At 33.0% G+C, this 72,089-nt stretch overlaps 4 protein-coding genes across 5 annotated transcripts; 2 read left to right on the forward strand and 2 right to left on the reverse strand.

The window, feature by feature from the left end:
• Window positions 1-9,824: 9,824 nt before the first annotated feature.
• On the reverse strand, window positions 9,825-10,655 carry LOC132030567 (brassinosteroid-responsive RING protein 1-like). The gene has a single exon (XM_059420262.1). It carries the CDS (start codon window positions 10,516-10,518, stop codon window positions 10,021-10,023), a length of 498 nt encoding a protein of 165 aa, XP_059276245.1. The 5' UTR covers window positions 10,519-10,655; the 3' UTR covers window positions 9,825-10,020.
• Window positions 10,656-39,282: 28,627 nt separating this feature from the next.
• Window positions 39,283-42,979, forward strand: LOC132030568 (BTB/POZ domain-containing protein At1g63850). Its single transcript, XM_059420263.1, has 2 exons — window positions 39,283-40,529; window positions 41,172-42,979. Exons 1-2 carry the CDS (start codon window positions 39,600-39,602, stop codon window positions 42,111-42,113), a joined length of 1,872 nt encoding a protein of 623 aa, XP_059276246.1. The 5' UTR covers window positions 39,283-39,599; the 3' UTR covers window positions 42,114-42,979.
• A 2,450-nt stretch (window positions 42,980-45,429) lies between these two features.
• LOC132030569 (phosphoglycerate mutase-like protein AT74H) lies at window positions 45,430-48,720 on the reverse strand. Its single transcript, XM_059420264.1, has 5 exons — window positions 47,823-48,720; window positions 46,857-46,976; window positions 46,560-46,773; window positions 45,892-45,972; window positions 45,430-45,810 (listed from the first exon to the last, which is right to left on the reverse strand). Exons 1-5 carry the CDS (start codon window positions 48,316-48,318, stop codon window positions 45,705-45,707), a joined length of 1,017 nt encoding a protein of 338 aa, XP_059276247.1. The 5' UTR covers window positions 48,319-48,720; the 3' UTR covers window positions 45,430-45,704.
• Window positions 48,721-67,692: 18,972 nt separating this feature from the next.
• Window positions 67,693-71,986, forward strand: LOC132030570 (homeobox protein BEL1 homolog). Of its 2 annotated transcripts, none has more exons than XM_059420265.1 (5): window positions 67,693-67,990; window positions 68,283-69,175; window positions 69,472-69,863; window positions 70,332-70,392; window positions 71,000-71,986. In XM_059420265.1, the coding sequence occupies exons 2-5, from the start codon at window positions 68,324-68,326 to the stop codon at window positions 71,630-71,632; spliced, it is 1,938 nt and encodes a 645-aa protein (XP_059276248.1). In that variant the 5' UTR covers window positions 67,693-67,990; window positions 68,283-68,323; the 3' UTR covers window positions 71,633-71,986. The 2 variants fall into 2 exon arrangements, with proteins under 2 accessions (XP_059276248.1, XP_059276249.1); XM_059420266.1 differs by lacking the exon at window positions 67,693-67,990 and adding an exon at window positions 68,001-68,123.
• The last annotated feature ends 103 nt before the right edge of the window (window positions 71,987-72,089 follow it).

Here is a 72,089-nt window from a genome sequence, read left to right on the forward strand (position 1 = left end):
CATGCTTGGCTATCAACCTCTAAAAGAATTATTTGTAATCGAAACAACACATAGCACACTTTATGAAACTGTGTAATGCGGAACAAATGAAAAAGCAATTTGTTCGATTAGATGCCTTCGATTGGTACTAGACCTCGAACCTATTGATAGGTGGGAGCAACTAGAGAGCAAGAATTTCTTAACCACTAACACGAGTGCGCGTTGTGAGCATGATAGATTTACAAATTATGAAGGGTATGTTGACTTCACATCGCTGGAGGAGCTTGAGCCTTAATCGCAAAGATCGCCTTAGTGAAATGGGATCGAAATGTGCATCCAAGGTATGCATTGGGGTCTTCGTTACATCTTAAGGAATAAGGCCCAAAACATTTTGAAGATTCAGCGTGCGCATGATATAGAATTAAGCATTGATACAAGTAGAGATGATTGTTGCATGTACGTGAGCCTGCGAAGATGAAGATATAGAAACATAAAAGAAGTTTTCAAGATGAAATAGAAACTTATATCTTTATATTAAATTCACATGTTGAAATCACAAATACAAGTAATACGTGAGCCAACAGAACTTGTTTAATAATCGAAATGCTCTTGATACAGTCTAAATGATGTCATGTTCAATTATAAATCCTCGATCGAATCAAAGCTAAAGATCAAGAAATTCCTTAAGTTCGAGCTAGATCTATAGTTGTGAAGCTCTTTAAAAAGCTAAACTCATATCAAGAAGCTCCTCCGGAAGCTAAATCTACAAGTTTTGATGCTCCTCAAATTGGCAAAGTCTTGAGTTTCAAAGCTCTTCAAATTCTAGCTAAATGTTCAAGTCCGAGTTGTTCAAATATGAGCCAAATCTTCAAGTTTTGGAGACAGTCTTCAAGTTACGAAGATCTTGAATACGATCCAAATCTTCAAGTTGCAAAGCTCTTCCAAATTTTAGCCGAATCTTCAAGTTTAAATTTTCAAATTTGAGCCAAATCTTCAAGTTGAAAAGCTCCTCAAATTTGAGCCAAATTCTCAAGTTACTAAGCTCTTTGAAATCAAGCATATTCTTGAAGTTACAAAAAAATACTTTACTCCCGGCCCGCTGAGTTTTTGGTACGGCCCCTGAAAAAAAAGTCCGCTAGGTTGAAAACCTCGAAAGAGGCGGCCTAGGCAAAATTTAGGACAAACAAAAAAAGTCCTCTGAGTTGAAAACCTCGAAAGGGCTTTAGGAAAAAGTTAGGACCAAAAAAAAAAAAAAAAAACTCTTCTTTTTTCTCGAAACTATGAAATGACTTGATATCTTGTGTTTGGCTTAGAGTATTATTCATTCGGCCGCATAAGTTTAATAAAAAAGGCGGCATGACATATGGTGACCAAAATTAATGTTGGGGCATCACATTAATTCTTTCAAATACAAAGACAAACATTGCAAAAGAAAAGAAACAAAAAAGTGTACAAGATATGAAAATTGGATTTTGGTACATCAATGATTCAAAAAAAAAAAATGGGATGAAACTATATGTACATCATCCTATACAAAGGATTTATGGTGAAAGCAATTGAAGCGAGGATGTGATCAACTTGTCTTAAGTGCCTTAATCAAGTGTGCGTTATTTCTTCAAATGGTGACGTCACTACAAAAACTTGTCAAGTCGAATCTAACGTGCATTATGTCTCATATTCCACATAGTTGTAGTTCGAGCTTCAAAGGATCGAGCAAGGCATAATTTGGAAAAAAAAAAAAAAAAAAAAAAAAAACACGCTCGGACCTAAAGTTCTATAGCTAATCCGGAATGATTTCTTCCACGAAACGTCCCCTTCATATCTAAATTTTTTAGACAAGCATCTTATGATTTCATCTCCACAAGAACCTATGTACTATATACGGTCGATGTGAGATATGTCAATGATGGAATTCATAATTGGAATACGGTCGATGTGTCTCCATGGAATACGGTTGCTCACTCTCTAAAGATGAAATTTACTCCAACCTCTTTCTATCATGTTCTTACGAACGACCATTGTTGTTTAAATATAGCACTTTTGTACAAAAGAAAGATAACTATGGTCCTTCGCACGAAGCTTCGACTCTAAACGAATCGACGCCACGCGTTTCGTTCTCTCGGCTTTATTTGTATGCCATTGGCACTGCCTTGATATAAGATGGATATGGACTTAGTACGACAATCTTTGGTAGTCCAATATCACAAGCTTTTTCAATTCGAATATCAATCTTTTAACTTATGCTTCGTCGTCTTCGCATGTGCATTACTCCGTTGTCAAGAACTCAAGTAGCAACGTCACCCGGCTTTAACACTTCAATTGCTGAAAATCTTATCTTATTTAAGTCAATTTTTTTATTTTTATCTTTTCTCGTCTACCATTCGACAGAAGATTTCAAAAGAAAGCTCTCCTCGAGCGAGAAGGCACCGATCACCGGAGGCCGAACCTCCAAGCAAGGACTTTGGCGTTCGAATTTCGTTCGTGGCTCACTATCTTTAGATGAGGATGCGAGCGTATCGCGGTCACGAAAGTGAATCATCTTTGTTCAAAGTTAAAGCCGTAAATGCGCCTAAAGACCTGCAAAGAAATAAAAAAAGGGACAAGTAAGTTTCGTAGCATTGTCCAAAGCCAAGAAAGCAAAATCGGATTCGTGGCTGATTAAAAAAAATATACTCGAACTAATATAGAAGCATTTGATTGTGGTTTTCGTATATGACGTAGCTCTACGAGTCTTCTTTCCGACGCCACAAACCGTTCGTGATGCGATGTTCCTAAGTCAAGATATAAGATTTTTTTCGTCGTGACGCACAAAGCTAATGAACCGTGGAACGCAACTGAAGGTCCGATTCTCGATCAATATACGAGTAAATATATAGCAATTTGGTCTTGGTTTCCACGCATGACGTAGCTCTACGAGTCCGAGTTTCCGAAACATCGGATCATGATTTGCGTCCACATCGAGATATGGATTTTCTACCATGTACATTAGAACGAAGAAAGTGACGAAAATTCATATCAAGGAAAATTACCCTGATAAATGACTGTTCGAACCAACTCGACGATGCTACAAACAGTCTGACCACATTTAAGGCAGGATATTTATAGATGTCAAACACAAAGAAATTTCATGGAACCAAATTATGGAAAGTTAAGTTTATACATGGGAAAGTTTGAACTTATGGAAATTTCATATGTTCTCTAAGAAAATAACAAAAATACCATGCAAATATGGAAAGTTTGGAAAGTATGGAAATATTATGAAAAATATGGACGTATTGAGGCTAAAAAAAAATGACAATGTCTAAAAAGGAATCATAATATGTTATGAAAATTTGTTGTTGTTGTTGTTGAAAAAGAAATCATAACTTGAGCTAGCTAAACTAGCAAAAGTAAAAAAAAAAAAAAAAAAAAAAAAAAAAAGGGCTTCAGGGATTTATCTTAATACATTTTGCCTTTAAGTTTATGACCCAAAAACAAAATTATGATACTTAAGTCTTGATAACATTCTTTGATAAAGAACTTGAGTCAAATGGCATAACGATATTTCCCGTCAGCGGAAACGCCTCGAAGGCAATACGAGTTAAATGATCGAAACTCTGGACCGTATATACAAAAAACTCGACGATCAAATTGCGTGTTAACAAAGAATCCTATTTTGCTAAGTCTCAAATATTTGTTAAAAAAGAAATCGCTACATGGAGTAAAAAAAAAAAAAAAGTTTTCTACGAATGCTTCAGGTCTCGTCTTTAAAGGTTCAACAAGTCATGCACCTCAACAAGCCTTAATTTGTCGAAATTTAGTCGAACTTAAATCCACAAATTAATTTGGATCATATTCTAAATTCTAAGTGTAGTTCAACAAATATTATGGGCTAACATAATCGGATTTGCTTAAATCCAACATGTATGGATTTCTTACCAATTCAATTGCTAGTCTATTTGTCGGACTCCGGAAATTTCAGCCCACTCTATTACGTGCTTCAAATGACGTAATAAGTCAAGTCAAGGACCAATAAAATCATGCCACGTGCATAAGTGACGCGGCGTGTCAAATAAGAAAACAATCATAATCGTGTTCAAATGACACTTTCAACCAAAGCACTACAAACCACAACCTCTTATTGACATTATAAATAGGGGTCTTCACAAATCAAAGGAAGAAAAATGAATGAACAGAAGCTTCGCCCGCAAGTCTTCCGCATGTAAAAAAGTGTTTCTTTGTTTGATTTAATTAAAGTTTTGTGATTAAAGCCCGCATTCGTAATAAATATCAACAACATTGATGTCTTATTCAAGAACAAGCAAAGCCCTTGACAAAAGTCGAGGAGTAAGAATGCGATGATTACATTTTATTTAAGACAAAGATTGTAACCCACAAATGTCCCGAAATCAAATATTATTCGTCGCTATTTTTCTTGTCTTGATTATTATTTTCAGGAACGAAAGATTAGTCGTTACAGTGACCTCTCTCGATATAATTTAGCAACATTCTGTTAGTTGTAATGGTTTCCCTTTTGGATTATATTTCCAAAGGACAGCCTAAAATAAAGCGTGGGCGGCTGTTTTTTTATTTCCATTTTCCTTCTTTTATCTTTTTTTCCCATCTTTGTTTGAATGAAACATTCTTAGGATGACTTTTTTATCAAAGAAAGAAAAAATAGATTTTCACAAAATCCGGGAAAAAAAAGATCTCTAAGTAGAGAACTGTATCTGTTTCTTACGTCACCCAAAATATAGTTATGGACTTTGTCGTACTAAGCTCAAATTTGGACATCAACTAAAAAAGTTCATTAAAATAAAAATTAAATATTTTAAAGTGCAAAAAACAAATATTAACGTACTCCTTAGAAATAAAATGACTGGAGAGTGTTAAAGTTCTCGGTTTCGAAAATATTTTAATTTATTCATAATTCATCTCTTTTAATTGGGCTGGCTATAGAATACGTAAAGTTTGTTGGCTAGACACGTGGCACTACAATTAATCCAACTATGGAAGAGTCATTACGATTACTCGTCGAGCACGTCTCCAATTCATACAACGTACGGAAGTGTTTTGTGTATATATATATATATATTCTTTTCGTTCTCTTTTTGGTGCGCGGTGAACTAATTTTAATATGATTTGATTGTTCAATGAAAAGAAAGGAGAAGCAACGCCATATATATTATTATATGTGTTCGGGTGTCTAAAAGATATTTAGTAGGCGTTTGGCCATTGAAATAAAAAACTTTTTCATTTTTTTTTGAAATTTTAGAGTTGGAGTTATGTTTGCCATAATTTTTGCAAATAGTATTTTTTTCTTTTCTTGAAATGTACTTTTTCAACAAGGTTTAAACAAGTTTTTCTTGTTTTTCAAATTCCAAATACAGACAAGTTGTATTTGGAATTTTTAAGCCAAACATTTAATTTTTGAAAAAAGTGAAAAATCTGGAAAAAAGTGAATAATTCTTATGGCCAATCGGGTCCTTGACTTCATATGAAGTACAACGAGAATTGATTAAAAATTAGAGATGATCTATAAATTTTTTTGTTTCTCACTTTTAGTATTCGATATCTACTTTGGACCAAACTAATCACGCTTTGTGCATGTGTTCAAGAATATCATCTTAAAGGATAAAATATTTTCTAATAGATGCGACTTTATTTTCATGATTTTGAACGCGAAAAATTTAATTAAAAATGTAATATAATCTACTGCTTCGTCATAATCTTTAAACGGGAATGATGGATATTTTAATTTGATTCCTTATAGGATATTTCATGGCTCGTGATCTTCTTTGGATTTGGGAAATCATAGCATTTCTTTTCGAAAGTAGGGCATTTCACTCAACTTGGAATGATAAAATGGATAATGGGTTTATTTGGTTCTTTTCATTTTTGTTTGCAATACTGTGTATATGGTTTAACATGCTCCAACAAATAAGATCATAATTTGACATAATCAATATTTTTTTTTAATATTGTTCGAGCATTTTGTGAGTTCTAATGCTAGATTGCTAGTTATGCAAGACAAATGTTAAAACTTAAAAGTAATAGTGTCCTTATAAGTTTTTGGGACAGCATTTCCTGACGTTCATTTATTTTTCGTTACATAAATTTATATAATTTTAGTGCAATTAAATAAAATTTAAATGACTAGTCTTGAAATTAGTTCAGAACACTATTAGAAGTATATCACCACTTTTCATCTACTTATTTCTCGTGCGTTTTTAATGGGAGACTTCAAATCAACTGAGCATGAGGAGTAAATCAGTTACAACTTACAAGTCTTTCATAAATCCCATAGTATTCTTGGTCATTTTTCCTTTTATACGTCCCTTAAAAATTATAAATAAAAAATATATTTTATTACCTTATTCTTATCTCTCTTCAATAAATACATTCTAATAAATATTGATTATTTTCAAAAACATTAATAGTAAAGGTAAAATGGGAAAAATTTAATTAATTTTATCTTGATTTTGTAAATGAACAAGTAATTTGAGACATATATTTTTAATGGAAAAGGCTAAATATGCCATCAAATTATCGAAATGGTTCATTTATGCACTCGTCAATAGTTTGGCCATTTATCTTATCGAACTATCGGAAATGAGCTCATTTACGCCACTCATCAATAGTTTGGCTTATTTATGTCATTGCACCAAAATGACTCATCCACGCCATTTTTCATTAACGCGATTTTACAATACGGATATGACACGTGGCCTTCAACTAGATTATGGTTGTGGGTGGGTAGGGTGTATGGGTAGGATTTTTTTTATTAATTGGCGATTTAAAATTGGGTTGGTTTAATTAAATAACGTAGACCTCTAATAAGAGGTCATGTGTCATATATGATATTATAAAACTGACGTTAATAAAAAATGGCATGGACGGGTCATTTTGGTAACCAGCGATGACGATGAAAATGAGCCAAACTATTGATGAGTGGCATAAATGAGTCATTTTCGATAGTTCGATGACATAAATGAGCAATTTCCTATAGTTCGATGACATATTTGAACATTTTCATATTTTTAATAATGTGATCAAATAATATGCGACGGAGGGAGTACTTTTTGTTTCTTTAAAGAACTTGTGGTACATGTGACAGTTTTGACATCTGACCCAAAAGAGAAGATGAGGACTATTAATAAACCTCAATAATTAGGAGACAGTAACAATGGTGTTGGTTAATTGAATATGAAAATTAAAGAACTTGTGGTACATGTGACAGTTTTGACATCGGACCCAAAGAGAAGATAAGGACTATTAATAAACCTCAATAATTAGGAGACAGTAACGATGGTGTCGGTTAATTGAATATGAAGGGACAAACAAACAAGCAAGCAATGGGCACAAAGATCAAGAATCAAGGCCAAAGCAATAGGCACAAAGATCAAGAATCAAGGCCAACACTACAATGGGCAAAGTTTTGCTAAAACTATTAGGACCAGCCCATTGAAGGCCAGGTTGATTGTGCTACTTTCACTGTTTCACACTTTGACACTTGTTTTCCGCAATTGCGGCTTTAGATAAAGACTCATTCATCCCCATCAGTATGTTATTACCACTGGATACGAGTATCATTGGTTGTATTAGCTCAACGATTAATATCGGAGCTAATAATTTAGCGGGACGCACACTAAAATGATGGAATGATGGCGTGTGCCCGGCTTATTTAGTGCCTTTGCCCTTTTACCGACGGATTTATAATTTTTACTCATAGCTTTAGAGATATACACCCATCAAAATATCAATGGATTTTGGTAAGTATAGATACGCGACTATGTGGGTGACACATAAGTAATTTATAAATAAGTCATGTAGAACTTAGGTCATGATAGGTCATGTAAAACTTAATTCTAAGAGAAAACAGTTGAAAGTGCAAACAATGTTCATATTGAAAGTTTGGTGATAAAAAGAACACTCTTAAACATGCGGCTTGATAAAAGCTAACTATATCACACCGTATTATGAATATTTTAGAAATGTTTTAGCCTATCACTATTCGATGTTAATCGGAACAAAATATAAAAAAAAAAAAAAAAAATTGGAGTTGCGTGTCTTGTAATTAAGGCCACCTATAATGTAAACTTAGCTAGCTAGGAATACATAGGTCTTTTTGTGTAGATGGGGTCCATCGAATATTAGGTACTCCATCTGAAAACTCTAATTCTAAGACGTAAAACCTTAGGTTCTATTATTGCGTGCTGACACCAAACCCAAGTTCCATCAAACTAAAAAGGCCTAAAGAAGTTGATAGCTCTAACTCATATGAACATCCTTTAATTATACTTCTTTATTTTACCCTTTTTCACTGGTTCATTGATTAGTAGAAACACGGAAAAGGAATAGTAGAATTTATTAAGAAGATAATTGTTTTTGTGAGATTAAGATTCTGCATTTAATAATGAAATATCAAAATGAATACTCATTTTCTGGTTTATTTAATAGATTTGTAATACGTTGATTTTTTAACTTTGCAGAAGGATGATTGTCGTTTAAAATTATATGGATTATGGATAACCTATTTATATATACCAAGTAGATTTTTTAATACGAAATACATAATTTTGATCAAAATTATAGAATTCTGTTTAATCTGTAGCTAAAAAATTTAAGTTTCGTCCCTGACTAGCACTAGCCCATAACATGGCAATTGAATTTCCAGCTCCATTCATCAACTTTAAATTGCCAATAATTATTTATAGGAACGTCTGATGAACATATTCTTATAAATGAAAATTAGTTATAGTTCTGGACTTCAAGCTTTGAGAATAAAATATTTTTCAGTAGAGAGCATTTCTCCTTAAATGAGTAAGTGGGGAGAATCCAAATAATTAATCATAAAAGATTTTTAGAAATCGTACACTATCGAAGTGGAAGACAAGATCCGGTTTAACCGGCAAGTTACTAAACACTGAACACCAACAGTATCCCACACTACAAGCCCCTTATGCCTTATATTTATCTCTTATCTTGAACTTAGGAAAAAATCTTTTAAGAAAAAAAGCTCTTATAATCCGAACAAAGTCTAATTTTGTTTTAATTTTTTATGTTTAAGTGATTAAGAATATCATTAGTTTAAATTTCAGAGACAAATCGTAAGTGATGAGTTTGATTCTCATTATATGCAAAATTTACAAAAATTACACTAAATAGTAGATATGAAATTATAACTTTAAAATATAATAATTACACTAAATAGTAGATATGAAATTATAACTTTAAAATATAATAAATTTAAGACTAAAAACCTTTAATATTGAATCTATAAAACTTAAAACATGGATCCACCAAATACAAATTATGACTTTAATCGAAATTCAGCACTTGGGCAAATCTCGAAAAATAGAAGAATATTCAAGACACGCTTATTATACAAGCTGCTATAGTTGCGTTTATCCAAAATTTCATAAACTAAAGCGAATGGATGGGTCCTTTTTATCCAAAATTTAATACTATTGACCAAATTGTCAGACCCGAACGTACAATAATAGCCAAAATTGACTGGACTGGGAAGTAATTTCAATCGGGGTAGTGTTTGCGTTGGCAATTATGACAAGTGATGATAAGAACATTAATTTTCACTACATGACACTACTAAAATTAATTAAATAAATTACAGGCAAAAAGATGAAAGTAACTCCAAAAATATACGAAAAATAAAAATTAAGAACAATTCATCCTCATTCCATATTCTCACAATTGTAGATTACGCAATCAGTAACTTTTAGATTTGATTTTAGACACCGATCTTATTAAACTGCCCCTGTATTAATTTCACTACATTGCACTACTAAAATTAGTAAAATTTATAGGCAAAAAGATGAAAGTAACTCCAAAAACATACGAAAAAATGAAAATTAAAACTATTCATCTTCATTCCATATTCTCAAAATTGTAGAGACTAAATGACTGTACAATAACTTTTGGGACCTTTTTTTTCCACTTTTCTTCCCTCATTTTTTTTTCCTCTTTATCTTGTACTACTATATATACATTTCACATTACTCGGTAGTTTTAGATTGATTATTTGAACTTTCACCTTTAATGCTACAATCCAGTGGCAATCGGAGAATATTCGCCGTAAAAATCAGAAATACCAGAAGCCAACCATAACCTCTCATTAAAACTCTCTTGCATATCATCAGGTATAAAAGGTGTCCTACAAAGTGGACACGTCTTCTGATCATGATCCATCCAACGGTCCAAACAGTTCTTATGAAATATATGCCTACAATTCATCAACCGTCGGATCTCATCTTCACCGTCAAATTCATACAAACAAACCGCACAGCTTTCGGGCGGGTCAACAAGGTCCGAAAACTTCACTACGGGTAATAGCTCACGGATCAGCGTTGCGGATACTGAATGGAGCTCCGAATGTGATTCGGGTCGGGTCGGGAATGACATTTCGGGTTCGAGGAAATCACCGAGACCTAAGATGGTGAAAAATGTGGAAATGAATTTTCTGATGAAACCCAGGAGTGTTAGTACGTGGACTAGGAGCTTGGGTAGGAATAAATCCGTGTAACCTACAGGGAAACCCATGATGATTTCTCAAAATGCTAAAGAATTGTCGATTTCGACTAAAGAAAATAGGAGAAGAACAAAAGGCAACACTAAATTTTTTATGTATATGTGTAAATTGGGAAGAAGAAGAAGTTGAGATTTGAGAAAGCGGAGGAGAAACGGAAAACGGGGAGGTGGGTTATATAGTGGGAAAGTAGGGAGAAAAGACAGAAAAGGTCATGAGATTGGATGAAATTACGGAATGAGGTGTCGGGTACGGACGTGAGGATGTATTTGTATGTATACGCTAATGTTCTATTTTGGGCCGCTCACTGATGAACACGTTTTGTTTGTCCTCTCTTTACTGTGAAAATTTATTCTCACACCATATTTACGTCCAAATTATACTAATTTATCATGATTAAATGATAAATAAAACTCCCCTCCGTCTCAATTTATGTGGCATCATTTGACGTGACATGAAGTTAAAAAAAAAAAAAAGGAAGACTTTTTGAATTTATGGATCAAAATAAGTGTTAAATATTTGTATAGCTATAAATTATCTAATAAAGTTAAATTGTGTCTAAATAAATAAAAGTGACATTATTTTTTGGGACAGACTAAAAAGAAATGTGTGCCACATAAATTGGAATAGAAGGTGTAATATACATATTAATTACAAATAATATGCAAATACATGTTATGCATATATTAATTTTATATAAATATTCGAAGCAGGTAAGATTCTAGCCATTTTTACGTCCAACAATCAAATTTCTGGATTCTTTTTCACCATTTGGATAGTTTTGGATAGATTTTAGAAGAAGCGATAACTATGAACGTATTAGTGTAATGTAGCGCTTGGAGTTGTCTAAAACTACATAAATCCGATTTGTGTTTAATTGATATCCAATTTGACTTTTGAAAGATAAAAGTTTTGAGATAAACGAAGCAGTACTGCCTTGAAGAACAAATTTCTCATTTTATGTGTAAAATTAGACATTTTTGGATATCTCATGCAAATTTTCACTTTAAGTTAATGGTCGACCATTGCATATTCAGACAAAAATCCAACAAAAAACGAGGGTATCACAAGTATCTTAGGAACTACTATGAAAAAGTAAAGCACAAACAAAACTAATTAATATACGGTCCATGTCACACAAAATTAAGGGGATGAAGCTTCCTTTGTGCATTTTCCTTTACATCAATTCCTTCTTTTAATTTGTGACGAATTTAATAAATCTCTGGTTTTCTATTAAATAAAGTATGCACAAATCTAATGATATGAATGACGTGAAAAATTGGTGGGCCAGAGAAACAATTATGACATATTGTATATGATTATACATATAATTCAAGGAGAAAACTCGGATATGCAGTTTAAAACAATTCATTTTGTATTTCAATTTATGCACCACCAACAGATAACATAAAAGTAATTTTTCCTTGAACAAGTTGAGTATTTATATTTATAACAATTTCAAGAGATGAGTCACAGCCCACAAAACAGAAGGAAAAAAAGGTATTGGTTGTTCTGTAACGAAGTTTCGAGGAACTAATCTTATGTATATCTATTTATTATAAAATTATGATCAAGCGACACCATTATTCGTACAATGTCCATTGATAAAATGTAGGAAATTGAAGAAAAAGATGGGAAATTTTTTGTGTATCTTGCTTCAATAGTGTTCACGTATATATACAAGCAAATGGAAACGAAAAGAATCTTCTATATCCTATGACTCATATGCACAGCTGTCCTATACATTATTTGTTGTCTTTCTAACGTAAAAATATTCTTTACAATGATTAAAAGGACATAAAAGGAAAGTCCTATTATTATATACACTAGGTATCATCCTTTCTATATTTTGTACTGCATTTTGTATACGGGTTGGTTGTGTCATTCAACTTGGGCCAGTCATGAGTAGTAGTAACATATTTGTCCGTTGGCCCAATGTGATTTAGAAGCCCAAATAATTTAAGTATAGGAATGGGGGTCTTCTTGTTCGATACAAACGAAGTCAAACTCCTTTTCTTCACCGACCAAAATTCCTTTTCTGAACAAGACTTCATCTTTTTCAAATCATCAGATACTGAAGCTTTAGGGATAGAAATGTTAGGCTCAACAACCCCCTCAAGTTGGAGGGGAGTAGAAGAACTCCTAACTTGCCAATTTGTGATTTATGTGAGGCACCAGATAGGGGTTTAGTGAAAACATCGGCTAATTGAGAACTGGTAGGGACGAAATGTAGAGAGATCAAACCAGCCAAAAATTATTGGCGGACAAAATGACAATCAAGTTCTACCTGTTTGGTTCGTTCGTGGAAGACGGGATTTTTCGCGATATGCATTGCAACTTGACTGTCAGAGAGTAGGCGAATCGGAAGAGAAGGTGAAACGGTGAGATCGGAAAGAAGACGAACCATCCAAGTGAGTTCAGCAATTACCTGACACATGGATCGTACTCAGCTTCCCCAGAGGAGAGGGAAATCAAAGATTATTTCTTTGATTTCCATGAAATGGGTGATCCACCAAGACTAATGAAAAACCCACTGACAGAACGACGGGAATCCGGACACGCACCCCAGTCGGAATCACAAAATGCGGCTAGTTGAAATGAAGAATTAGAACGAAAATAAACACCAAGATTTGGACTTCCAGTCAGGTAGCGTAGACAATGGATTGCAGCTTGATAGTGTGGTACCCTAGGTTTCTGCATATACTGACTCAAGTGTTGAATTACAAAACTCAAATCAGGTCGAGCATGCGTAAGAAAATTCAATTTTCCCACCAAACGTCGATAATCAGTTGGATTAGGCAACAAATCTCCAGATTCAGCGTAGAGTTTGGTGGATGGTTCAAGTTGAGAAGGAGCTGGTTTCTTATAAAGGCAGTTGAACTCTGAAAGCAGCTCTAAGGTAAATTTCCTCTGTGTAATGATCAACCCTTGTGATTCCCTTAGTAACTCCATGCCTAAAAAGAAATTAGCAAGACCAAGATCTTTGATGCGAAATTCTTAATTGAGAAAACACTTGAGAGAATCAATTTCGGTGAGATTATCCCCTGTTAGCAGAATATCATCGACATAAACCGCAAGTATACAGACACCAGAACTGGTTTTCTTGTAAAATAAAGAATAGTCATTAAATGAGTGAGAATAACCCTTGAAAGTGAGAGCACCAGTTAATCTCTCATACCATTGTCTCGAAGCCTGTTTGAGACCATATAATGAAATTTTTAACATACAGACCTGTTTAGGATTAGAAGCAATCATACTAGATCGCAACTTCATATATACCTCCTCTTGTAAATCACCATGGAGGAATGCATTGTTGATATCTAACTGAAAAAGTGACCAATTTTTCTTAATTGCAACAGCCAAAAGACATCTCACAATGGTCATTTTAACCACTGGAGAAAAAGTCTTTGTGTAGTCAATACTTCCCTTTGAACATCACCTCGAATGACCAATCAGGCCTTATATCTCTCTATAGAACCATCTGCCTTATACTTTATTTTGTAAACCCATTTAGAAGGCAGTGCTTTCTTCCCAGAGGGAAGATCAACAATTAACCAGGTTTGGTTTGCCTCCAAAGCATCAAATTCCTTTGCTATTGCTTCCTGCCAACAAGGATATAAAAAAGCATGGGAAAAAAAGGTATGCTCATGAATAAGAGAAACAGAGTTGAGTAGAGATTGGTTGGTTTGTGAAAGAGCAGAAAAAGGGATAGTGTTAGGAGAAACAGGTGCTGTAAAACAAGACTGAGAAACATTAGTAAGAAATAGAGAATTACAGATATAGTCTTCTAGGTATTTAGGAGTGGTAGAAGGTTTGTTAGACTATCTAGTAGGTAAAACAGGAGGAGGTGGGGCAATGGGTAGTTATGGGACAGGATTGTGCTGAGGTGGGGCAGGGGAAATGGGTGGTTGTGCGTTAGAAGGATCATGAGAAGAAGTAAAAACATCAGGTGGTAAGATAGTAGGTGATTGAGGAGGGGTAGAGGTAGAGTGATCAAGTGTGGAATCAGGAAAAACAACAGACGGTGTTGAAGAATCATATAGGGATGATACAAGATCATTAGGTGGTAGGGTGTCATTTGATGGAAACACAAGATCATTAGGGGGAAAGCCATCAGAAGAGTGATCAAAAGGAGTTGAAGTAGGAAAAATAGGTACATCATTAGAAGAATTGACAAAGGGAAAAATAGTTTCATGAAGCTTAACATCTCTAGAAACAAAAACCTTGTTATTAGATAGGTTTAATAATTTGTAACCCTTTTGATTGAAGGGATAACCAATAAAAACACATTTCATTGCTCTAGGATCAAGTTTGGCTCTAAATTGAGAAAGTGTACTAGCATAAAAAGGACAACCAAGAAAGTGTACTAGCATAAAAAAGACTACCAAAATTTTTCAAAATGTGATAAGGAGGAGGTTTGGAAAATAAGATCTAATAGGGTGATTGGAAATGTAAAACTCTGGTAGGCATCATGTTTATTAAATGTGTGGCAGTTAAAAGACATTCCCCCGAATAAATTAAAGGCAAATTGGACTGAAAAAGTAGCGCTCTATAAGTTTCTAAAAGATGTTTATGCTTCCTTTCAACTATACCATTTTGTTGAGGGGTTGCTACACAACTAGTTTGGCGTAAAAATACCTTTTGATGATAAAAATTTAGAATTTGACAAACTGGAACCTAACTCTTTGGCATTGTCTGATCTAATTATCTTAACTTTTGTGTCAAATTGTCTTTCAACCATGGTTAGAAACTGTTTTAGGATAGGAAAAACATTGCTTTTGGTTTTGAGTAAATATGTCCAAGTTCTCCTACTAAAATCATCCACTATAGTTAAAAAATATCTATGTCCATCATGGGTGGAAACATTATAAGGTTCCCAAGTGTCCACATGTATGAGCTCAAAATTGGATTTTGAGGTAATAGTGCTATCAGGGAAAGGGAGTTTGACTTGTCTAGCTTTACCACATACATCACAAGAAAGAAGAGAAGATAAGGAAAATAAAGGGAAATTGGATAGATTGTTCATACTAGAAATGGGCAAATGCCCTAGTCTTTGATGCCATAGGCTTACATTGCAAACTAAATTACTGGAAATAGAAACAGGCTTAACATGACTAGTATTTGAAATGGAAACAGACTCTGTGTCACTACTGGAAAACTTAGCACTAGATAACTTAATACAAAAAAACTTAGAAACTAATCTAGTTGCTGGCACTAATTTAGGCTGAATTTGAGAGTTGATAGGCTTGATGGGACTTGACTTGAGAACATACAGACCATCTTTAACTCCCCCAAGAACAACTGGCCTTTTCATTAAAGGGCCCTGGAAAATAGCAGCAGAAGAGAAGAAAAATAAGAAGCAATTTAACTGACAGTGAACTTATGCACAGATAAAAGATTAAATCTGAAATCAGGGACATAGAGAAAATTATGCGCAGATAAGGTCTGGAAAAATGATAACATGTCCTCTATGAGTGGCCTTAAGTTTATGAGAATTGGGAAGATTGACATAAACAGTAGTTGTTAAAGGGGTAAGGTTAGTTAACAATGATAGATCATACGTCATGTGCTCAGAAGCACCTGAATCAAGTATCCATGATGAAGAATCAGTTTGAGATAAGAAAGAATAGGAAACAGGATTGAAATGTGGCTTGATTATACCAGCACAGTTGGTTGAAACATTTGCATCAGAATTTTGATCACTTTGTTGTCCACCCTTCATCACTTGTAGCAGTTGACAAATCTGGTTAACCTAGTCAGGACTGAACACTTGAACTGCATTGAAACCTTCCATAGCACTGAATCCTGAGGCATTAGCATTTATGTTGTGATTAGCATACTGCTCATTGTTGGGAGAAGGGTACTGATTTTGAATAAGAAACTGGTTCTTTCTTGGCTTAGTGAATTTGAAATCTGGAGGGTACCCTATCAGCCTATAGAATTTTTCTATATTGTGGTTTGTCAGCTTACAATAAGTGCAAAACATCCCAGTCTTAGATTTGTCAAAATTCTTGTCAAAATTTGGTTTAAATTTTCCCGGAGCACCGGAAAACCTATGATTGTTAGATGGTTTTTGTGAGTTGTTGAACCTTTGGTTTGTGGCTAAGAATGCAGCTTCAGAGATGTGAGCAGAGACATGGACTTCCCTCTGCTTCTCATCTTGTATAAGCAATGAATAAGCATGTCGCACACTAAGAAGTGGATCCAGCATTAAAATGCTGTTTTTGACCCCTGAATAGGTTTTATTTAGTCCCATTAAAAATTGTATCAGTCTACTATCCTAGTGTGATTTGATAGTCTTTACCTTTCCTCCACATGTGTAGTTGCAAGAGCAATGATCAAATGTGTTGAGAGCATCTAACTCATCCCATAACTTCTTTATTTTAGTAAAATATCCAACAATATCATTAGTCCCTTGCACTGCATCACTTAGCTCCTTTTGCAATTGATAGAGTTGTGCTCCATTGCATTGTCCAAACCTTGCATCTAATTCTTTCCATATCTCTTGTGCAGTTTTGGAATACAATACTGATTCAGCTATGTTCTTGGAAAGAGAGTTGAGAATCCAAGAAATTACCATGTCATTAGCCCTATTCCAGGCTTTGTATTGTGCAGAAGTTGGATCTGGTTCAGTGGAGGTACCATCAATGAAACCAAGCTTGTTTTTGGCTGACAAAGCTATGACAATGGCTCTGCTCCACCCTACATAGATTTTGCCATCAAACACTGAATTGACGAGCTGCATTCCTGATGAATCGGATGGGTGAAGATAGTATGGATTTGAGGTGTCTATAGTTGTATTAGCAATTTCTTTGTGAGGAGGAGTTATGTTCATCATTTTGAGGCACGATGAAGATGATTACTCAAGAAAGAAAAGAAGGATCAAAGGAAAATTCCTTACTGCTCTGATACCATATAGGAAATTGAAGAAAAGAGATGGGAAATTTCTTTGTGTATCTTGCTTCAATATTGTTCACGCATATATATAAGCAAATGGAAACAAAAAGAACCTTCTATATCCTATGACTCATATGCACCACTGTCCTAGACATTATTTGTTGTACTCTAACAGAAAATATCCTTTACAATGATTAAAAGGACATAAAAGGAAAGTCCTATTATTATATACACGAGGTATCATCCTTTATATATTTTGTACTGCATTTTGTATACGGGCTGGTTGTGTCATTCAACTTGGGCCAGTCATGAGTAGTCGTAACCGTCCGTAGTTGACGATGTGATTTAGGCCAAATAATTTAAGTATAGGAATGGGGGTCTTCTTGTTCGATACAAACGAAGTCAAACTCCTTTTCTTCTCTGACCAAAATTCCTTTTCTGAACAAGACTTCATCTTCTTCAAATCATCATATACTGAAGCTTTAGAGATAGAAATGTTAGGCTCAACATAAAACTGTTCAAGTAAAGGAGATGAGATCGCTTGAGGTGGTTTAATCGTGTCTTGATTCGACCTACAAATGCACCGATCATGGTGATGAGTGAAGGTGGTAAAAGAGGACGAGATAGATGTAAAATCATATGTAATGAAGTTGTTTTGAAAGACTTATAATTTCTGGAAATCAATGCAGATTAGCTAAAAATAGGACACAATGAAAGTAAAAAGGTCTATATGAGTAGTTAGGAAGGAATTGGGAATAGATAGTATAGTAGGTCGATTCGAACATATGGCTTTTCTAGAAGTATTTTGACCTTATCATATATTTATATGCTAGTAAAAATATAGAGAACCTTTATTATTATTCTTACTATTACTTATATATATTTAATTTATTTTCACTTTTCTTTTTATTTGCTATGATGATTACTTAAATGAAAAAATCTTATCAGCCATGAATCGTCTGCGCGATCCTAATTTTTTGTTGCGTGTTCAGGTAAATGCACATGCTTTTACTTTTTTGAAAAATCGTTAAGGCGAAAATAGATAGATGAAATTCTCCATAAAAAAATTATAAGTTTTTAACTGTTAATATTAGGTAATGTACCGATAAAAGGAAAAGGAGATCGCAAATGACTCATTTGAGAGCCAGTGGCAGTATGTAGCTCTTTTTTCAACCTTTTGGCTGAACCTTGACCTTTACATTTTCAATGTGTTTTGAGAACAAGTATTTGCTATCTCTCGATGCTGAGAGTGATTGAAAAATGAGCATAATGCTTATGAAATCTAGTTGCACCTTATTAATTATTTTTTGTTTCTAATGTGACAATTCTACCTAATTCAAATGTAAAGTTGAAAAAACGTCAAAAGATATATAGGTTGTTATTCTAGACTCACTTCGCTCTTATAATCTTGCTCCCTATTTCAAAGTAAGATGGTAAGGACCAAGAAAATCTGTAGAAATATTGTAGAAAAGATTTAATGGGACCAAAAGGGAAAAGTCATGAAGGAATTATGCAATAACCAAAGGCATAAAGTGGGGACTAATGGTTTCTAGCATTTAATCATCTCCTTTAAAAAGCACGAGAAAACAAAATTGAAGAAAAACCAATCATTCATCTTCGTAGCTTATTGAAAAATACACAAAACATTTCAGGCCAAAACATCATGAAGAAGCAACAAATTAAGGAAAAATAAAATAATTCGTCTCCTTTTTAGCTTGAGAATTCACAAATACAAAACAGGCCAAAACATGATAAAGAAACAACAATTTTAAATAGGGAATAGAAGGAGCAAGAATTAGAATGGGCTCACCCCTTAGTAGCTAGTGGGTGATATTTGGTGCAATTGCCCATTGTGTTGTCATTGTTGCATCTTCATTTGGGTTCCACTTTGCCTATTTATTTGTCCACTTTGTTAAAGAAATCTTGAAACTTATTTTCATGTTCTCTTATTTGCCTCCCCTTTAATTAATCACTATCACCTATCGGGTTAGAGCAAGGCCGTAATTCGAATTTCTTTAGTTGAAAAACTACAATGTATATGTTTTTAGGAATGTATAGTTTCTATTGAATCACCTTAACTTTTTTGTGTGTTTATTTTTTTTATATTTTGATCTCCTTAATGAAAATTCTAATTCTACTACTGAACACTATTAGTATAAGATTTAAATCGTAGATCAGCCTATTGTTCTCATGTAGCAATCCCTTCATGTGGTTCCTAAACTGCCATTAATGAAATGGAGGGCAAAACATGTGCATATAGGATGCGATATACCTGCTATAAGCATGGGGTAGTGACAAATTATAGTTGCATTAAAGATAACATCAATACAAATATTTTTAAATATTCAAATATTAATTGGTGGATGTTGGTGGATCAAGAAACATGATCCATCACTTTACTCCAACAATTATGGGTAGTGAAATCTAGCTAATTTTAGTTTTTATATATATGGAGATAATGCGAAATGAATATATATGATCTATCAAAGAAGAAAATGTCTACGAATCCAAGATATAAAGAGAGCAAAAAGAAAAAAGAGAAGAGAGGGATTGTGGGATCATAAGGAAAAGGAAATAGAAGTGCAAATGTCGGCAATGGGTAGTGAGTGATGAGTCCTGGTCAACCAGCCAAAGAGCATGGGTTTTTTTTGGATCAAGTGCATAGGCGTGGCGTTTTCTTGGCCAAGGTTGTGGGTAGGGTACTTATGTTTACTGCATACTACTATTATATGCTCCAAAACTCACTCATCCCTTTCTCTAGACCCCTCCCCTTCACTGCCTTGGATTAACGGCAAAATTGTCTACGTATGATGATTTATAGGTTACGGAATTCAAGTTGCGGAATCAGCCATTGATAATTATACCAGGGTAGGATGCCTACGTAACATCCCCTTGGCATGATGTCCTTTCCTAGATCGTGAACGCCGAATGACTCGTGCACCAGATTGCCTTTTTATTTTCGTCTCGCCTTTGAATCATAAGAATGGAGAACTGTCTTGTAAGATTACCCAAAATAACGATTATCAGATTACCAAAAATAACGATTATCCTCCTTAGGGAGTCTATTCGACACAACTCTAGATTAATTGGATCAGTAGACTCATTATATTAAAAGATTGATCTCAAAAAAAAAAAAATTAGCTTTACTTTAAATATATATATTAGTTGCTCTGATATCAAGCTTTATGCATTAATATATACGCGCGCGCACACATATGAGTCTCCATCTATATCACATATAAGTAATGTCGACATGTCTTGTTCTATTATTCTCGTAGTCTCTGAAAAATGAAAAATTAATATTATTAGTCCGATCTTTTATAGAAACTATCCGTAGTATTTGACTTCAACCGGCCAAGCTTACTTCTTTCCCCAACCCCTCGTTTGCCCCCCCCCCCCCCCCCCCCCCCCCCCCCCAAAAAATATATATATATATATAGCAGAAAGAAATAAAAATAGAAAAAGTAAAGGAAATTACCTTCACCCTCAAACGATGTCTAACAAGGCCAAGACATGGTGCCCCACCAAAGAATGGAATTATTATTCGAGAATGAAATATACATAATATACAAACAATATACATATGGTTATATATATTTTGTCCAATCTAGAGAGATGGCCCCCCACCACCCACCTCCGACCAGTTGGAAGGGAACACCCTTTCTTTCATGCTCAGACTCATCACATTTTCACTTCACTAATCTCCAGAACCCCCCCCACTCAACTCTGCTCCCTTCCTTTGTTTCTTCCTTTGTCTGCATGTGATATATTCTGTCGTTTGCTTATGCTAATTAAACACTTTCTCAAGAAAAGTTTTTTGAAATATGTGTTTCTTGGTTCTTCTTACTATGAAGTATACATAGAGTTAGTGTAAGAAACTCTTTCAGAATCAGGTTATTTTTACTTCGCTTTTAGTAGGTAACCTTGTTTTATTTCTAAAATTACTAGCTAATCTCATCTTTTAAAGGGGCTTACCCGTAAATATCATTGGTTGACCTGATAGTGTAAAATATTATTTACACTAACGACGTATGTAAGTTAAACTTGTTCAAAAAATACTTTGAAAACGTTAGAGAATCTTTTTAACAAAGAACTTTTGTAAAAAATTTCTAACACTCGAAAAGCTTCTTTCTATCTTCCCAAGATTTACTCCATTTTCTTGCTTCTCTTAGCACCTTTAAAAAATAATCTTCCTCCAAAAAGAACAAGTTTTGATACGTCGAAATTGTTTTTGCTGCATCATTAGATGTAATTAATTAATACTTCCAATTTCTTGTAGATATATAAAAATTAGAGGCGATTGTTGGATGGAAAAAGTGTGCATTTTTGTATTACCATACGACTAGCTAGGCTTTTTCCAAAAACAAACATAGGAGGAACCACTTTCTGTTAAAGTTTTCGTCTCAACATCATTTCTTTGTAAAAGAAAATATTTGTTACTTTCTGTGGCTAATTAAATAATAATTTCCTAGGAACTTATAATAAATAGTACTGTAATAGTTATTTTTCTTATAATAAACAATTAGCAGTAACAAATTCCTTTACTTCACAATTTTGTAACAAACTCCGTGAAATTTAGCAATATATATGGACATAATTTACAACTAACAAATGATGTGGCTTTCAGTCAGCACTTAATAAGTGGACAGACTCATAGAGTCATAAATAATATGATGATGATGATCACGATATATTTGTTTTGCGTGTGTATATGCTTTCTTAGTCCAAGTGAGTCAATCCTATCTTTTTGACAGAATATCTTTAATTAGTACTATTAATTATATATTGAACTATTAATAAGTTGAGGTAGGTAATATTATCTCCTTTGTTCTTAAAAAATGACTGGATTTGACATATGAGGTTCATAGTACCTAATATTTTTATAAAAAATTTCGCACAGAAGATTCATCAATATATTTTAATAACTTTACATATACATAAATTATACAAAATAAAATATTAATCACGATACTTTAAAGATAGTAATATGCATGAAATGTTTTGAAAAATATACTGAATGAAAATTGTTTGACTCCTGAAGTAATAATAATGTCATTAAAATAAAAATAAAAAGGCACATAATGTACTAGTTTATATGTAAATGTGTTTTAGGCACGCAGGTTTTGTTGATTAAGAAGAAGATTAGGAGTTAAGCCAGCTAACTCCCCACCTCTGTTGATTCCATTTTAAGCTTTAAGTCTTAATGATGCCAAAGCAATCCCACTAGCCCTTAACTAAAATATTAGTTCTTAATAATCCAGCCGTTCTTGTAATTAAATAGGATACTTCCATAATGACCAAACCAGATTTGTACGCGTTTAGTTCCAAAATTTTGGATTATTTTTATACTTAAGGTATCAGGAGTTGCCTGCCACAAAGTCTAAGGGTATAGGATTACAAGGCATGTCAGAAATTGTCTTTGTTTTTATTTTATTTTATAAGTACATATATGGGTGAAAATTTAATTAATTACCACGTTATTAATGAGACATTTAATATCAACTTGCATCTAAAAGTGAAAAAGTTAAAGGTTTCTTTTAATCACGCTTAATTAGACATGTGATACCGCAACCCACTAGCCTTATTTGGCTCAAAATAAGAGAAAAAAAATAAAAGAACAAATTTCACAGTAGCTTTCTCAGTTTCATTGAGCTTACGCCTTAGCAATAATATATGTGTGAAGGTAATTAACTTATATAATTTTAGCAAGTTTATTTCATTTTCCTCCGGCCAATGATATAGATATGTACTATTTTAATCTTAACTAAGCAAAATATGTTTGTAAAGACCTTCATTTCAACTTCAATTATTTTAGCAAGTGAAAGAAATCTTTTCCTCATAGTTAAACGTTAAAATTCTTTGATTTCACATGATATAATTTGGAGGTCCCTTGAAGTAAACTCATTTTAGAAGGTGAAAGAAATCTTCCCTTTATGGTTGAACACTGCATATTAATTGAATTAGACTGCATGTAAGTGAAGGTCTGCGTACATCTTACCCTCCCTAGACTCTACTTGTGAAATTATAGAATATGTTGTTTTTGCTTGCAGATGAACAAAGTGACAACTCCAGTTTACTAGAGTACTTGAGAGAATATCATGTGAAAAGAACTTTTGTCAAAAAGGAATTTAGTTCTGAATAGTTAATTATTTCACACCATCGGGTTAAATTACGTTACGACAACACACAATTAATCATAGCAAGTACTCTAATATGGTAACTAGAGAAATGCATAATTATAACATATTGTAATTGTTATATAGTGCGTCAACATTCTCCCTATGGTGAGACCCAGATAATGAGTCGGTGATGTCAGCCGGTCTGAGTCATGATCGAAAATGATGCCTTTTTGATAGGTATGGTTAAGAAATAAAATTACTCTCGTACTAGTAGTTATAGCTTTTAACCTGAAGGTAATTAAGCATTTAATCCTAGTAATTAATATCACAGCCAATTTCATGGGGTTCAATTTGTACGAACAACATGCGATGTGTAGCAGGTATATGGAAGGTGGGGGTATTGTTGGTTAACGCCAACATTCTGCCTATGAAGAGGCCCAAATGACGTGTTCGCGAATATCTGGGCGGAGTACTATGGTCCATTATTGTGCTTGTTTGATGGGCTTGGTTAAGGAATAAAGTACATGTATACTTATTATCAATTATAACATTTAGCATGAGGGTAAGCATTTTATCTTTACAGTAACAAATTACAATACACTAATAGTGTAAAGAGAATTCACTATCATCATATATAAGTTAAATCATTTCTCATTTATTTTTTAATTTTCTCCCACATTAAACTAAACAACCAAAAGATGCGCGGCCTTATAGAGCTAAAATTGCTGATTTTGCATAAAATAAGTTTCAAAATACAGTACAAGAGTACTAATTAGTACTTGATGCTCTCATATTTACAGACATAGTTGAAGCAACAACTCATAAACTTCAATGTTCTACAGAGATCTATGTTTTTCTATTCCTTTTAAAAAAAATTCTATCTTCTGTGTTTCTTATAAGGTAAAAAAGAAATGATTTTCATTACACTTTAGTAAAGACCATCACATGCACTTCTGAAAACTTGTTTGTAAAGTGCATATGTAATATATTAATTGTTATTAGACCTTAAGAGTTAAGACAAAACATGATGATTCACACACAATAAGTAGTATTAGCACAAAAGCTAATTATTCACTGCCCTTATTAGTTGTTTCCACTGCATGTTACATGTCCATTATGGAATTACAGTAATGTTAGGCATCCAATTTTATTCTTTTTGACTCGATAAAAATGCCAAATTACAGCTATGCATATACTGTAACAACACTATCTTTGTCCCCCCACCCCACAAATGAGCAATTTTTTTTCATAATACAAAGATTGTTTGTTTGTGCAGATATAACACAGAGCTTTACTGTAAAACCACGTTTTGTTTCCTAAACAAATTAAAGCTGCCACTGTTAGTGTGTGTGTTTTGTGTATATCAGGAGAATTGCTTTGATTTTGAGTTTGAAAAATTGAAAGGAATATTCTTTCCTCTGGGATTTAATTACATGTAATAAAAGAGAATTTTGACATTATCATATCACTAAAAAGATAATAACAAAAAATCATTCATAAAAATGGAATAAGTAACTTGGAAACCATGTACCGATTACAATAGATTAAAATACAGAATAGTGTAAAAAATATATAGAGTATCCCGGTGTGTAAGTTAAATCCAAAGTTAACATATACAGGCAGAGGTGGTGATAGAATTTCGAGTTTATAGGTTTTGGATCGTGGAAAAGACAGCTTATTAGGTTCTGGATAAATTATTTATAATACATATCAAAAGAATTTTCTTAACATAAATACTAGATTTGAGCCAAAGCTACTGGTTCTGCTGAACACGTAAAGAGAATTGTAGTTTTGTCCCTGAACAAAGATGGAATTAAAATTTGAAGTTGTATGTATTTTGAACTTTTTCATCAAACCCACAAGGCCACAACTCATTTTAGTTATTAAATTCACAGTTAAATAATAATATATTTTTAACGAATTTCTTAATACAAAATCCGCAAAAATTACTGAATTCATTCAGATCCATAACTAATATTATAACTCCGCCCCTCCTAACTTATAATAGTGTTTGGTTTCTCTTTCACGCCCTCACAAGATGGAAAAATGGTCCTATAGTTTGAGTCCTTCGTATTGGCAACAATGAGAAAACATTATCTCTTTTGATGTGGATTTGTGGTTTTTTTCCTTTTTTTTTTTCCTTCTTCTTTTGACCCTTGATTTGGAATTTCTTTTCTGGCAGAGCAGGCTGTTCTTTTCATGTTTGTAATCAAGATTTGTTGATGTAACATGTCGTTGCTTGCTTCTCTTTCGTTCATTATAATTAAGCTACAGCATCAAGAACATGCATGCGACTTAAATTTCCATAATGACATATGGATATAACCTAATTATGATTTGATTTCTATTCTTGTCATCTTCTCTGCTTTCATTTAGGATAATAATGTATCGTCACTTTTCTTTATTTCCTACCTAATGCCGGGTATGCGCTCCGAAGTGTCGACTAATTCATATTTGCGCCGTATAAGACACATTAGAGTGAAAAATGCTCCCTACATACAACGAATATTTTCATTTCCAAGACTCGTATCTAATGTTGAAGAGTGAAAGTGAAAAGGTCTCATATCATTGGTTAATGAGATGGGTGGTCTCCTTATATGGATTTGGACATCCTCCCGTTATGAGCTAGCTTTTGAGGTTGAGTTAAACCCAAGATCAATTCTTTACGCCTAAAACTTTTGGATCCATCTCGTCACTTTATACATATTTGAGAAATATAAAATGATTTATTCCTATCGTGCCAAACACATTCTTAATTTGTACATAGATTGGAAATTGTAGGACAATTATTTTTATATAGTAGTATACATTAAGAGCCCACATGATAGGATCAATTGAAGGAGAAGAGCCAAAGAGCAGGGGAGACTTGTGAAGTGACTACTCTTTCAGACTCATCTCAAATCAGAATACACCTTTATTTCTACAATTCTCTGATAATATAATATATATGATAACGATATTAGCAGAGACATTAGTCAGATATGTGGGTCATTCTATCATGTGGGATGTCTCTTGTGTTCTTCTACCTAACTACCCACGCCTTCCAAAAAAAAAAAAAAGCTCTAGACTTTGAGTAATTAAATGGTATATATGGACGGCCAAGGTGAAAATTTACCCACATCGAATAATATTAAATCATATTATCGTGATAACTAATAATAGAGTATTTCTAAACCTGTATTATATATTTATTAGTTTGATCCAAATACTAAGCTAGTGTTTGGCCATAGATTTCCAAAAAAAAAAAATTGAAAAATTAGATTTGGGTGAAATTTTTCAAGTTTTGAAAATGTGTTTGGCCATAGTTTTTCAAACCATATTTCACTTTTTGTTTTGGTAAACATGAAACATTACTTATATCGATAAGTACTAAAAACTATCAAGAATACCCAACCATACAAAACATCCATACATACTTGCTAATTTCAAATTATGCAGAACATGATATTTTAATAACGATTGCTAATAACACACTTACTAGCTACTACAATTCAAATTACAATACAAAGATCCATCCGTGCAGGAAAAAGAACAACGGTAGTAACTAACTATTCTTTAATATAATCTTCCCACATTGTACAAACAATCTTCATTTTATAAAAGAGACTATTTTAATCGTGGAAACATGCTAGATACGGATTTCATGGAGGAATATGGTAAATAGAATTAGTTTGATTATAAATAGATGGTTTTTTTTTTTTTTTTTTATAAAATGCAAAAGTTTGGGGTAATTTTTAAAAGTTTTGAAAAGGCCAAAACATAGATCTTGGCCCAAAAACATATTTGAGTCAGAATTTGGGAATTTGAAAGATTGTTTTCAAAATATATCAAAATTTTATGACCAAACAAACATTTGAAAATAAATCTTCAAAATACGCTCTCAATATCTATAATCAAACGGGAGCTAAATAAGAGTAAATTTTTATAGAAAACCCTTGGAATATCGACATCAAAAGAGAGAAAGAAAAAAAGTGCAATCCCATGAGCAGTCTCAACTTTCAAATCATGGGACTGTGACCTTTCCTTGACTACCAAACATCTTTCTCAATTTTATTTTAATATAATATTGGTCCTAGTTTATTTTATTTCTTTAACAGACTTGTTTGTTTCTTTTCTTTTGTTTATGTTTTGGTATACTAAAGCTGCACAAGACTATAGGTTTATTTCCGTTTACCTAAAACAAGATGGCCTAGTTCTAGTATGAAATTCAAGTTTACTAGTACTATATTTTTATTGATATGGATTTTTAATTTTCCAAGTTAGTTATTGATTTTGATGTCGAACAAATAATTAATTCTTTGTCATTCATCCTTTGAACTTGATTTATGCTAGTATAAGTTGAGTAAAGTAGAAGACGAGAAAGTAAAATAGTGCGATGATGGATAAAACTCTAGCAAGCATTATATGTATGATTAATTTTGAGAATTATTGATGAAAACTAGGTGAAATTTTAATTATCAAAACAATATAAGTATCCAAACACAATTAATGTGAAGGGAGATTCATTTTACTTCATGAACAGTAACTAATCAAACTTGGCAACAACCTGCTTTGTGATATGCTCTTCTAACTGGTAAAACCTCAAGGAAAATGAGAATTTGCAACAAGAAAAAGTATAGAGTAGAATATTAACTGGGCCTCTAATAATGTGAATTAGTAAGTAATGATGTTTAATTTGAGTAAGAGTGACGGTTAAGTTCAGTTTAAATTGACATAATTAAGGTCCCATGATGATAGTGACGCTTTTTTACTTAAAATTACTACATAGTATAAGATCCCATGTTATTGTTTATGTGATATTTAAGATTGGCATTTAATAGATACCTGTAATAACATGACGCACTCATAGCACTATTGACAATGTAAATTTTTCACGGGCGTCCAATTTGGATAGGTACTAGTATTTAATTTATATCCACTTTTTTTCTTTTTCTTCTAAATACATGTTTATTCACTTCAAAATAACTTCAAACATGCAGTGTACAGTTATATACGTCTGAAGTTCGGCGAAAATAGTTGAATTCAGCCATAGATGGTTGAAATTCAACCAGAAGAAATTTCAAACATCGTTTTCTGAAGTTGTTCCGAAATAAGTAGACTTGCAAATTTTTGCATAACGCAAATATGACTTAAATGGTTGTCCTAAAATGAGTAAACTTTTCTCTTTGGTCATTGACAATATGCAAGGTACAATTTCACACTGGGAATTTTTCTTTAACTTTCTTCACTGTGTAATAATGTATAAATTAATTCTTCTCATTTTGTATACCTTCCTTCATCAGAAAGAGAAAAAAAAAACACATAAGATTTTCCTACTTTGATGAAGTGGGGAGTTTATATATCTCTTGTTGTCTAAAAATTTATCTGCACCAAATGTATACACCAAATCAATTCAATATACGATGGTTAAGTAATTTAACTAAGTGAATATATGAATTAATTGATCATGATTAAGTACCAGAAGTCTATATACAAGCATATGTCATGTATCTATTGAGTTGATGTAAACATCTTGTGCGTGTAAATTTTTACCTTCCGATAATACCTTCTTTTTGTTTTTGTTTTTGTTTTTCCTTTTTCAGTTTAGAGATGTGCTAGATTATTTTTTTAAGGTAGAAACATGAGTTTATTCAACTGAGCACATTAATTATGCTTGTTTTCACTTTGTGCATGCTTTCTGAACAAAGAACAAATTGCAATTACATATAATGAGTTCAAAATTAGAGAACAAACGCTCTTCATTTTAAGTGACAAATCAGCCCCCGGCCCAAACCAAGCAAGTCTTGGGCTAATTGGAACCAAACGAGGCCTCCTTTGATGGGCAATTTGCAGGATTGTCTTTCACTTGGGGTGGTCTTTAATTTTTGTCCCTCAAATCAGTGGTCTTTAATTTTTGACCTTCACTAAAAGCTCCTTGGTTCCAGATTCAAACCCCCGCTCATTTAAAAATTAAAAAAATAGGCATAAGTTGGGATTCGCAGGGCATAAGTTGGGGTTCAAACTCTGTCTTAAGGCAAAAAATAAAAAAATAAAAATTTTGCTAGAATTTTGCAAACGTACGCAGATTTCAACTTCGGGGCAAAGGTTAGGCCAACTTATGCCTTCACAATCCCAACTTCTCGCCGCGAATCCCAACTTATGCTCATGATTGTTTTCATCGAGCTCGGGTTCGAACCCAAGACCTCTGGGTGTTAAGTGAAGGGCAAATATTAAAGACCACCAATTTGAGGGGTAAAAATTAAAAACCATCACAAAAGAAGGACAATCCGCACAAAAAAATGTCCTTTGAATAGGTGATATAGAAGCTATATTTTTGCAAGGATTGGCCTTCAAACACACTGGTCTTTAATTTTTTCCCCCTCATATTTGTGGTCTTTAGTTTTTGTCCCTACTGCTTATTTAATGAAATGTCCAGATATGCTTCGCTCGGTGTAAGTTTTGTAACTTTTTTATCTCGTAAATCGAAGTTTTGGCTCGCTTCTAAGACAAGTTCTCGTAGGAATTAAGTTATGCGACATAAGTTGTGTAGTATTTTCGTATTATGTTGGATCGTTGAAAGTTTTGTCTTTTCCGGCATAACTTGTGTGGATGTGATGATACATATGCCGAAGCTACGCACTAACTATGTCGAGCGAAATCTAAACTTATGCTTTTTTTCAGATTATGTTGAATGTTCAAAGTTTTGCCTTGTCTGGCATAGATTGTGAAATGTTATGCATAATATATCGAACCTAAATGCTAACTATGCCGATCGAAATTTAGTTTATGCCGCGCTAAAAGTGCTAACGGACAAAATTTAAAGGCCACCTTAAAAACCCCTTCTTGGTCTTGGACTTGGGCCCAAAAAGCACGACCAGAAAAGAGGAAGCTGCTTGTGTGTATGTTGGGGGTGGGAGGGGGGGTTTCACTGAGAACATTTCTTCCTTTAAGCATAAAACTTCATATTGTATGGAATTTCCACTATATAAGAACACTAGAATTAGATAAGTTGCATTTATAAAATTATAAATCATTTTTTTGAAAGGAGATTTATAATTCACATCCGGGAGAAGCAATTTGTAGGTTGCATTTGACAGAAGTGATGTCATACTTCAGTAAAGCGATTTATAAGTCACACTTACGAAAACACTTCCAACGTGATTTATAAGTAGCATCTGAGAGGCACGGTTTAGTGACAAATCATGAAAAATTCTATCAAATTCTTCAAGTGAACCCAGCCCAAACCAAGAAAGTCTTGGGCTAATTGATTTCTAAGAAACAAAATCAAGTCCTTCTTGGACAAATTGATTGTTAAGAAATCAAATTAAGTGCTATTTGGTCTGGACTTGGGCCCAAAAAGCACGAGAAGGAAAGGGGAAGTTAATTGAAAATTGATGAAACCAAATTTGGAATAAATAAATAAATGCAGATGAGCACATGGTAATCAGAGTCCAAGGGGCATTGAATGAAGTGAAAAAGCTATCCTAAGAACTTGTGACTTGATAAATTAACGGTAAAGTTATTGTTAAAAAAAAAAAAAAGATGAATATACGGTAAAGTGTATCGTGAATATAAATGGAGTAATTAACTTTTACCGTAGTATCCACTAGCCAACAAAACTCAAAATAAAAAATAATTTTGATCTCTCTTTTGGTTTTTCTTATAAATTTTAGTTAGCATATCGTAATATAATATACACTAGTACACACTCGAAACGACTATAAACCATTACACGGATGGACAAAGTGAAATTTGTTTTACTCCGCTGGCTAAAACTGTTAAAATTGCAAAAAGAAAAAAAATCCTATTGCACTAACACCTGGGGTTAAAGTTTCATTGCGATAGCAACACATAGATATCTCGTGCAATGCATATATTTGCACTGAATCACAAGCTCATCTCACCTTTACTTTAACATGGTCCGGATACATATGATCACTTGCTTCCTGAACTTTTTAATTTTCATAATGATGGTGTTTGAGCTAATTCGCGTGTGCCTCAGAATATTTATCATGATGTATCTGGTACTCTATCAGTATAAGTATCGAATGCTAAACTTGCTTCAAGTAAAGCTATAACCTGCCATCTTAAGATCCACATTTCAAATGAAAATGAAACTAATTAATTGTTATTTAATCCTAACTAAGCTGGAAAATTAGTGGATGAAGCCCTCATAATTTCTTTTTAGGTGCTGTCCCTATTTTATTCATTGCCTTTGAGTTCTTTACACATAAAAGCTGACACGAATAAATTTTAGAAGGGACCATGTGGTCTCATTTTTATTCTGCACTTTGAACTTAATGCTTTCTGGTAGCATTTAAATCACATTCCTACATAGACCATACTGCAAATTAGTTTTCACCCATGCTTAATTGCTTCTGTTTTGGCCCTCAATTCCAATAATGGAGTAAATAAGAAGTGAGCATAAAAGTATCATTCAAATTATTTACCTCTACCACCAGCATGAATTGTTCCATTCATCATAATTCATGATCATTATCAATTATTATCAAAGGTTTTCTTTTTTAGTGCATAATTTAGAATTTTAAAAAGTTGAACAATTTATATTTATTTATCGTCTTGATCGAGTTTTTAACCGTGTCCTTTTGCTAGAAAGTTGTTGTACTTAACTATCATGAATGAGATTGGAGTGACTAGTGATTTCAGGCGAATCTAATACGATATACAAGTTATTCGATTCATTCACCTAGGAAAAAGGATTTCCGTTCTTAATTCTTGATGTAACTAAATGAACTTACAAAATTGGAGTATGCATATATGACACCATTTGGTTAGGCGCAAATATCAAGATATTAAATATTTGACCGAAATCAAATATAATCAACTTTAGCAAACTTAAAGGAGCAAAACTGCTCAGGAATATAGTTAAGAAACATAAAAGACTATTTTTGTCATTTTCCTTAATTAACTTGTTCATGCTATAATTTGTAAGTAATGACATAAAAATTAGTTTGATGGAGAAAAGGGCACAATTAAAAATTGATTAAGTAAATCAATTTAAAGTATTCAAACCCGATTCAAATTACCTTTCAATAAAGGACAAATGATGAAGATCAAAATAGCAAAACATGCCATAATGTGGCCTGATAAAGGGGGAAAGTTACAAAAAAAAAAAAAAAAAAAAAGGACAAAAGACAAATAAGGGTTGAAAAAGATGAAAAACAAAAGGCAGAGAATGTACTGTAGTAGAACAAATGATTTATGGCAATACAAAATTAATTAATTGGATGATACTATTAAATATTTGATGTGTTTTCAAATTGAAAAAAAGTATATTACGTGTGCAGATATATTAATTATTCATGTATTTCGGTACTTGTATCAAGTGCCTCATTCATCATGCTGGGAGAGGGCCATTATATATTGATACAAGGGTGGTAATTGGCCCCACACAATGCATCTATCATTTTATACTTTTTTCAATTTGTATTTGAAATTTACTGATTTGATAAATCATACTGATGGAGTAATGCATTCCTTATTAAGAGATGCTTCATTTTCGAAACTTAAGTACAAGATTTCTTAATAAAAAGCGAAAGAATCCTAACTATTCATATGTATACACACTTTAATAAAATAAGCTCAATAACTATGCTACTATCGATTGCTCTCTACTAAGAGATTCTTCATTGCAGGAGTCCGAACACGAAATTTTTGGTTAAGGACCGAAAAATCTCAACTATCCATGTATATACACACTAATATGCTTAAAACGTTCTATGCTACTCGTGATTTCTCTCGATTAAGATATTTTTCATTCCTAGAGTTTGAACATGAAATTTCTAATTAAAGCCGGAATGATCCTAACTACCCTGTGTGTATACACACTAATACAAGAAGCTCAAATTATACTACTGATTGCTTTCTAATGGCGGCAGAATCCTCACTATTCATGTATCATGTATGTATAGACACACTACTAATTTGCTCAAACCATGATACTCCCCATTGCTCTTTACTCAGAAATTCTCCACTTCTGATGCACAAACACGAAATTTCTAATTAAGGACAGAAAAATTCTTACTATTCCTGTCATGTATATATACACACAATTTTTGCTCTCTATTCCTCTGTTTGAACACGAAAGTTTTGGTCAAAAAAATTCTAATTTTTCCGGTTGTGTGTAAACAATAATGCATTAACCTCAAACTATACTGAATATTACTACTAGAGCGCACATAGATTATTAATATACCTGTATACAAGAAGAATATATGACAAACATGCTTTAAAGTCTTAATGACATTTGTGGTCCTATGTCTCTATGACAAGAACAATGATCATTGAACTCACCACTATTATTTTGACAAGCCTTACAAAATCCAAAACTAAACTGCAATGAAAATTCACAAGATTTTTGTTGGAGAAAAGAAAGAAGATTATTGTTGTGTGGAGTGGGGGGTGGGGAGACACAAACAAAAAACAATCAAAGAATAGGGTTAGGAGCAGAACTAACGTTAAATTCAAGTGGGGTTTATTTTGGTCTCTTGGGGACCATTTCACTGTCTCTCTTGTTGAGATTTTTTAGTTTCTAACTCCTTGAAAATACCATTAATTAGCATATCCATTGACGGATAGTCCAATCTAACAAAACAAAGTTCCCTCAATTGAATTCTCTCTTTAATTCTATCATTTTGTACATTAGGCCTTTTATATCTTTTGTTTTTTAGGTACTACACTGTAGCGGAGCAGAGGTAGAATTTTTATCATTGGTAGTATAAGAAGTTCATCATCCTTTATATACACATTAAAAAATTGACCTTGCAACATAGTGTGATTTTTGGCGAATGAACCTTTTTCATCCCTCTAACTCCACCACTAGTTACTACACAATAGCGGTTAGATCATGCTCACCAAAATTTAAATTCTGAACAATTTTTATAGTGATATTTTAGTGATTACATTATTATTTTGAAATGAAAGGAATTCAATGTAAAATACTATTTAGGAGACTTACGTATTTTTTCTTGCAAAAGCAAATCTGATGCAATCACGATTTGAATTACCTGTCATAAAAAATTTGTACAAGACGGATGAATTCCCTTGTAGACGAATGAACTCTCTCGTTTCTATGATGTTACTAATAGGCTGACTAGCGCCTCTTATGGATGAACTAGATAACATTTCCAATAGAATCAAATCTTATGAGTCCAATACCATATTGTCATATCAACTTTATACATATGAATGAAAATTAGTACTGCTCCACTATAGATGGTCCCAAATTTGTGTCGTAAAGGAGATAAAAGAGTAATGAAGAGAGCCCATATCCATACGTACAAAGAACGCAAAGTATCTAAACAAAACTTAATTGAAAGCCACTCCCCCAACATCTTTCGATCTCCATTAAATGCTCATTTCAGACTTTTAGTGTCATCTTCCCATGCCCAAATTTTCACTTCACAGTCAAGAACAGAAAAATACAGTAATACAAAAATCTTGTCCATATGTGTGATATTTTTCACAGCCCACGTACGCACATTGATGCTCGTGAGTGACGGTGAATGCTAGGGCTTTTAGGCCCTAAAGGACAAATTGAATTCTCTCTTTAATGTTCCTTTCTGTGCGTTAGACCTTCCAAGTATTTTATTTTTCACGTAATAACAAAAATCTTGTCCATATGTGTGATATTTTTCACAGCCCACGTACGCACATTGATGCTCGTGAGTGACGGTGAATTTTTCAGGCCCTAAAGGACAAATTGAATTCTCTCTTTAATGTTCCTTTCTGTGCGTTAGACCTTCCAAGTATTTTATTTTTCACGTAATATCGGTAGGACTTTACCAGAAAATATCATCATTTACTCAATAACAACAACAACAAATTTCACTACTAAAAAAAATGCTGAAAACTGACCTAAAAAAATTCATTTTTCCAACCTCATGAGGTCGCTTTTGGTAAAAATGGGACCTCAACAGTAGGTCGGGAACAAGCAGGTCGCAAATTTTTTGGGTGGTGACGGAGCTGGCTAGCGGCGAATGTACGGCAATGTGTGCGAGGTTACGACGGTGGTGAAAGAGAAAGAGAGTAGATTTTGAGTGAAAAACGTAAAAATGAGGTAAAAGAACAAGGCTTTAGATTTTTATTGAGGTCGGTAACTTAAATAATTATTTTTTGACATTAAAAATATACCGACCTCACGAGGGCTGTATCTTAAATAAATTTTTTTTAATTTAAAAAAGTAGCGACCTGTCACGACCCAACCGGAGGGCCATGACGGGCACCCGGAGCTCACCTACCGAGCACCTCTGAACATACAACTCATAATCATTTCTATGTGGACCACATGGGTATCATAATTTTTAGAGCATACGCCACAAGACAACGGCACATTTCTATATAATAATTTACAACTATGCCCATCATCACAACCGACATGACTACCGAAACATTATACGACAATATGAACTGATAAGATTATGGGACATCTAGCTACATACATCTGTCTACGAGCCTCTATATAGAATACAGGAATCCATAGAGATGGGGCAGGACTCCGCCATGCCCAAGTATACATATACAAAAGAGTAATACCAATAAACTGCAGCTCCGAAACAAATGGAGCGTTCCTAAAACTCCGCTGATGAAGCTCCTAAGGAGCAGATCCGTCTACCTGCGGGCATGAATGCAGCGTCCACAAGAAAGGACGTCAGTACGAATAATGTACTGAGTATGTACGGCATAAATAACAACATAACAAGAGATATGGAACATAACATGAGATAAAGAGATAACCTGTACTTCTGATTGCCTCTTAAGGAGGATACCATGCATGCTTAGCCTTTAAAAAAAAAACATTTTTCATACATATATAACATAATAGTGCTGCGGAACATGCAGCCCGATCCATAAATATATTATGCTGCGGAACGTGCAGCCTGATCCATAAATATATTATGTTGCGGAACGTGCAGCCCGATCCATAACCATATATTCCGCGTCCGGGCATCCCGCGTCCGGGACGATATCATGGTATACCAACTGATTAGGTGGTTATGCGTATATAACGCCTCGCCCTTTTCCCATATCCCATATATACATATATATAATATAAATAGCATGCATGAGAGCCCAAATAAAAGCTACTACTTTATCGGAGTGACTTAAGGTCGGTAACCTCCGATTTATATTATGGAACAAGCATCATCGCTATATCTCACCTTGAAGGAACAAGTAACATAAGGTGAGATCAACAACAATGAATAAAATCAAGAAAATCATGAAATAAGCTCAATAATCTCATAATAGCATTAAAACCATAAGCTTTGGAATTTCTAGAAATGGGATCATCATCATTATTATTATCATCATAGAAAACATCTATCCTTAGCATCATAGGAACTTGAGAATCATGAACTTATAGCTTTTTGGAAATAAGGACGTTATGGAAAGTGTGTATGGATTCATAAGAAAAGAATCATGCCTTTAGAAAGAAAGGGGACAACCTTAACATACCTTTTCGGTCTCCTCAACTACTTAACGCTTATTCTTCCAAGCTCGTAAATCTACATCCAAGAGAAGTCATACTATTGTTAGGCTTATCGTCATATACTTATCTTAAGCCTTCAAATTAAATCTTTTTAGAATCTGCCGAAATTCGGACAACATCTCCTCTATATCATCTACTTCCTCCAAATTCCAAAACAACTCCCAAACATCACTAACAACATCAACAATAACATAATCAAGATACAACATAACAAGCATATACAAATCCGTCCAAAACTTCCTTCAAAAATCAATCCATAAGCCAACAACATCAACATATCAAACTACAACCTTTATACTATGTTTTTCCTTCACTTTAAACCATTAAAATCCTCCAAAAATAACTCAATATCAAAGTCAAGATGAAGAACATACCTTATACTTAAAGAACTTCAATTCTCACAACTTTCTTCAAGGCCAAACTCACCACAACATCAAATAAAAGCAAGAACATTCACTTTTCATGGACTAGTTTAGCGTAATCTTGTTGAATCCTTAATCTAATGGGCTATCAGTGCTTAGGGGATGAGTTGAGAGGTTTCTAGAGCTCTTGGAAGAGTTCAATGATGAAAAAATGGGGTGGATGGGGTATTTATACCCCCTTTAAAGTCGGCTCCACCGACTCCACATTTGGCCTTCGCGTTCGCGAGGCCTTTGGCTCGCGTTCGCGTTCCCTCTGCCCCAACTTGAAACGCCCATAACTTTCTACTCTGATGTGATATCGACGAACGGTTTGTTGAATTGGAAACTAGACTCGATGAACTTCAATTTAGGCTTTAGTTTCACTTCAAAACTCCTAGTATATTAGGAGATATTCCTTCCTCAAGTTGGACCAAAATTGTCCCCATCTTTTCTCCAAAGTTCCAACAAACTTGATTTCCTTAATTCACTTGTTCTTCAATCCTTCCATAGCTTACTATATGAACTTAAACCCTCATAACCATAAGATAAGCGCATATAATCTCATATATCCTAGAAGGTAACTCCAGTATCCACAATTAAAACAACCAACACCTAACTAATCTCAACGTACAAAACTACGAGGTGTAACACGACCCCACAAGGTCAATTTCTAAAAAACAATTTATAATATTTTTAATAAAATTAAGCAACCTTATGTGGTCAGTACTATAAATTATTATTATTATTTAAATTTAAAATATTACCGACCTCACGAGGTCAGTTTAATAAAAATAATTTATAATATTTACTTTAAAATAAATTTTCGACATCGGCCGATGTATGTTCACTACAGATTTTTGTATAATATTACTGACCTCATGAGGTTAGTTTTTTTTTTTTTTTTTTTTTTTTAAAAGTTAAAAAATAAATAAGACATTTACCGACCTCACGAGGTTGGTTTTTTTCCAACCTCAATTGAGGTTGGTTTTAGTAGGTCAGAAATCAACAGGTTTTTAATAGTGATACTAGTGTAATCTCACAAGTAGGGTCTGGAGAGAATAGTGTGTAAGCAGATCTACCTCTACCTTGGGAGGTAGAAAGACTGTTTCTGATAGACTCTTGGCTCATCATCATTTACTAGATACATAAAAAATAATTGACTTGTGTATAGTGGTTTGATCATCGCTAAAATTTAAGCTCAAACGATTTTTATATTAACATTTTAATCACCATTGTTTGGGGGATTTCTGACTCGGTGTTCGGTACCTGTTGCTTTGGCGCTTCGACTAATCTGAATCACATCACATAAAGTCCATTAAAAGTAGAAAGTTTCTTCATCGGAATTCGTTCATTCACATGACTCGAATCTACCTTTAATTAAGGGTTATTAGAAGAATCATATCCATCCCACCACAACCATGGATGGTACTGTATTATTCATTTGAAACAAATATTATGACTCAAATACCACATCAAATTTCGGGTGATTTACAAAAATGATCTTGGAGGTGGATGTAATAGCGGAATCAAAATTTTTACTACGGGGACTCAAAACAAGAAGTAGGCACACACAACATCTATTATATCATACATAAAAAATAGTATTAATCTTACATGTACAATATAATAATTTTTCCGTTGAAGAAGATGCGGATGAACCCTCTTGCCTCTACCTGGCTCCGGCCCTGGGCGGATGGTCTTAAACAACTTCATCAATTTCCAAGATTATCCATTATGTCAATATCAACTTTAAACATATCAATTAAAATTAAAATTAAAATTAAAATTAGTACACACTCCACTCTAGATGGTCCCAAACTTGTTTCATAAAGGAGATAAAAGAGTCATCAACAGAGCCCATATCCATACGCACAAATAAAGCATAGTATCTAAACAAATTTTCATTAAAACCCATTCGTCAACATCTCTGTCTCCATTGAATGCTTTCATTGTTTTCTTCCCATGCCCAATTTTTCTCACTTCTCAGTCAAGAACAAATACATTACTAATATAAAAATCTTGTCAGTATATGTGTGTGTGTGTGTGTGATATTTTTATAGCCCACGCACGCACATTTATGCTCGTGAAGTGACGATGAATGCTATGGATTTTTAGGCCCTAAAATGACAAACTAAACCACAACAAATATTACACTACCAAGACCCATAAATTAGTGAAATTACAACAATATGGCAACTACCATTAAATTCCAAATCCAACCCATTAAACCCAAACGTCGTCGCTACCGAGAAACCACCATTACTACTACTTCTTCAAACCCTTCGAATTCTTCGCCTACAACCTGTTCGACAAAATGCCTCAACGAAAAAACTCACAAAATTGATACACCAACTATTACCTCACCTGACAACTCATGGTGTTCCCCTACATCTAAATCCACTCTAACACCACCCATTTCACCTTACACCACTGCCACGTCATCATCATCATCATCAAATTTCAAGATCCAATATTCAGTTATGGAATCAACTAATCTTTACAACAATGGAAATGGTACACCAATACCAAATAACAACAATAACCATGATGCATTTCCATCATCATTTAGTAAATTCAATTCAGCTTTAACAGCAGGTTTATTAAACCCTATGTCACCACCACCGCCAAATATGGATTCCAAGACTCGTTCAAGTCCAACCCTTTTTGAAATGATGGCAAATGAACCTGAATGTATACCAAGATCAACAATTAACAACCCCGTTTGCTCAAATAATCAAAAAGTTACTAACTTTGTACAACAGGATAAACAGGTTTTGATGCAACAGAGACTTTTGGATCTTTTAGCTTGTAAAAGTCCAGGGAATCAGTTTAATGATTCGGGTTCGAGTGACGTGAAGTTAACATTGAGTTCTAAGGATGGCTTGAGTGTTGCTATGAATGTTCATAGGCAGATCTTGGTGGTTCATAGTCGTTTTTTCGCTGTTAAATTGTCGGAGAAATGGGTAAAGCAACAGAGGAATTCAGGTCCTTATATTGTTGAGATTGCGGATTGTGATGATATTGAAGTGTATATTGAAACTTTGAGGTTGATGTATTGTAAAGATTTGAGGAGAAGGCTGATGAAAGAAGATGTTTCTAAAGTCCTTGGGATCTTAAAGGTAATGCTTATTGCATCTAAATTTACCTTTTGTGCTGTACAATTACCTAGTAATGAAAATCGTTTGATAAGATATGAAATGAATGGTGACTTGAATTAACAACAGCAACATACCCAGTGTGATCCCACAGGTGGGGTCTGGGGAGGGTAGGATGTACGCAGGCCTTACTTGTGCCTTTGTGGGGCAGAGAGGCTGTTTTCGAAAGACCCTCGGCTCAAAGAAAGGAGGATTTTATAAACCGAATTACTTAGTTGAATTAATGAAATGGAGGATTATGTAAACCGACCCTAACTGAGCTAAATTGTGATTGATTGTTGTTGAAATCACTTAACTAGATAGATGTGTGACCTCAATATTAAGTATATGCTTGCTCAATTTTGAACTATGAATAGAAGTTAGGCATCAATGTTATCGCCTTTGTTCATTAGCCCATGCATATATGTTCATGGAAAGTTGTTTTTAAGTGGATGCATCTGTATTGCTTGCAAATCTATTGCATAGTTGATTTTCCACACCACTTTATTTTAGGGTAGTGAGAGTTTTTAGAGATAAAGTCTAGTCTTTATGCACGGGCGACACATATGAGGGTAAATAGGAATGTGCAATTGTATTTTGGCCTTAGTTGATTAAATTGTTTTATAGGTTTCTGCGGCAATTGGGTTCGATGCGGGGGTATTATCATGCCTGGAGTACTTGGAAGCAGCTCCTTGGGCTGAGGATGAAGAAGAAAAGGTAGCTTCACTATTGTCTGAGCTTCGTCTTGAAGGGGTAGGTGCTGGGGAAGTTTTAAGGAGGGTATCTCTTGATGTTACATCGGGAACAGAGAATGGAAATGGGAATGAGGAAGTGCTTCTCAAGCTATTGCATGTGGTTCTTGAAGGGAAGGATGAGAAGGCGAGGCGAGAGATGAAAGGCTTAGTTTCCAAAATGTTGCACGAGAATTCATCTCATAACGACTTGAGGAAGGAGTCGTTGTATTCAGCTTGCAATGCATGTCTGCAATTGCTCCGCCACCATTTTCTACGGGCAGCAGATGGAGACATGATCGATGTGGGTCAGATTGCACGACAGGCTGATAATCTGCATTGGATTTTGGATATCTTGATTGATAGACAGATAGCTGAAGATTTTTTGAGGAGTTGGGCTTCTCAGTCTGAATTATCTGAGGCACATCAGAAGGTGCCAGCACTTCATAGGTATGAGGTTAGTAGAGTCACGGCTAGACTTTTTGTTGGTATTGGTAAAGGGCAATTACTAGCTTCTAAGGATGCTAGGAGCGCTCTTTTGCAGACATGGTTAGTGCCATTCTATGAGGATTTTGGATGGATGAGGAGGGCATCAAGAGGTCTTGACCGGCATTTAATTGAAGATGGTCTCAGCAATACTATTCTGACCCTACCTATGGCGTTGCAGCAAGAAATTCTAATGTCTTGGTTTGATCGGTTTTTGAACTCCGGTGAGGACTGCCCAAATATCCAGAGGGGATTTGAGATTTGGTGGAGAAGGGCTTTCTGGAGGCGAAATGGTGAGCCTGAACGACCTCGTCAAATGCGTGTCATGACTGCAACAATTGAGAACTCATGAGACTTAACATGTGAATGAGATTAGGTCATAGCCATTCTATGATTGTCTTGTTTCAACTCTTGCTATTCCTCAGCCCTCATCTTATGCCAATTTTTTTTGTCTTCTTCCGTTGAAACAAGTAGCACAATTCAATACTGAAGAATCACACTTACAGAGATGATCATGATCCAAGGTTTAATCTGGAAGGAAGCAGGCACTTTTTTTTTCTGTTTAGGTGTCATGTGATATGAATATACTCCTAGTTTCTTTCTAATCCCATGTAGAGCTCTCCTATCTGTGACTGAATTTCCTGAATCAGTGGTTTTATCACAAAGGGTCATCCTTCTTAAAAGTTGTGCAACGTCCTGAATGCTGAAATTCTGTTAGTTAAAAGTTGTGCAACATCCTGATGGCCAATTCAAGCAAGTTAACAAAGTTCAGGTAATTTTGGAGATAAGGGTGATTGTCACTACTTACGACCAGGGGAATTTGCTATTGATTTCGTGATGGCAATGCCAAGGATTGCAGCAACATGATGAATTGCTTCTTGTCTTAGGTCTTCATCTATCTTGAGATCATCAGCTGGCCAGTGTGGAAGGACTGATCATTTTTGCCTTTCTGGTGCTAATGAAATTCATTATGTCTATGCCCTTTGAGAGCCAGTTTGGTTAGGATTAGATGCACTTTTTTCCATCGCGTGAATACTGTAGCACCATATTCCTCAGTGTGAACTTTGAAGTTCTTCAATGTTCTTTCCATTGTTTCTCACGCCTTGCTGGCAAATTTTCTGAAGATTACCTTGTTGCTTGATGTTTAACTTTCCAAACACTAATTTTGTTTTGCATGAAAGCAGTTTTCTTGGCATAAGAAAATTAGTAGTCCAAAACCGAGTATCATTGTTTGTCCCTCGTATTGGTCGTCTAATTTGCTTCTTTTCCTCTCTGTTCTCAGCCTCTCTTTGAGGTAGACATCTGTGCAATGCTTATGTATCAAAATCTGGTAATGGCATTGCGGAAACATATATACAGAGTTGTATGATTTTCTTTTTTCAATTTAAAAGCTGTGCACTACTTATCTGTCTGTATCTGGTACTGTTGTCGATTCTAGTATCGTGTTTGTTCTTAGGAAATGAGTTTCCTACTTTTCTCCTATGTTAATGATGTGACATTGACTTGTCATGGGACGTTTGACTCCCAAGTGTTTGCTGAGGCAAGATGAGACAATGAAGGTGTTGTAAGCATTAGTGAATACTTTTACTATATTTGCCTTTGTTTACCAAATCTCATTAGATTCCTGCATCGGAAACCATCTTTCTAATCCCCACTTTAAGGAAACATGGAAAATGAGTTCATTCTATGATGTTCTTCTTCTATGTACCATCACACACTTTTGTTCTTCTGTTTATTGATTAGGTTAGCACCTTTACTGAAAGATAGTCATGTCTTCTTTTGTTTGACTGACTATATGCTGGTATCCAACTGTCCTTTCATGTGGGGTTCTTATAATCATCCAAAGTATTTGGAGGAGATTCCTTGTCCTAGGTTTATAGGCCATCTAGCCTTAGGTCAAGTACTAATGATAAAGAAGCTATCAACAAACAGTTTTGAGATTGTAGCTTTTTTCGTAGTTGGTTTCTTATGTTGCATACCTAATGCCCAGGCATTATTATGTACAATCAGTTGTATTTTGCCCATTACATTCCATGTGCAGTGTGAACCAAGTGCTGCAGTTGTGTCCCACATCTGCCACAAAGCTTGTTGTGATCCCAGATTTGGGTCATCTAAACCTATTGCCAAGAGTTGAAGGACCTTTACATGCAGATAAGTGTGAGAGTATGCTCAACTAAACCCCGTTTAATATACAGTCAGATCTCGTTATAGAATATACAGACCTCTCTATAACGGCACCCCCATATAATAGCACCTCTTTATAACAACCAAGATTTTTTGGAACCCATTTTTTATGTTATATTTTACTTCTCTATAACAACATTTCACCTATAACAAGACAACCAATTTTATAACAAGACGCTCTTTGTAAAATTACCCCATATAGTAGCTATCTTCTTTTTTTGGTAATATAATAATTAACCATCTTTATAAAAATAGAATATCTATGATTACCAATAATAAGAGTAGAAATTTTGACCAAATATTTGATCATTTAATATACTATTTATGACAAAAAAATATCATATGAATATATATATTTTTATCATTAAACGATTTTCCTTCGTTATACAAAGTGCAGTTAAGAGTTTTTGGCATTTTGCACCCTTAACGTATGTCCTCTTTTGCGATTTACACCCTATCTTATTTTATTTAATGACTTGCACCCTAATCTCTGTATTTCTTTGCAAAATGATAAAACCGTTCTTTTTTCATTTTTTCTTGAGGGTAAAATAGGAAAGATAGTAATTAATATCTCCCTAACTTTATTTTTTGTTTAAATTCTTAAGATTCGAAAAAAAAAAAAAAGTATAGAATGTTGCGGTGCCGATTAAAACTGGTCAACTAAAATTAATCAAAAACGTGATCTTTACTTGAAGTCCAATGTTTTTTCATCTACGAAAATGACATTATGCTGTAATTAGAAAAAAAAAAAATTAGGGGAAGAAGAAGAAAAGTGGGTTCAGCCATGGCAGATCTCAAAAGCTTTTATGTCATCTTTTTTGTGCAACATTATATTTTTTTACCAAACAATATTTTATGTGGTTCAAGATTTTCATTTGCAGAAAAGCTATGAGCAGATGATTTCAGCGGTTATCATCATCTTAAATGAAACACTACCACAGTACCACTTCTTGTTGGACATTGAAAGTACTCGTTTTTCCAAAAGAGTAGAGAGGATGGATTTCTTTTGTTAGAATTAATGGATTATATTAGAGAGAAAAGAGAATCGGGAAAAGGGTAGGGAGGGATGGCTCACTATAGAGAGAAGCCAACTCCATTTTTTTCCGATCAAATATGAACCTTGGCCAGAATATTCAACTCTCAAAGATTTTGGGATATATTAATTATTTTTCCTATTTTACCCTTAAGGAAAAATTGAAAAAAGGAGTGATTTTATCGTTTTGCAAAGAAATAAAGAGATTAGGGTGCAAGTTATTAAAAAAAATATGATAGGGTGCAAATCGCAAAAGAGGACATATGTTAAGGGTGCAAAATGCCAAGAACTCTGTAATTAAGCTTAGAATTTAACAATTAAAAATGAAAATTAGATTTTATGCATCTTTTTTGCCTATAACAGTGTAGTATTATTTAAATATTAATGCTGTTATAGGTATATAACAATCATTCTTTACAACAGCTGAAAAATTTCGGACCTAACCATGCTGTTATAGAGAGATTTGGCTGTACATAAAATCGTATCAAAGTCAAGTATATGTAACTTTTTACAGGAATGTTGGATTGATAGCCAGCAAACATGGTAAATCACTGATCACAAGTTACAACGGGTAAAATTACGCTAGCAGTGTGAAATTCTTTATACTGTCGGTGTATACGAAGCACTCTCTCCGAAAGCTGATGTATTTTCACCAAGTATGGTTGTGAATTCCAACAGCTCTAACTTCCTTTCAAGAGTTTCTCCTCTTTTGTTCCCTTGATAATATTACAACTCAAAATTCTTGTCGTCATCATCATCAAAGTGAGTAAAGTAAGATGGTCCAGTAATCAAGCAATCGTAATTCAGTTCACCTGGCCTCGCAATCTTTTGCCTTCATAAAAAAACAATCAAAAATAGATAAACAAGAAACCCAAGTGAATTATTAAAGCAAAAAAGATGAGCAGTGTGTTACCATTCTTGGTCGATTAGCATTTCATCAGTCATCCCAAATTTCTGCAACTCCTCCCTTGTATGGTGCATTGACAAACAGTACCTGCAGATTTTTCACAAGCACTGTCTTTTAAAAGAGCAACAAAGCGACAAGATCCATGGGGAGTGCCATTTATGGAAAATTAGAAGTACCAAACATATATCAATTTAGCACTATGATAGTCTAGTTATACTAATTGAAATAACTAATTTCAGCATTCAGTCTACAATAATTCCGATATTAATTGAACTCCTCAATGTTGAGATTCAAAATACCGACTGCTTCTTGGGTAAATCACTTTGCGCACCATTATTTGAAGTGCATGGCTTCAACAATGAAACGATAACCTATCGCTTCTCGTTGTTGCTTTAAGTGATGAAGTAACAACATTGATCAAAAGCAATTTACCGGAGGGTGTGGCCTAGTGGTCAATGAAGTGGGTGGAGGACCATGAGGTCTCACGCTTAAATTCCAGCGGAGGTAAAGACACTAGGTGACTGCTTCCCAGTTCCATCTCCAAGCCTTGGTGGAGTGTTGGTAGGAGATAACAGGTTCTCAAGAAAATTGTCTAGAAGCAGTTCAATATTCCTAGTTTTGCTGTATTTACACTTCACAAAGTACTAGATAACGCATCAAGTAGTCTTGATTACCTTCCACCGTAGCCTCTTTCCATGACAATCATGCCCCCATTACTCATATTATGGAGTCCTTCAAATTGCTGCACTGTCCATTTATACCATCTCATCAAGAACACCCTTAGTGTAAGTCCATGAGAAACTATAACCAAGTTCATGTTTGGGCTCTGCTGACCAGGTGGTTGAAATCTTCCTATGTCAATATCACTTCTAAGTGTTTCCCTGAACCCTGCAAGCTTCCTCTTCAAACAATATCATCACAAAAACAAAAATGCTCAAAAAACCAAATGAATCTTGAAAAAACAGAATCACCTGTGATTCTGTCATAAACATCTGCTGCCGATTCTCCATTAGGAAACCTATAAAAGAAACGACCATAACGAGCTCGGACAGCTTTCTCTATCTTCATTTGTTCCCTGTCCTGAAAATTTCCTTCATAAACACAATTCATAAGAAGATATAATAATACTACCAAAGTCAAGTAATGCAAAGAAAATGGACATGCCCCGGGGCTTTGGTCTAGTGGCAAGAGCACAATGGATGACTTGTGCATTAGGTGTACATCACGAGTTCAATTAGTGCCGCGTAGTGAAGAATGTTAGAGGGTTGGACTCATTATCTACCAAGTTGCCCTCAGGGATTTCTCGATTATCCCAAAAAAAGGAGACACCAACTCATTCCCTCATAGGTGGATGGAGCCTACTGTCTACCGGTTCAATTGAAACTAATATTTTCGACACGAAAGATAAAAATATATGTGAAATACTACTAGCATTTCAACAAATATTGAATTCCAATTCATTATTTCAAAAGTACAATGTATTCAGTGTTAAGAACCTTAAGTTGAACCCGTCAAGTTTAAATGTTGAATCCTTTTCTAGATACCCTCATCAACCAATATGAGACACCTAATACCCCTCGTATGCTCAGAGTATGACATTTGGAATGTGGACAACATAACTTGGAAAGCCAACACCGTGTAAACCAAAAAATGAGATGAATCTAACTCCGATACCACGTAAAAGAGATGGTCTTTGAAGATTGTCCAAGATCATATAACCTATGTTGCTCGGACTCTTCAAAAATGTCGACGGGTGCGTGTTGAATCCTCCAAAAGTAATACTATATTTTTTAAGAATCTGTTGACATTTTTAAAGAGTCCGAGCAATATATCATATAAAAGCTCATTCCTTCGACCAACGTAGGATACTTAACAAGTACTAATAACCAATTACAACTAGTCAAAAGAAAATATTCATGTACAAAATTTGGTCATACCAAAATCTTGTTCTCTCAGACGAGGCTCTTCTCTAACACCAGCAATTCTTGAACGTTCAAACGACTTAGCCAAATTTCTCAATGTTTCAATTCCCCTTTTATAAGGTGAAACATAGAAATAAACTTTCCAATCATCTCCACCATCTTTCTCAATCATTTCCCTCATTTTCCTTCCACATTCCTCTGCTTCTTCTACCCCTTTTTCTGTCAATCCAACTTTAGGATCAGCAACTCTTGTATAAACATTTTCATCAACATTCCCTTCACTTTGTCCATGTCTAACAAGAATTATTCTTTTTGGCCTAGGTGGTTTCACTATGCCTGGTGGATATGGTACTAGGTTCTTTTCTGGGAAACTGCTAAGTATCCAACCATTTTGTTCTGTACCAGAAAATACATCATTAGAACAACATCTTATTGTACTGGTATTTGGGTAAAGCTTTTGATGGCTTACTCCAAAAGAGGGTGGATAAATCTTGGAGAAAAGATTACTCATCTTGATTAAAAAAAAAAAAAGTTCTTTAGCTATGTACTCCCAAGAACTTTTTCTATGTAGTGGTATGATCCAGGACACTGAGGATCGTAGTGGGATGAGATCTTTTTATCTTTAATTTGAGGTCTCGGGTTAGAGCTAAACGAATTGAGAAATTACGAGTAAAGCACTATTCTCCTAGTGAGCCTACGCAATGTGACCTTAACTGGAGGTTTGGGGTAGGAAATTGAGAAATGACAATTAAAGTGAATCTGAATTAGTCGGACCAGTAGAGTACGAATATTGGATTTTTTTTTATACAAACAAAGTACTATGCAAGATTTTTTCAAAACCTATTTTGTCATTTGATGCAAATTATGCTACATATTGTATAGTAATAAATGAAGAGAAGTGAGAGTTTAGTGTTTTTTTTGGAAGTTTTGTGAAAATAAAAAAGAGCCAAGCAATTTGTTTGCCTTATCTAGGAGGACACCATGGTGGACAATTGTGCGGTGGAGGATGGACTTGTGACATTGACAAGAATTTAGAAATTTATTGAGTTTGTTTTTGTCATGTACTAAGTAGTATGTATTGTCACATTAGCTTAGTAATTGATTATAGCATGGATCAGCTGCCACCTTTTTTTCTTTTCTTTTGGTGTCTTGCTTTCCCTTCTTACTGTTTGTAGAATGGTAGGTGGAAAACAGGGGCTAAATTCGATCTTGTGCCACATTAAGGTTAAGTTATACACATTGAGAATGCTAAATGTAAGAGCTGCGTTCCGAAAGTGTCAACAATTTATACGTGTCGTCCTAATTGGAGAAATTTAGAGAAAAACAACTTTCTTATAATGACGATAATTGCATAAGATAAACCCAATACGCCCCCAAAAAATTCTTATCAACAAATTTTCCTGAGTGAGTTGTCCAAAGTGATCGTCTCATTATTTATCTTGTAATTAAGTACTTGATATTACCCTCCTAAAGTTATCAACAAATTTTCCTGAGTGAGTTGTCCAACTCCCTCATAACAAACAACTTTTTACCGAGGCATAAATTTATATTTTCGCATCATAATATCTTCTGATTATGCGCATGTACGACTACTCACCCTTAACAACTTATCACTGCTAGGCATAAGTTCGATTGTTAAAGGACAAAAATTAAGGCACAGCCCATTTGAACGGAAAACCTGCAATTTCTTCAAATGAACGGGTCTTATCAATATGAGCTTCACATAGCCGTGAAAATCCAATTGAAGAAATTGCGTGGTTTGTCCTTCAAATGGGCTGGTCTTTAATTTTTGCCCTTCAAAATGAATTTATGATGCGAAAAGGTTATTTATCTTGAGTGACAAAAATTAAAGACCAGAACAAAATAGGGATGAAAGTGCAAATGACACAATCCATTTTTATGGCCAGGGCCAGAAAGGTTATTGGACTGTAATGGGCTTGAATAATCAGAGATCCTAGCCCAATATGGTAAATCAAATGCTGCTTTTTTCGTCGGGCAATTCGCAAAATTGCCCTTCGTTTGGGGTGGTCTTTAAATTTTGCCCCTCATATTTGAAATCTTTAAATTTTGCCCTTCAGCTAAATTTCATAGGTTCCAGGTTCGAACCCACGCGCGATCAAAATTTTAAAAAAAATTGTAAGGCAAGTTTAAATTTATTTATCACGACGATACTCTGTTTAATGAAGGATTCACAAAGTTATCGGATCAAAGTATCTTAATTAAGGAAGCGAACTTGGCATAAAGTATGCGGGTCAAGCATAACTTTGATAATTCATTCAAAGTTTATCCGGGCATAAAAGTTTGCCCATTAAAAAGTATGGTCCGCATAACTTTGTGAAGGACCATTACAAAGTTATGCCGGACCCTAAGATACTTACGATAAAAGTTTGGCGTAAGTTAGATAACTTTGATAATTCCTTCATTCACAAAGTTATCTTCTGTCCCAGACAAACTTGCCCATTAAAAGTAACCAAGCATAAACTTTGTGAAGGAATTATCAAAGTTATGCGGACCCTAAGATACTTATGCCAAGTCCGCCCATAAGGCATGAGTATGCCGGTCCTAAGCATAAAATGTGTAATTCCTTAACAAAAGTATGCACGGATACACGCGACCTAAACCTTGTCTTGCGATTTTTTTTTTAATTTATCTTGAGCGGGGGTCGAACTCTAACCTCATTATTTCGCGAAAGCTCAAAGTTGCAATGCAAGGGCAAAAATTAAAGACTAAGCAATATGATAGGCATAATTTAAAGACTACAAATATGAAAAAGCAAAATTTAAAGACCACCCCAAAAGAAGGGCACTCCGCGCAAAAAAATGTTTTTCGTCATTATTTTTTGCTTACAGGATTTCCACCAATTCTTTTACTTTTAATGGAGTAATAATTAAGAAAAAAAAAAGTAAAAACAAAAAGGAGGAGGTTCCTACTTCCAAATTTAAATTCTTTTTTAGTGTAAGGTCCTTCTTTACATTTATAGTGTATCCAAAAGTAAGGGATTCTATGTATTGACATACGGAGTTTCTTATGTTTCCATATTTGGGTAATGAATTATATTATCCACAATTATATAAGAACAAAAATCATATATATTGACCATGAAGAATTTTTAACTGATAATATAATGTAACCTGATATAACCAAAAATAATTGAGTATTTTTTGCACTTTCACTTCATTTAAGGGTTGCGTAATTGAGAGCTAAGGAATAATAGGATATGAAAGTGAATCACGAGTTCGTCTTTTTCCAAAGAACAAATGCAACAATTACTTGATCCTCTTGAGTTATTTTCTCCTTTTTTATCTAATTTGTTCTTCTTCTTTTTGGAGGAAAATTCTAAGTTATTTTGTTGAAATTATTGAATACTTTAAGACACATTCAGACAAATATGCTGGCATTTTTTATAGAATGGACTGTTTTATTGGTAACAGTACCAATCATTGGAAGATATCAGAACCTCCCAATTATCCTTAATTATTAAGATTGGGAATACTATATAGTAGTAGTACAATAAGTTGACTTATAGTCAATCTAGAAATACTCTAATTTACTTGCCTAGGCCATATGTACCTTTTTTAACATTAGAAAGATGTGTCCTCTTCTATTTTATTACTAGTAACGATGGCCCGGGCAAAACCCTGGCCCAACATGAGCAAAATTATATTAGATGGAGCCATGGTGACTAGAATTTTTTTTAAAGGAATCTTTTCATGATTATTCAGTGTAACACAATATTTAAATGATGTAAAATTAGGATGAAATTTAAAAGTGATGCTATTAAAAAGATTAAAATATCTCATTATAATCTTTTACAAACTAATAAAATATCTAGATATTAATTATTAATTTATGAATTTAAAAATAAACGATGGAAAATTTGTGGGACAAATAATTAAATTCAATATTTAGTTATAAAAGTACTATCGCCTCTCGTTGAGTCAAGCTATTTATTTTTGTTTTGAATTTCAAACTTCAAATTTCATAACTTTTGTGATGAAAATTAATAAAATAAATTTAAAATTCATAATGAAATTCTGGTTAAGTTCTTCTTATGGCAATTGTGTCATACACAATGGGATAGATGTAGTACAAAATAACCATTCTATCCTTAATTTATAATTTCACTATAATAATTTTAATTAAAAAATTAATGCATCAGTTTCTATGAAACTTTAAAATTAATCTAAATTTTGTTAGTAGAATATTAAATATTAGAAATTTATATAGTCTAAGATAATAAAAATGTTCGTTAAACACGGAAAAAAGCAGAATGAATTGTCGACCAAAATAAGAGATAAATAAAACCCCAAACAAATGCAGGGAGCTCTCAATCTTAATAGGCTTGAGTTAAAACTCTACTACTGAAAATTATTTTCACTCCCCAATTTTATTTTTAAAATTAAAATTTTCTCTCAACTTTGAACAATAGTTATTCTCTCCCCTTAATCCTAATTGGTTTTTTAAAATTTCTATTTTATCCTTACATTATTAACTTATCTTTTTTTCTTTTACTTCTTTGAAATCCTGATTTTTTTTATCTCTTTAATCTATGAAACAAATTTCCTATAAAAAACAAATTCATTTCGAGACGGCAAAAAAATTGAGAAATACTAATTGAGTATATAACTTCTTCTTACAAACTAATAAGAATAAGATATATTTTTTATTAATAATAATTAATTTATTTTTACAAGTAAAAATAACATGTAATAATAATTTTATAAATATATTTCAATGAAGGTAACATAAAATAATTAATAAAAATAAAGGTATATTCTATAACAAATTCCTAAAAGATCATCTATTTATATTATAAATGAATTTTAAATTATAATTTAAGACATTACATTAATGACAATCAAAACTCGTTTATATATATATATATATATATATATATGTAACAATAAACAGTAATGTGTGTGTGTATATATATTAAAATATTATCATAAAAAGTAATATTTTATTTTGTGATAAATTCAAAAATGGATTATATATGAATTTAAAGAAAAATGTATAAATATCTTGGCTAAAACATTAAATTTTACATAATGTAAAATGTATTACATAGATAGAGGATTGAAAATGTCAAGGATAAAATAGACATTGCCTAGAATAAGGGAGAAAATGTTTACTGTTCATAGTTGAGGGAAGAATTTAATTTTTAAAGCAAAATTATGGGTGATTTTCTCCCAAAACTTTAATATATTCTTTTAAAACCCAATCTAAATAATATTGAGGTATCATTGAAATTTGAAACAATGCATTTTAAAGGTTGTGAATGGGACCCATTAGTTTAAAAGAAGACCCAATCACTGTAGAGAAAATAGAGATATCTAAAAAGTGAATGGCTTGGGACCCACAAAAAGCACTGTTTCATAAAAAAGCTGCACTGACACACAGGTAATCTCAAAAATACTATTGAGAGTGAGGGCTTTTGGTCAATTCACATTGACCCGAAGCTCCTATATTCTCTCTTATTAATAGTAGTACATACTACTGTATATTATTATGGCCTTTCCTCACATAATGATTGCGATATAATTATGGCTGCCCCTTCGTGTGTTGGTATTTCTCTTATGAAAATCCTGCATATTTTAATATACGGTGTTTTCAGCATCTATTTAGATTCTTAAATTCATGAAATATTAACCTTATTAGCAAATTTATAAACACATGCATTCTTTTCCAAGTTTTTGTGAATGGGGAAGAGAAGCAATTAGGCAAGAACCGAAGTTCGCACTTTATCAAATCTATATATAATATAAAGCTAGACATAGACAAAGTGATGTGGCACCTCTCTATAGCCAAGAAATCTATTTATCTTTTTTCTCCTTTTTTTGACCTTTTTCTTTATTTTTCCTTATTTTCTAATTAAATAGTTAACCATATTCTACCCTATTTATTAAATTTCATTAAATTCTGTAAACAACCATATTAATTCGTTGTGTATGAGTTACTATACTAATTATCCCATTATTGTATATACTAATGGAGATGAATGAATTCATAATGATCAGTCTTTTGTAAAGAGATAAAACTTTTTCACTTCCTCACGTAAATCACTCCATTGATTATAGAACCCCAAAAGTCTCATCAGGTTTTGCTTTCTACTACAAATTCCAGAGATTCCAAAAAAGAAAAACAAAAAAGATTACCTTACTGATCACTGAAATATAGCCAACAGAACAAAGAGTATAATATTTTGTTTTTTCTCTTTTTTCACAGTGAAGCTCAAAAATATATTGCTGTTGTTACTCTTATCTTTGTATGCTCCAATCCGTCAGAATTCTTAGTTGATTATTAATTGGAATTGTGAACCTATCATTGCAAACTACTTCTAGCCTGATAATTGATATGATCTTTACTACGATAAGGCATTTTGGAGTGGTGAATTTTTTGTTTACTTATCATATAAGTTCATTTTTCATTATTACTGATGAGCTTATATGCGATTGTTCTAAATATTTTGTAACCAAGTTTCTATGAGGGTTGTTATCAGTTCTATTTTGTTTCCAGGTTTTCAATTCCAATGGCATCTAAGGTAGTGAAGAAACCAACATAGGAGGTACGAAACTTCATCTTCTTAACTATATTTGTATTGCAGATATCTCAAAATTGACTTGGTAGAATGGCTATTGGACAACTTTTCTTCAAGACTACACAGGCTTCGTTCTACAACTACGAGCAGTTTTCCTATCGAACGATGCTTGACTTTGATTTTGTTTGTAGTGAGTATTTCATTTTCATTCTTCAATCACGCTGCAAGCAAATAGATATGTATTTAATCTTTTTGTATTTCTGATAGTGTGATTAAAGTTTACCATTATTTTTTACTTATATGGATAGAGGCCTTCTCTTTCTGGAATCATAAGTCGACACAATTTGGATTTACAAGGTTCTGTATCCAAATTGGAGGTACATTATCATGTGGCTATGTTATTTTCCTTCTATTGGTTGTTATCTTTTCAGTTTCTGCCTTTTAATTATCCAGCTCTAAGCAATTCCCTCAACTATAGCAAATTAAACGATGAAAGTGAGTTTAAATCAAGGGTGTGTTGTTGAAAAATTTAAAAAATATTAGTGAGGATGAAGATTTATAGTTCAAACTTCGTAAAAAATACCCTCAATTTTAAGTGTACCTATGTCTGAAACTTATGAAGACATTCGTAATTCAAACTTAAGAAATACATGTCTAAAATTAGGCCTTGGCAAGCACCAGTAATATGCCATACTTGACACAAAATTAATAACTTCAGACGTGATGAGTTCAATTTTGTAACTTCAATTACGTCTATCAAAAGTTATTTCCAGTGATTAAACTTAAAATTGTTTATAAACTTACACTGGGCCTTAGATAGGATTGGATTCATTTTGATGATTTTCCTTTCCGAATAGAGCACTAATTAAGAACTAAAAATGGGATGAATAAAAAGAGTGATTCTTTTGTATAGGATGTGTTGATTTCTTTTCAGTCATTTTCTTATTGTTGTTTTTTTCCTTTTTGTTTAATGTTTATACTTTTCAATATTCAAATATTATAAAAAATAAAGCATAGATAATTAGATTTTTTATATTTATATTTTTTAATATTCAAGTATTAAGATTAATTCATAATTTCAATGAGATCTTTCATGTTTGTATTTTTTAATATTCAAATATTAGAGAAAGATTAGTTCATAAATCTAATGAGATTTTTCATGTTTATATTTTTTAATTAATATTCGAATTTTTAGATTATATTAATATGTAAATTCAATGAGATCCTTTCATGACCGCGCGAAGCGCGGACGAGTTTGCTAGTATTTAATATAGTCATACTAGGTATTAACTTACATCAAATTAAACAGCTTATTAATTTTAAGAATAGAAAACTAAAGTAAAATTATATATAACCTGTCGATGGTAGGTGATAGTAAAAGTCTCTCTACGTACGACATGTCATTAATTCTTTCTTTCGAAGAAAAAAAGAGTGTTTACGTTATGTACAATGTTACTATATAATGAACTTTTATATCATCATTTGTTGTAGCAGGTAATGCGTCTTTATTTTTAAAATTACAAATTCAACGTTTTAAAGAAAAATTATTTGTAATATATTTTAGGTGACGTTATAATATAAAAATTTATTACAGGGGAGGAAGTATGGCTTGTTTGAAACGAAGTTGTAGATAAAATTGACTGTTATTGAACTACTTGAAAACTACTCCAAAGAATGCAAATTTTCCTATATATAAAAAGGGTTATTTGTTTTATATTAATTCCATTAGACGACGGCCACGTATTAAAAAAAAATGAAGATAATGTCTAATAAAACAAAATGGTCGAATCAGACTAAATTGGCATGGTAGAAAATTTCCAAAGAAACTTCTTGTGATTGTCCATAGGAAATGGTTATTATAAGAGGATTCGTGCAAGTTTAAACAACTTCTTTAGAAACGAATTTTAAACTTTGTTAATATAGAAATCTTGTTTTTTATATTAAATAGTTTATGAATTTTTTTTGTCATTTGCATTGACCTTAGTCCTATCGGAGACTTCTTTCTTTCTTCTTAAGAAAGTAATTCAAGATATATATTATCATGCATTAATATACCAAGCATATTTGGATCTTATGATCCAATAATAAAATATTTAAATTTATCTCCAGTTTTTGTTCGCCATAAAATTGTAAATTAATTGATGTTTTAGACCTTTACGTTGGAAAATTAGTGTCTTGTAGCAATTGAAGTTGCAAGTTACCTGAGATATTATTTTCTACAAAAAGGATAAGGAAACTTGACTTACCATAACTCCACCAAACCTCTTTCTCCTTTAGGAATTTTGGTCAATGTTTCTCCTGATGAGATATTTCCTTTGAGAGGAAGGCCAACACTACCAGTAAGTTATATATATTGATAATGTAAAGATGCAGTAGTTACATTTTTAGCAGGTTATCAATTAGAATTTAAATTTATTTATCGAAAGTTTAAACAATTGTTTATATTATCATGTAAGTCTCCTTAAAATATAAGATTTGACATCTTGAAAATAGGATGTATTATATGCTATAAGTCTACAACAGTTAAAGATGAACTGCCAGTGTAAAAATTGTTTAAACCCTATCGCTTAATGTTTATTACAACTACTTATTGCATAAATATTAATATTTTAAGTAATATACATCGTCGGTGCATAGAACTTAAACTCTACCTCAACGATTATAATGATGTTACAACTAGCGGCACGCATTACATGCAAAACTACGTACTGCCACATGTTCAAACAAATTAAAGAAAAATTCAACACGCCTAAATATAACATTGACTTATGTTTCATCTAAGAAGCAACTACTATAATCAAGTTTACGATTATGTGAAACAATTAAAGGAGGGACCGCAAAATGGCCGTATTATTTCTTCAACAAAAATTAGCCCCACATAGTGTAAAAGTAGAGCCTTTCACACACACAGAGGAGTATGGAAAAATTGCTTTGTGAACTTGACATTGTGTTGAAAGTTCAATGCTGCAATCTTGCCATTTGATGGCTCCTTAGGGCCACAAATTTTGATAAGATTGTGGGAAATGAAATTTTGTCTTGGCTACAACAATTTTCCACATACTCTAGAGACAATTGTTGGTGGCTAGCATCATGGAAAGAGTTACGCAGCACCTTCCTATAGTGTCCCGAAAGGGCGATATAAAATAAAATAAGCGTTATCATCACCCTTCCATCATTCATCAATCCTATACGTGCTCAATACACTAGGTTAGATTGTTCGTGTCGTATTAAAGAACAATGTCAAGAAGATAATGTGCTCGGGGGTCTAGAAATTGAATTAAAGTTTGCCTGTATTAGAAAGAGCGACATTTTCTAGAGACCTATTGTAATGCCAAGGGGAGTCAAATAATATTCAAAGTTTTCTAGATAGTCTAATTTTGTGGAAAATTAGTACATATTGATATTCAAAGTTTTCTAGATAGTCTAATTTTGTGGAAAATTAGTACATATTGAGCAGGGTGTGATATGACCTTGTAAATAGGTGTAGTCGTCCATGACAAAACCTAACGCGTACAAATGTCAAAGTCAGGATATGTAAAAAAATAAAAATTCTTGCAGCTAATGAACATATTGATATGTTATTTAGAAGAACATGTTTTTTTTTTTTTCTTTTTTCTTTTCGTGACTTGTCGAACCCCCTAAAATGAAACTAACACAATAATATATATATATATATATATATATATATATATATATATATATATATATATATATATATATATATATATATATATATTATTGTGTTAAATATAGAAACATTAGGCGTTTACTAGAAAATTGCTAAGTATACAAAAATGGGCATGCAAAGGCATTTACTAAAACGTTTCAAAATGCAATCGATTAAGGAATTAAGTTGATATTTAGACAATGTTAAAGCGTCTCAACATGTGTGTGTGTAGTATATAAATTGCATAATTTGCTTAAACGACAATTAATATTACTACTAGTTTCTCTCTACCAACTTTTTAAACATTTTTTACTTGAAATATAATTATTTATTTTTATCTTCATGTAATTTTTAATATAATCTTTTTTTTGAAAAATTAAGATATTCATGCTAATATATTCACATAAAAATTGGTAAAATATATCAACTCTCATGGAGTCATGGTTTGAATGTTCTCATTTCTTTTTCTTTATTTCTTTTCATATATCAACTTTTAATTAAAGTTGGGCCCGCCAGCAAGAAAGATGAAAACGCGGAGGTCCCACCAAAAAGGACACGTGGCCCAAAAATGGCCGCGCTCCAAAAAGGATGTGTAGAATGATTAATTCTTCTCATTTTGAGTTAAATTTTGTATATTGTTTTCTTAATTTGGGTAAATAAAATTAAACATTCAGAATACATCAAAATTATTCGACAATTTTAGAGAAAAAACATTTTTCTTTACAAATGTATTATAGTTGTAAAGCCAAAATAAGTGTAAAGGTTCACAGACTATTTTAACGGACATTAATGTGTGAATTAAGAGGAAATTGAAACCTATTTATTCTTGTTTTTAATTAAAGCCAAAATTATGTATTTCTTATTATTGCAATTTCTTCACAAAGTAGGGTTAAGGCCTGCGTACACTCTATCATCTCTAGATCTCACCTGATGAAAATATACTTGTGTGTTATTGTTGTTGTGTTATTTTTTACAGTCAATTCAAGAAAAACATTTCATTTATGGGGTTGTGTGTATTCACGCAATTATTGATTCTTCAGAGTTAGAATCTGAGGTGATCTTGAAAACGACCATGCATGAGTTGTTTTCTTCTTTTAACTAGTAGTAGTATTAGTATACTTTTTAAATGGTTCTAAGCACTATATAAGTGTATAAGTATTTTTAATATCAATAGGTAAAATTGACCTACAACAAGAAGTAACTATCATATCAAATAACATAAATGATTAATAACTTAAGAATTTGAACAAAAACTTACTATAACCGATTAAATTACGATAAGAAGATAAGACTTCATTACACTTTCAGCAGCGTATATAACTTATATCTTTTTGTAAAATTATTGTAGGAAACTCCTATAAGTAAGAATGTCAAAATTGAACACAAACCAAATGTCATTTCTTGCTGGTTATATTACTCTAGGGCTCTAGGCATTTCCTAGTACCGACAAAATCATCATGAAAAAGAAATAAATAAAGTAGATAAAAGAAGTTGAACATCACCTTCATATATTTTGCTTTCTTACTTATGTCTTAATAGAGAAAAAAGTATCTTTAAACTTTAAAGTACAAGGATGGACAAGACTGTAAGTTTTCTTCTATGAGATGAAAAAAGATTTTCAAATATAGAGAAAGTATTTGTTCCACTTGCATGGGATATTGCTGTCGAAGAATAACTGCATGACAATAACATTTTAGTAAAGAGGCAATATAATCACTTTGAAGTCCAACTTGTTTTGAGATATCAAAATCACATTCTTTCACTTTCACTTACACAATTTTAAAGAAGAGGACTCTGTTCCTTCTTCCTTTGCCTCCACGTGTACGTGCGCACGTATCATAACTATCACTATTCCGATATAAAATTATGGATTATGAATTCTACCCTTTGAATTAATTATGTTCTAAAATTATAATAGTACATATTAAATAGATTCTTTTAAAACAAACACGGAATTTGAATCGAAACTATTGACAGTTGAACACGTAGAGTAAACGATACATGATCAGCAGTCAGTACTATTAGTTCAAATTTTGTGTGTGAATTCCTCTTATCGATATTATTGAATTATAAACCTTTTATGTCCTTGAGAATTTGAAACCAAATTTATTGTATGGACGATTCCTACTGATTGATACTACTGGATCATTGAGGATTTGATTAATTTGCACTAAGATATATAGGCTACTATATTGCTACATGTTACCGTATTTAAACAACACCAATTTTTTTCCAGACCGTTGATTTGATTTCTAATATAATCGATTACTAAGATTAGGTTTATGTGTTTTTATTAGGGTATGAAAGCATCAAACAGGATCTTGACAGTCCATTCAAGAACAAAAGTATGAAGCTGTTGTCATGTCATAAAGAAAACCACAAACATTGTTTTTAACAGGCATCAAACACAAAATATGAATAATTTTTTATAAATTTATCCGACCACGTCCATGTCATTATTTACATGTAAACTAAAACTTTCCTACGTGGGCCGCCTTTGTATGTTTTATTAAGAAGCAGACTTATGCCAAATTGCCAGTATCCTTCGCTTATGTATGATTAGTTTAAGGGGAAAAAAGATATTACTAATGGGGAAATGATTGGTTACATTGATTTTTAGATCTCCATAACTTAAAATTTTTCCTTTTTAGTTTAATTATTTTTTATACATATATATATATATATATATATATATATATATATATATATATATATATATATATATAATACAAATACCTGCACATAAGGATTGATATATATGTATGTGTGATATATATATATATATATATATATATATATATATATGTATATATATATACATGTAAAAGATAACTACATACATCATATAAATTGTCCATATATAAAAGGCGTGATTAGTATATAACCTGATAAGTAAAGCGTAGTACTTGTTACAACAAATTAAATATTTACTTAAATTGTCATTATATATAAGTTAGAAAAATATATATCAAGAAAAAGATAGCTATTGAGAAAAATGAAAACTTTAATTTTAGAAAGCTATCCTTTTCTTTTCATCAGCTAAAATAGATGGATTAATTGATTGCAACCCTAAGTTTATAAAGCAATATTAGGGTTTTCAAGATTTTGCCAATGAAGAGGGAAGCATGGAAAACAACTATGGACCTTTGCTAACGTACGAAAAACTCATTAACAAAAGAACGGTAGGGAATAATGTAGGCAAGGTTTTATCAAACAAATGTGTATCATTATTAACTCATGATTGACGTGAACATCCATCGGAAAGATTAAGTCAAATAATAAGACAGAGAAGAAAAGATAACGTAGCAATTAATTTACAAGTTCGAACCAATCCGTGGGATTAAATTTTTTATAATAGCTTAATTTAAGTTTTTGAAATCTGGTGATTATTTAATTAATAACAAGCCAGAGGGTTGGTTGTGAAAACATTTTCTTTTTCGTGGTGGAAATGATGACAATGACTTGTTTTAAGATTTAATATGAATCATATATACATTTTGTGGTACTGTAAATTGTAACGTAGGATCGAATGATTGGTTTGACTTAAGAAGATGAGATTTTTGTGACTTAACCCTGTGTCAGCTGGCTTTTAGAGTTTCATTCCTTGACTGCAATGGTTATGGGTTGTGATGGGATGGATAAGATCTCTTTATTTTTGAGCAGATGGATTTTTGATTTTTGAGTTTGGAATAACTTCTGGTATTGAGCATTTTTTCCTTTAATCGGCACGCCGAATTAGTTGGCATCCCAATGCGGGTAGGGGACCTCTGGTACACCTAGAGTTCAATAAGGATTCGGCTCCAAAACTTAATAGTTTTGGCCAAAATGTCGTTTTTATTGAAAGATAAGCTAATTACGTATAAATAATTTATTCATAACCTAATAAGCTGCTTTTTTAAAAATAAAAAACCCATAAACTTAAAAATTTTAGATCAACCTTTGATCATCATCACAAAAGTCTCAATGAAACAATTTTTTTTTTTCAGTTTCGCCGCTAAAGAAAACCCCAAAATGGTAGGAGAAATTAAAGGGAGAAATTATGTTATTGTTTGTATCATAGCCCCTAAGGAACATCCGGTAAAATTGAAAGAATACAGAGAACATTAACATTTAAATTAAATTTCAATATGATAGTTTATCAGCGCTATACAGATTTTAATTATCTCACATAGATCTAGTATAAAATAACACCGCAAATTTATACAAGCATTATTTATACCGAAAATGAAATTAATGACAACCAAATGCGGTATAATATAATATCAAATTCAATATGGCGATTATTTTACTAATTTTTTAAAAACGACTGTTAAATAGAGTAACTCCTCAAAACAAATAACCAACAAGTACTTTAAGAAAATGTGTGTCTAGAACTAGCAAATTTCTAGTCGCAACACTAACTATTTAAATGAAAATTCATTAGATTGTAGTTTATCCTTTATAAACTCTATACCATTAATTCCATTTCATAACATAAATTTACAAGGTACTAACAACAATCTTTAAATGTCTTAATTAATGAATCATAAGGTCTCCCAAAAAATTAAAACCATGAGAATTAATTAGATGTAGACCTAAAACTAGAGTTTGAATCAATATATAGGGTCAGAACTCAGAAGTCAGAATCCACATTAATCATTACTGCATGCAGTACTAGTTAAAAATACTACCATTTATTATCATACAGAGTCAACCAAAGGTAAATCTTTTACCAAGACCAAAATTTTACTATTTCAGTGGCTGTTCTTTTAATCATAGAGCAAGTAGGATGGTCCATACCAATTACTAAGTGCCATGGACCACTCTAAGCTAAAAAAGATAAAGCTAGAAAAGCTAGCTAGGGCTATAGTACTGTGAACAGCAGGGTACTACCATATATATACAGCGTACAAATAACTCCTGCTGCAACAAAATTTCCAAAAATATAACTGAATCATGTGTGCTGTTGCTAGTTGAGAATACTCGGTTTCTCAATTCATGCCCGACTTTTTTGGGTGATGCTTTTAGTTTTTGACGTCGATATCCCTTGAATTAAATTTAAATACAATGATGATATAAATTTTCTTAACCTTACAGTTTAGTTTAATCGATATTTATATGCTGCAGACTATTTTATTTAAGTTACTAATCTCATTTTTTATTAGCGATTACTTGTGCTAATTTTTTAAGTGATCTGATAATGTGAAAAGCGATCATCAGTCGTTATTTTTTGAGCAATCTAATTGTATAAGAATTTAATTGTCAATATATAGAAGTTAAACTTGTATGCTCAGAAGGCTACACCTAGGTATTCAACGTTCTACTTCGGATGTATATGAAATATGTTATATGAAGATTTGAAGTTATAGAGCTTGTCCCACAAAATATTGTGTAATCCATTTTTCTCTAAGTGAACCCGTTGTGCTAATGGAAGGCTTAGATGAATTTCTGCCTGAATATTAAGACAAATTATATAACTAGAAATAATGTCATTAAAATGTGAGAGGAATGTAATCTAGAAACACAGGTGAATGAACACTGGCTGAAAGGTGGTCACTGGTCAGTATAGGATCAAATATTTTTTTTATAGTATTAAATTAAATCTTGAATACCCTTAAAAAAAATCTGATTTCTCCATTCAAATAACAATAATGCCACATATTTATCCATATATAGAGAGCTATAGATTCATCCAGATCCACAGAACAATTAAACCTGATGACCATATATTATATTATCCTTGCAGTATGAAAATCTTGACATCAAATATATATATATATATATATATATATATATATATATATATATATATATATATATGTTGAAAAATTTGGTAAAAGTAATTCACATGTTGGAAAAAAGAGCATGTATAGCTAACAAACGTTGCATATTAATATGGACCTACAAAAAGGAGAGAGGAGGGCCTAACACATAAAATCACAACAAGAGAATTGCGTAAGGAAAAGGGACTTGATATAGTACACAACACAAATGCCACGCCCACAACAATATTAAAAGTTGTTAACATGCGCGCCAGTGCATTTTGTTCCTTGACCTAAAAACTAGTACCAACCACATTATATACTCATAAATTATATACTTCCCATCTATCAAAATTGCATGTATATTGAATGATGTCACTTTGTGCCATCATTCTTGTAACCCCTTATGGAATATGCACCCATGGTACAAAAATTAAAGGGCCTGATAAGAGTGGTAGAGTCGCCGAGAAAGATGAAATCGGCATTTAAAATTTATAAGTTCTAAATTTATTTCACTAAATTTATAGCTTAATTTAGTTATATTGGATTTACAATTAAATATTTATATATAATGAATTTTCTAATTATAATTATAGAATCTAAGCATAAATTACTGGGTTCATCCAAACTCCACTTAATATTATAGTTCCACGTCTACACAATAGCTAGAGTTTAAATGATGCATGTGAGTTTTGATCCGCCACTGGTCAGAATGCATTTAGAAATTTAAGACGTTTGGACAATATTTGGTTGAAGTTTGAAACAGAGAGGACATACTTGAAGGTGAACTGAGAGTTAAAAAATTATTTCTGTTTGAACATGGATTGCACTTGAAAAAATATATCAAAGTTTTGTGAGCGGATGTCTTTATTTCACTTTAGCTACTCATCAAATCAATTTTTATAATTTAAACTTTATACTTTAATTTGATTGAAATAATGGACCTTTGGTCTATCGGAAACAACCTATCTACCCCACAAAAGTAGATGTAAGATGCAGCAAGATATTCTACTCCTATAAAACCCTCTAATTCCCACTTTACTTAATTACATTGCAAGATTTGTTGTTGTTGATATAATGGACCAGATTGTAAACACAAACAATTATTTAAAAATTCTAATAATACATCAAAACTTGATACAATTATTTCATATTTTTTTTTTAACTTAAATATAAAATTTGAGTCGAAAATAATAAATGCATCGTCATCTATCGGGTAGTGCCCGTGGGGGTTGGGGCGTGGGGGTGGGGTTTAAGAAATAGAAGAAATTGGCAAGCGGCGAAGAAAGGTTAGAAACAGGACCACATTCCCTTTAACAGACAAATATTAAAGTTAGGAATAAAAAAGGAGTGAGGTCCACACACGTGATTTAAGCGTGGGCACATCCCCCACACTGGTGTGATTCTAGCTACTATACCAAGCCAAATATAACCAAATTCATCATGTGATTTTTTCCAACAAGTGTTACTTTTGTCTTTTTGAATTTTGGCCCCAACTGCATGAACAAAATTCCACCATGAATAACCAATAAGAATTTTACATCTTTTCGAAATTCAGTTCGATGCACTAAGTATCTATATAGTGCGAAAAAGAATCGTACCTCAAAGAGTGTAATATAGGTCGTCTATATATCCTGAAGAAACATTAGTGGGTGATTCCACGAAATGAACCCGTGACATATACAAGAGCGAATCTACCCCTTAAGGTGTGGGTTCACGCAAAATCCAGGCTTTTATTTGTCGTATCACGTTGTATGAAGAAACTCACGAAATATTTATAAATAGTTGATTACGAACTATTTCTTATTTTATGTTAATTTGAAATTATTGTAGGAATCCGTAAACTTTGAAATAGGGGTCCGCCTCTAGTAACGTATGGGGTCGCACGAAGACAACTTTACAATGATCCAAGACTCTCCTTTATTAATCCCATGTTGACCTTTTAATTTATTTCTTTGAGTTCTTTGTCTTATAGAAATATTTCTGGTGTCCACACATTGGAAATGAGACATGTTGGAAGAGAATAGTTTATCCAAAAACTAAGTATCTTTTTTACATGTTTCTGAAAATATCTTGCAAGTTTTTCTTTTATTCGTTTGTTGAATATTGATGTTACAACTTACAAGTAGCTCTATCTCGCAGGAAGCTGCAGCTTATGATAAGTAGCACTTCAAGTTTTGAGTATAAATTCTAAGCATGCACTATATTTAAGAAATACTTATAGAATTTAATTTGGTATCTTATTTAGAAAGTAATTGCAGGTAATTTTAGTAATAAGCATTCATTTATAAACTATAAGAAAAAGGTGGTAATATGCATTCATTTAAAAAGTGATAAGTAAACTGTTATAAAAATTAAATTCATAAAGAGCTTAAATTTTGAATCTGCCCCTATATACGAACTGCACCAATTAGATATATTAGCAAGTGTATACCTATATTTTTTTTTTCCAAAGTCGACTTCCTTTATCGAACGGCTCCTTTTGTTGACAATAAAAGTGATGGTCCGAACTGGGCTATCTCAAATAAGCGGTACATAATCAACAATTCCAATGTTAAGCTACTCTTCTACTTAAGAGTTACCAATTTGTTCACTCTATTATCTTTTCATAAAATCAATGAGAAATTTAGAAAAATAGGAAGGAAAAAAGAAAAAGAAAAAGAAAAAAGATGATGGTCCCAAAAATTGGAGATAGAAAAGATTGGTGGGTGGCTTTAATATAAGGGGGTTGGGGTGTGTTTAATTAGAATTAGTTGGAAAAATTGGACCACCTCATCTGATGACAATAGGGCCATAGTTTTGGGAATATTTTGCACTGCCACAATGTTAATGGCATCTAATTCCAACCAGTAGTAAGCTGACTCTTCTTACTCTTTTCTGTCTTTACATGCCTCACCCCCTACCCCACCCCCCTCAAAAATCTTGTTCTAAAAGGTCTAGTTTTGGAAGTTTTGATCAGACTGTTAGCCCCACAAATGAACGAAACAGACTAGTGAAAAAAACACCATCTGAAAAAGCCTGATTACAGACTATAGCTTAACTTCAGTTCTGGGGATTTGTATCTTTTCTTTTTGGGACTTCCCTCCTGTGGTGATAATGATATGGGCTCATGACAATTAACCAATAATGGCATAATGAGTTTTTAGGGTTTCAAGATTATAAGTATATAATATATGGTATAGTAATCAAGAACAAAAAAAATGTGATCTTGGCAGCTTGTAGGATGTATATGTGTACCAGGGAAATATATATGATCTTTTTTCTAACTCATAGTTCCAGTTTAGATGTCTACTTCACAAAGCAGTAGTTATCTTGAATTTTATCCAGTACGACCTACGTTTAATTTTATGGATACCTGCCTGACTAAATATTAAAGGTTACAAAAGAAAGAATAGACTGTTAAAAATTAAGCTCTTAACATGACATGATATAGGTGTCTATATCAATACTCTCTCTGTCCCAAATTATTTGTCGCTTTTCACTTCTCAAATTTAAATTATGTAAACTTTGATCAATATTTTTAAATATACTTTTAAGTCAACATGAGAAATATTGCAACTTATACTATTTTATGTATAGTTTTTGAATATACAAATTTTACTTTTAAAATATTGAATTATTCTAATCTAATTTAGCTTCGAAGATCAGTCACATTGCCTCTCGATAAGGAAAAACCGACACATATTTGGGACGGAGAAAATATGTTATTAAAAGTAAAATGAAAAATTTAAAGCTAACGTGTTTCTAAATGTAGAAAGCTATTGTTCTTTTTGGAACAAACTAAAAAGAAAAGATAGTGTCATATAATTAAAATAGAGAACAATAATTGGTTTAACTTATTAAATCATATTTTAAAGGAGGTTGATTGAATTCGTTTTACGTCGTCTTTTAATTGGTTTAAGGATTAATTATTGAAGAGGGGGTGTCTTTGATTTAATTTTCTTTCCAGGAAGTCTATTTTGTAAGTATTGATACATCCTTGTTTTTTGCGTGAGAGAGAAAGTAAGAGAGCAAAAAAGCATATATCAATGAAAACCAGGGCTTAGAAGTCATCATCACACACCCCCTTAGGCCTCTCTCTCTCTCTCTCCTTAACCTCTGGAAGTTCCATAATGTTTTCTTCTTCAACAGTACACCTATAAATCATCTAATCATCCTGTGTTTTCTAAGGATGTTTTCATAGTACACCTGGTTTTTTTGAAAGAAAGTGTTAGAGAAAACTAACAGGGAGAAAAAGGTCCATTTCTTGATCTTCTTTTTACCTTTTTTCTTTCTTGTTTTGAAGTTTTAAGTTTTAACTAGTCATGTATATGCAAAGAAAAGTTGGTACAAGCACTTGTGTAAAAATTCAATCTTTTTGTTCAAAAGAGGTAAGTTTGGTGGTAACTACGTATATAAAAACCCTTTATTTTAGGTCACTTGATCTTTGCCTTTTGATGTTCTTCACTCTACCTATGTTATTTCTTGCCATTTTTGGGTTGTTTTAATAAAAGATATGCAGATCTTGATGGATTTTTTGTTTGTTGCAGGAGTATGAAAGTACTTAAAGAGTGATAAAGCTCAGATCTTTATGGCTGGTCATCAAGAAAGTGAAGAGATTAAACCAAGATCAATGGTAACTAGTACTGGTTATTGGTATTCAGATAGTAGTACAAATCCAAATATGGTGAATCATCATCATCAGTTGCAAAATTTTGAACAAAATCCAGAGATGTATAACTTGACTTCTGGTATGGAAATGATAGGGTTTCCACCAAACAATAATCCTCATGTGTTATGGAAAGGTAATTTTCTCAACAAGATTGGTGATGGTAATAGTGGTGCTGGTCCTTCATCTTCCAAGAATATTACTGAACAATTTTACCAACATGGTAATTTCACTAAGGGGCCAGCTGATTTTACTACAAGTAGTGAAAATATGTTGGTGACACCAACTGATGATCATCATCAAGAAACTTGGCATGAGCATAATAGAACATTACTTGTTGATGATCCATCTTTAAGATGTGTATTTCCTTGTGAAGGAAATGAAAGGCCAAGTCAAGGACTTTCACTATCTCTCTGTTCATCAAATCCTTCTAGTATTGGTTTACAGTCTTTTGAACTGAGAAATCAACAAGAAATAGGAGGACTAATACATGATGGTTTTTTGGGAAAATCTGCAAATTTCCAACATCAAGGGTACTTTAATCATCAGATTAGGGACTCGAAATACTTAGGTCCGGCTCAGGAGCTGCTCGGTGAATTCTGTAGTCTCGGAATAAAGCAAAATGATTCATCAAAAGTACAAAAGCAACAACAAAAGCCCCACCAATGGCAAGATCATGAGAGTGCTAGTACTTCAAAAAAGCAACCTTTACAGTCCCTTGACCTCTTAGAACTTCAGAAAAGAAAAACAAAATTGCTTCAAATGCTTGAAGAGGTATATTCTTACGTTCTTTTTAATGTTTCTTTGAATCTTTTTGAAGTTTTGACTTGTATTTGACATGAAATAGTTAAAAGTTCAAAGCTTCAACTAAATTAGAGACTGAAGGCCCTTTTCCATCAATGCCCACATGGTGATAATTTCACTATTTCATTAATTTTTTAGAACACCCTCTATTCTTGTTCACCCTCTATGAAGTAAAGATTAATAAAGATACAATTTTTTTTGCTTTTCTTGGTTAATTTTTTCCACTCATTTTACATGGACTTGTATGTTTATTTATTTATGTGTAGGTGGATAGAAGGTACAAGCACTATTGTGATCAAATGAAAGCAGTTGTATCATCATTTGAAGCAGTGGCTGGAAGTGGAGCAGCAACAGTTTACTCATCCTTAGCAGCAAGGGCAATGTCAAGGCATTTCAGATGCCTAAGAGATGGAATTGTGGGACAAATTAAGGCCACAAAAAAGGCCATGGGAGAAAAAGACAGTAGTACTAGTCTTGTTCCTGGTTCAACTAGAGGGGAAACACCAAGACTCAGGCTTCTTGATCAAACTCTAAGGCAACAAAAAGCTTTTCAACAGATGAATATGATGGAAGCTCATCCATGGAGACCACAACGCGGTCTCCCAGAAAGATCAGTTTCCGTCCTGCGTGCTTGGCTCTTTGAACACTTTCTTCACCCGTAAGTCGGATCCCAGATTTAAATTTGATGAACTCAACTGACTGTAATTTGTGTATAAATTATGTATATTATACATCTACTAGCTATTGGGTGAGGCTATACATATATGTGTAATACAAAACTATGAATATTTACTAGGAGAGAATCAAAGTTTTGTACAAAAACAAAAAGAAACATTAGAACCCCACTTGTAGTTCTAGTACCAAGGATATTTCCATGGGCCATCAATCATTGTTCACAAAAATAGCTAAATACCTTGGAGTTACTCACTATCTGTTGCTACAGTAACTCCTTTTTCTTTTTTCATTTGTCGGTTTCAAGTTTTAACTATACTATACTACCTCAGAACTATGCCTATAGAATTTTTGTTGATTTCATTTTGTTATATCACATGGAAGTACAAAATATTTTTAAACTATGGTACAAGTACAAACTATATTTACTTTCTTCTTTATGGAAAATTTGCAGGTACCCAAGTGATGTTGATAAACACATTTTAGCCCGCCAAACTGGTCTTTCAAGAAGCCAGGCATGTCCCTTTCTCCACTATAACATTATTTGACTCTCCATATATGAATAGTTTTATGTTAATGAGGCATATCTTCTTAGAATATCCATTTCATAGTTTGAAATTAATTAAATAATGTAATCAACATTTTGTTTAGTATAACCTTTTTGTCTTTGAATTATGTCATATAATATATACACTATAGAAAATTTTAAAAAAAAAAAAAAAGGGCACACTATCGGTCAGTTACCATTTGTACCAGGTTACACATTTTTGCTTATAATAGAGACGTACTATCGAGTTTAAATTATATGCACTGACAGTATAAAGATTTTTTACACTATCGGTATATTTTGACCTATTATGAAAGATGGCTTTCCATTTTTTTAAGGTTACCAATTATTGTTTGTGTAGAGAATTATCTGCAATTGCCTTTTAAGTGCTCTAAGGGTATAAATTTTTTTAATACCGTTAATGTATAAAACTTACGCTCTTTACTATGTACGTAACAGTGACCTTATAACTTATCTGATTGTTTACACTATCAATGCATATAACTTGGAATCTTTGTCTTTTACCAGGTATCTTGCATGTAAGAATCAATGTATTTTCTTTTTCTTTTGGGCAGGTGTCAAATTGGTTCATCAATGCAAGAGTAAGGCTATGGAAGCCGATGGTGGAAGAAATGTACTTAGAAGAAACCAAAGAAGAAGAGAATAATCTTGGATCTCCAGATGGATCAAAAGCCCTTGATGACATGAATGGTGTTAATCATAATCATCCTCAGTCAGTAAACATTGATCAAGATCAAAAGCCAAATCTTGTAAGAATAGACTCTGAGTGCATATCTTCCATCATAAATCACCGTCATGAGAAAAATGATACCAACAAAAATTGCCTTCAACATGATCATCATCATCAAGTTCAAAACTATGGAGTAAGAGCTGGAGATCAATCGTTTGGCGCGATCGAGCTAGATTTTTCATCATATAATCAAAATTCAACTGGAGCAATTGCCTATGGAAATAATGAGAGTGTGCAACATAATCTTGGAGGGGGTGTTTCTTTAACATTGGGTTTACAACAACATGGTGGAAGTGGATCAATGGGATTAAGTACATTTTCTCAAGCATCTCAAAGTTCACTTTTTTATCCTAGAGATGATCAAGTCCAATATTCATCACTTTTGGATAGTGAAAATCAGAACTTGCCTTACAGAAACTTGATGGGGGCACAGCTTCTTCATGATTTGGCTGGTTAAAAAAGAAGAACAAGAAGAAGAAGATATAATGGTTCTTGATGAATTATATACTTCTTTGGACCTTATTGGTGATGATAGGTAGATATTTAGTAGTACTAGCTAGTAGTTGCAACATGGGGTATAGATTAAAGAAGTGATTTGGAAACATACAATTAAAAATCTACATTTTGGTGAAATGAACTTTTGTTTCTATAGCTGGTAATTCTTGGATGCTAGCTTTTTTGTGAAAATAGTTTGTTACGTGTTACCACCATGCATCCAAATTATTGCCAGTGATCTATTGAAGCAAATATCAGTATATACAGATTTTACAATTGGAAAAACAAAAAAGAAAAGTACAGTATTATAAATCTCTATCTCTCTCTCGATCGCTCGCTCTCTCTCTTGTTTGAGATTCTTTGGTAGCACAAGTGATGGAATCATGTGTGGTTCTAATAATTCAAATGAGAAAAATTTT

Source organism: Lycium ferocissimum, chromosome 9 (genome assembly GCF_029784015.1).
Source record: "Lycium ferocissimum isolate CSIRO_LF1 chromosome 9, AGI_CSIRO_Lferr_CH_V1, whole genome shotgun sequence".
NCBI lineage: Eukaryota > Viridiplantae > Streptophyta > Magnoliopsida > Solanales > Solanaceae > Lycium > Lycium ferocissimum.

Coding starts and splice junctions, on each gene's coding strand:
- LOC132030569 (XM_059420264.1), bottom strand. CDS start 48,318: ATGAGTAATCTTTTCTCCAAGATTTATCCACCCTCTTTTGGAGTAAGC. Junction 46,977..47,822: donor TCTGAGAGAACAAGATTTTG/GTATGACCAAAT, acceptor GTGTTTATGAAG/GAAATTTTCAGGACAGGGAA. Junction 45,973..46,559: donor GAAAGAGGCTACGGTGGAAG/GTAATCAAGACT, acceptor AAAAATCTGCAG/GTACTGTTTGTCAATGCACC.
- LOC132030567 (XM_059420262.1), bottom strand. CDS start 10,518: ATGGGTTTCCCTGTAGGTTACACGGATTTATTCCTACCCAAGCTCCTA.
- LOC132030570 (XM_059420265.1), top strand. CDS start 68,324: ATGGCTGGTCATCAAGAAAGTGAAGAGATTAAACCAAGATCAATGGTA. Junction 69,176..69,471: donor TGCTTCAAATGCTTGAAGAG/GTATATTCTTAC, acceptor ATTTATGTGTAG/GTGGATAGAAGGTACAAGCA. Junction 69,864..70,331: donor TTTGAACACTTTCTTCACCC/GTAAGTCGGATC, acceptor GAAAATTTGCAG/GTACCCAAGTGATGTTGATA.
- LOC132030568 (XM_059420263.1), top strand. CDS start 39,600: ATGGCAACTACCATTAAATTCCAAATCCAACCCATTAAACCCAAACGT. Junction 40,530..41,171: donor AAGTCCTTGGGATCTTAAAG/GTAATGCTTATT, acceptor ATTGTTTTATAG/GTTTCTGCGGCAATTGGGTT.